The sequence below is a fragment of the Castor canadensis genome, chromosome 9 (genome assembly GCF_047511655.1).
Source record: "Castor canadensis chromosome 9, mCasCan1.hap1v2, whole genome shotgun sequence".
NCBI lineage: Eukaryota > Metazoa > Chordata > Mammalia > Rodentia > Castoridae > Castor > Castor canadensis.
Window position 1 is genome coordinate 36985724 of NC_133394.1, and position 71706 is coordinate 37057429.

The 71706-nt window shown below is 37.0% G+C and overlaps 1 protein-coding gene and 2 pseudogenes across 1 annotated transcript; 1 reads left to right on the forward strand and 2 right to left on the reverse strand.

The window, feature by feature from the left end:
* Positions 1-11783: 11783 nt before the first annotated feature.
* LOC109677107 (N-lysine methyltransferase KMT5A pseudogene) lies at positions 11784-13250 on the reverse strand (annotated as a pseudogene).
* Positions 13251-13364: 114 nt separating this feature from the next.
* LOC109677104 (actin-related protein 2/3 complex subunit 5-like protein pseudogene) lies at positions 13365-18443 on the forward strand (annotated as a pseudogene).
* Positions 18444-23855: 5412 nt separating this feature from the next.
* LOC109677106 (alcohol dehydrogenase 1C-like) lies at positions 23856-54001 on the reverse strand. The gene is made up of 9 exons (XM_020153253.2): positions 53970-54001; positions 52029-52130; positions 51397-51535; positions 49437-49524; positions 49120-49339; positions 43837-44097; positions 28212-28347; positions 27510-27648; positions 23856-23880 (listed from the first exon to the last, which is right to left on the reverse strand). The coding sequence occupies exons 1-9, from the start codon at positions 53985-53987 to the stop codon at positions 23856-23858; spliced, it is 1128 nt and encodes a 375-aa protein (XP_020008842.2). The 5' UTR covers positions 53988-54001.
* Between the last annotated feature and the right edge of the window lie 17705 nt (positions 54002-71706).

The following is a 71706-nucleotide window of genomic DNA, read 5'->3' on the forward strand; positions in this document are numbered from 1 at the left end:
CTAACAACACACTACTCTCCATTTTCAACATCCTGAGTTTTTTTTCAGAGTTATATTTTAATTCACTTTTCTCAACTCAGTCAATGCTTTAATGAAGCCCAGAGAACTGTTTAGCCCAGGTTGCTCTAACAGATCACTGATTTCCTGTTGAAACTGCTCCAGGAATCAGGGATAGAGGTGGATAAAGGAGATCAATGGAGGGGGAGAAGTCAAGTATGATATAGTTGATACATTATAAGAACCTTTGTAAATGCCACAGTGTACAACCACCCAACACAAAAATAAAGGAAAACAAAAATAAAATGATGGATTAAAACATAACATTTAAATTTTGATTTGATAGGACATTCTTTCATACCATGTATTGTTTTCATTTTGTATAAGCAAGGCAAAGAAAACAATCCATTACTACCTCCATTCACACCTACATTGACACACACATGTACACACACATGTGTTTTCTAGGAATGAGTTACCTCTGTTATTCTAATTGCAACTTTCAATGATTGATAGAGATACTTCAATATTTGCTCCTCTTTTCACTTGACCTCTCAAGATAGCCAGATAATGTGGTGAGGTAAACATGTGTTAAATTTTCTAACTCTTTTAGCTTAGTTGGTTTCATAATCTATTAACTAAAATTTTAGTAAAATAAATATTTAAAAAAGAATGAAAGGGAAAACTCCATCATAATTGGAAATGGCAGCAGAGAGAACAGAAAGATCTGTATATGCTTTTCCTTTTATACTTCATATATTCATGTAGGAGTCAGAAGGAAGAACTAAAGCAGATAAGTTTAGTGGGTTTTTGTGGCACTGGGGCTTGAACTCAGGCCCTATACCTTAATCCACTCCACCAGCTCTTTTTGGTGATGGGGTTTTTTTCAAGTAAAGGTCTCATAGACTATTTGCCAGGGCTGGCTTAGAACTGTGATTTTCCTTTTCTCTGCCTCTTGAGTAGCTATTACTACAGGTGTGAGCCACCAGCACCTGGCAAGTTGTGTCCTTGAATGTTGGGTTTGGAAGTTATTCTCTGCAGACCTAATAAACTCTAAAGACTCCTTTACTCAAAACACATATTTTGAGGTACTTTGTTTTTTTATTCATAATAATATATAACCTCATGGCATGACATTAACAAAATATTAAACCTTGCTGAGTTCTAATTTCTTTATATCTAGACAGACTTTGAACTATCACAATAATTAAGTCTGTCAAGTTATGAGAAATCCCAGATACACAAATAGGAGTTTTTTACTGCAAGAAAAATGTTCTTATTTTAGTGGACATTCTACATAATGTAAAACAGAAATGTACAACATGGTTATTCAAGTATTTTCAGTAGATGGGTATGAAAACAATTTTTGCCAGTAGGTATTTTAAATGATGACTGTATCATTACAAAAAGATGTGTGCCAGTTCAGTTGCTGCCTCAAAATGAACTATTGTTTCATCAGAGTAGTACTGTAATTTAATTTGATAGTTGCCCTGGGAATTGATTCCTTTCTTGTGGTGTTCACAGGTTGTTGAACTCACAAGGAATTATGGGTAGCTTTGTGAATTCACAAACTTCTAGTTAGCACGGGAAGCCTGTTGCTTATTGAAGTGTTGCCTACCACACTTTTAATCATCATTTTGGGAGCTACCTTTTAAATTTGGATCCTAATGGCATATGGATATAAATGTTTCTACTATCTTCCTGCCAAAGGACAAGGATGACCATGACACTTAACAGGTGCAGTCTCTTAAAATTAAACTCAGTTTTCTGTTCCACAACCTAGACCGAATTTCAATTTTCTCACTTGAATTATATTCTCCTAGGGTAGCATTGTCTTTCCTTTTTTGTTATCCTCACTAAATAACAAGTACTAAACTAAGCTAGATACTAGTTTTAAAAGACAGCTGAAATATCTTTGGGTTTAGGAATATCATAAAACAAAGGTCACAAGCAAAGAATATTTTCTAAACAAATGAAGTATTGAAATGCAATGAACATGTACTTACAAACAGGAGAAAATATGCTTGCTAACTGTACAATATCTACCTAGAAGTAGCATCAAAAAGAAGGAAAAGAAAAATGTCAGCAAGTGGGAAAGGACTGTGATTTTTCAAAATATAAAATTCATGTTACACATTCATATAAACTTGCCTAATGATTCAGCTAATGAGGAAATGGAATAATGTATTCAAAGGGGAATTAAAAGCAAAATGAATAATGACATTTTAGGAGACTCATAAAATTCACTGTTATCAACTTTTCCATCAAAATTATATTACAGAAATTACTTTTAATCCTGACCTATTTTAACTCTGTTACTTAAGTTATTGCTCTATTACATTCTGTGGTACACAAGAAAAGAAACTAGTCCCTATGACTAAACAGAGAAGTTGTGCATACCACAAATATATTTTATTTTGTACACATGAAGAATGTGTTAAAATTTGAGTTGTAAGTGTCATATACTATTTAAAAGTTTAGTAAATCAGTAATGTATCAGTATCTTACTTTTAGAATGACAAAACATGAACTGATTCTTTAAGGCAGGTGACATTGAACCTCAGTAACTTATGCTCTATTTCACATTATCACTAAAGAAAGAAGTGCTAATTATTTTCCTGCAATCTAACATTAAAGTATCCACCAAGGACAGCTGTATATTACCTATGCTACCAAAGAATATTTGAGGAAGGAAGAAAAGTGTGAAGAAAACAAAAAGGAGACTGATTATCTTTAGGATATGTAGCATCACAAACCAACCACAACGTCCAAATATAAATTTTTTGGGCCAAATTTTCTTGAAGTACATCAAGAAGGTCTCATAATTAAAAGAAAAAGTAAAAGGGAGTACTTAATTTATGCCAGATATTACCTATGCATTCATATTAATCCACTTGCTTATTCGCTCTTCAAAGCAAATCTATACAGATAGTTATTCTTACTCCCTCCATTTGGCAGCATATGTGGGGGAGAATTTTACTTAAAGAATTAGGGATGGAGGAGGCAGGACTTGGAGCCAGGCAGTGAGCCACAGAGCAGCACTTGATGCTGCACATTGTGAATGGCTTCTTAGATTGCTTTCCTGTCTGAGAGCCTATACCTTCAGGATTTTGGAGAAAAGTTATGCACATTTTCTATGGGGAAGTTGTAGACTTGTGAGTTAACAAGGAATCATGGGAAACTAACAAAGAACTACATAATGGTTTCTTTTATCTTTTTTCTCTTTTTTTAGTTTATCATTTTTACATTTACTGACATGTGTATACATTGTTTTTGCCACCTTCTTCCCACTCCTCGAACCCTCCGTTTCCATGCAGATCCTGTTCTGCCCTTTTCTCTGATTTTGTTAAAGAGAAACATAAGAGATAATAAGAAAGACATTTCAACTTTGGTAGTTTGGGATAAAGATAGTTATACAGCAAGATTGCTGGCGCTGCTTCCATGCACTAGTGTATTGCACCCCACATTGGTTCATTTCTACTGGACCTCTTTGCTACCTCTTGTCCCCTTCCCATAGTGGCCTCTACTAATTTAAGATTACTTTTGTTGTTCCTCAACAGGAAGCACATCAACCACATTCAAGTTTTAGGTTTCCTTTCCTTTCTGTTTTTCTCCCATGCATGTTCTCCCCTTAGTGTGTGACCCATGTCCAATAATATTACTACATCAGACAAAGGACTGATATTCAGAACACAGAGAGCTCAAAAAACTAAACTTCCCAAAAAATCAATGAACCAATAAAGAAGTGGGCAACTTAACTAAACAGAACTTTTTTCTAAGGAAGAAGTCCAAATGGCCAAAAAACACATGAAGAATTCCTCACCATCCCTGGCCATAAAAGAAATGCAAATCAAAACCATACTAAGATTTCACCTCACCCATGTTAGAATTACTATAATCAAGAACACCAGCAACAACAAATGCTAGCAAGGATGTGGGAAAAAGGAACACTCATAAACTGCTGGTGTGAATGTAACCTAGTACAACCACTATGGAAAACATTATGGAGGCTTCTTAAAAAATTAAACATAGATCTGGCAGGTGATCCATCAATCCCACTCAAATTATTACAAAAACACCTGCACACTCATGTTTAAGCAGCAATGTTTACAATAGCCAAGCTATGGAAATAGCCAAGATGCCCCACAACCAATGAATGGATCATGTAAAAGTGGTATTTATACACAATGGGATTTCACTCAGGCACAAAGAAGAATGAAATTTTATTATTTACAAATAAATGGATAGAAGTAGAAAACATCATCTTAAGTGAAGTTAGCCAAGCTCAGAAGACCAAAAACTACATGTTCTCCATCATATGCAGATTATAGGCCAAAAACAAATGCAGTAATAATGGTTTATTTTTTATAAAATCAAAATATGCATATAAACCTTAGCTTCTGAGTGTTCTGAAACTCCTCCATGTACATCAGATTATTTCTAAACAATAGTGTATACTCTTTACCTAAACATACCAAAGTATTGTTAATTTGTGCTAACATGAATTTATGACTACTCTTAAGTTTATAGGAAAGTAGGTGAAATTAATGACTGCAATTCTAAAATCAAGTTGCCATGTCCAGAACAAACAATCAATGCTTAGAGCACTGATATATTTCATGACAAAATGATATTTCAATATACCTTGATTTTTCTTTTTCATAAAATAAGTAGGGAAGGGCAATTTTTGTTTCCTTCAGTTCAGTTCTTAAAAACAAGACAAAATTTATATGAATAATGACATTTCACTGTAAATTCATTAGTTGCTTAAACCTAAGTGAAAAAATTCTGAAAAACCCCACATTTAACTGGTAACTTTACCTTGGTTATTGTTTGACACTACTGTAAAGAAAGTACAGTGATATTCATTCCACCATTCCTTTGTTATGCTCTCACTTTGTTATTTGCATTAAATGATACCCTATGACAAAGCACCTATTTCATGTGTTTGCTGCCCACACTGACTTTAGTTTAAGCCAAAATTTTTAGATGCACTTCTGTTGACAAGTGTACTTTGAACTACAAATAAACTGCAAAGTTGGGGAAATGTGTACAATGGTATCAGTTCCCAGACAAATCCTATGATTTGGCTGGACCCTCTACATGAGCAGAGTGTCTGATGTACAATTTTCAGGCAAGGTATTATCTAGGAACAAGAGTGCTGCTTAAGGATTCAAAAGTCAAAAAAGTCATGGAGGTATTACCGCTCTCCATTTCTATTGGAGCCATCACTGCTAAGTCACTTCCAGATGAGTAGTAGAAGACAATGCCCTCTCAAGACAGTGATACCCAGGTGGTAATCCCAAAGTTTTCATGGTAGGGAGCACTTACTGTGTAAGTAATGGAAATGAGGAAGAAGAACATGTCAGAGGCCTCCTGGGGAGAATAACCAACTGATTATTCTGTGATCTCATAAAAGGTGTCCTTTCATGATTTCCAGGCTAAGCATCAGGAAATATAATTAGACCAGGGAGAACAGCCCCAGAGCTTACATATGCAAGTGGAAAACAGTTACAGTAACATGCACATTAGGCAATTGACAGAAGGCAACTTATTTCAATTTTGCTACATGGTGAGACAAAGCAGATACAAAAGTTTCACTTATTTTCAGTCAATTGGTAGACACTGCAAGGATCATAGTTAAATTTTGAAACTGTAACTAAATAGGTCACTAAATTGTTACCATTTTGAATTAATAAAAAATCTTAAAACAATTGATATATTTTTATGACTGAGATATTTATCAGTCAAATTTTCTTCTTTCATATTGGTGTAAAGTCTAATTAGACAATGGACATAATGTACCAGTCTCTTCTACTTCTACTCTTTCTTGCTAAATATATTGAGTGTGGTAAGATAGTATGTTAGTGTACATTGAGATGTTTTGCAAAGGTATATCAGAAATATGGAAATATTTTACATTTTAAGTGAAAATAAAGAAAAACAGTACCCTGTCATTTTTGAACGTAATACATTTTTAACATCTGTGGAGATTAGATCTGTATCCAAGTTTTGCATGTTACAGGCACTTGATTGAATTTTATTTGATATGATGCCAAGCAACTTTTGGTACACAATGTCATTGTACACAAATTAATAATTTAAGACAATTTTTTAGTTAATTTGCTGACAGTTTCTAATTATTGTCCTTTAAAAATTCTATGAGTTTGAATTATTTTAACGTTGGGGTATATGCCATAGTTGTAAAATGCAATTCTGAAATTATAGCTAAATAATACAATTGTAGCAAAATTATGTAATTGTAGTCTCTTGAAGTATTTGGAACTGGAAAAATTTCCATGAAAGACATTATCTAAGCTACATTAGATGTACTGGTTTCTATCTAACTATCAATCATTTCCCAAAGAAATGAATTCTTAATACACCTTTATTTACATCATTTAATGTTTATTAATTACTACAAAATACTCTCTTCAAATATTACATACATTTCCTTATAATATCTACTTCTATATGTACCCGGCTTTGACAGAGTTTTTCAAATTCAGCAACAATATTTAATGAATATCTCTTGGATATGAATATATCTTGAGATATATTCAATATATTCATTGAATATATTGAATTCAATATATTCAATGAATATTCTTGAGACTTGGGGGACCAAATGTTAAGCAAAACAATATAGCTTATGTCTTCATAGAGCTTTCAGCTTAGAAGGGAGAGAAAAGCATTATCTAAACCATACATCTCTAAGTTGTGTTGAGGGGAAGAAGCATGGGCTACAAAATATGATACAGGATTGGATCTAATGAAAATGAGTAAAATATGTTGGAGTAAAAATTAAATAGACACAGTTAATATTAAAACTTACTATCAACAGTGACAATGGCATATATAAAAGGGGAAGATACAAAGTATCTCTGACGAACTTTGGAAACCCCTTATGGCTTCAGCATAAATAACAAGGAGTATAAATGTTAGAGAGGTCACTAAAGAGAAGCTGAGCCATAGGAGGTTTCTATGACTTCTTAGCATCTTGGGACTTTAAGAGCAACAGGACATAATTAATGATTTTTTAAAGAAATTCATATTTTTATGAAACAGTTATAAGAATTAATTTATAAGACAATTATTTCTTACTACAGTGGCATGGGGATAGAAATCAATAGAGTTAAAGGATGTTTAAATGATAAATTTAATAGTGCTGGTTGAAGAATAAGGGAAGTGTAAATGTATTAATGTTACAACTGAATAGGTGTTGATGACATTCACTGAATCAGTTCATACTGGAAGAGAATAGAGTTGAGAGGAACAAGACTGCATAGTTTAGCAACATTTAAGTTTAAAGAAGATGATTTTGAAGTTATTATTATTACTAAAATGAAAGATAAAATTATATCTACTTATTGTGCACAACATCATGTTTTGAAGGATCATCATGCATCATAGGTTGACTGATCTAGCTAATTAGCATATGTATTACCTCACATAGTTATCATTTTTTGGTGAGACCACTTAACAGTCAGCTTTTAGCATTTTTCAGAAATACAATGAAGTATTATAAATCTATTGAATCAGTGACTAAGAGAAAATAATATATATTTTCAAAAATATAGTGTGCAACTCCAAAGAAATGTCTGGGCTGAATATATAAATCTATAAATAATATTCACATAGGTAATAACAGAAGCTTTGCTCAAAGTTGAAACTAACAGTCAGAAAATATGTAATGAGAAGGGTAAATGCTGAAATTGGAAGCTTGGGAAATTCCTGAGTTTATCGATTACAAAAGAAAATAAAACTTAAAGAATAGGGATGATATGTAATAAATAAATCCAGGAAGTGTGCCTTATAATGAATGGTCAGCACTGTCAGGTGCAGTTGTGTCATCAAACAAGATCAGGATTGAAAATACGCTGTTGATTTGTGCCCTTGGCAAGAAATCTTTTTTTGAAATGATAAGGCAAAAAAATGATAGACAATTTTGGAGTAAATAAGAAGAAATGACACAGAGAAAATAATTGCATGAAGAAATTTTCTGTAAATTTTATTATAAAAGGGAAAAATGAGTATTTTAGGTGGAGCGAATACTTTATATATTTGGTTAATGAAATGAAATAGTATTGATCTATTCAGGATAAAACAAATGCAAATTAACTTTTTAATGTATAATATTGTAAGAACTTTTGTAAATGCCATAAAGTACCCCTACCCAGCACAACAAATAAATAAATAAATAACTCATGCTAACAGGAAAAAAACAGTGGATTTAACTTATTCTAATAGTAAAGGAAGAGGTGATGTGTAGTTTTATATGTCTGGCTGCAAAGGTGAAGGCATCTTTCTTAAAATGCCCTATTAATTGTAGGTCAATTATCCCAGTAGGAAGGCTGTATGGTATGCATTCCAAGAAAGCCCACCTAGATTCATATAAAATGGAGCAAACTGCACTTAGTCTTTAAACCAGCACAATGGGTACTGTCTTGTGTTTTAAACAAATGAGATTTAATTAAATAAAGACAAAAATAGCAAACTATATTGCAAATAGTGAAATATCACTCTATCCTTCAGTAATATATGTCCAATTATTTGTTCAGGAGAACACTCAATGAAAAACTTATTTTCATTTTGTATCATTGGCAAAAAAATTATGTGACTGAAAGACATTATAACCAACACTTTACTTTTAATAGTTTGCTTCCTGTGGATGTGGATTTCTGTGTCAATTATATATATTTTTCTTATTGTTTTAAATTTCCTAGGCAAATTGTCTACATAATCCTAGTATATAAGCTAATGAAGTCTAATAAAATGTTATCAGGGGCATCAGAATTTAAGCCAAAAATTTCAAAGTCTTACCTCATCTAGCATAATGTGATTTTAATATATTTATCTGTGGTTTGTCAAGATTAAAATAATGATGTTAAAATACAATCAGTCTGCATCTCCTGCTGCTGGTCTACAGAGGAAGTTACTCCTGGACACTTTAACCTATAAGCTTGTTCATCATTCTAAGGTTTTTGTCAAAAGAAGAATGTGGTTTAATGATGCAGTTATGGCCATGGATCCCTGGGCTCTGTTTTGTTTCTCTACCTAACCTGGGTTAGTGATAGGAAGTCACTGAGGCAGATTTTTGTATATTTTTTCCTCCCTATTCACAGGGTATCTCAATGCTCAGAGGTGATGTACTCTTTTTCTTTGAAAAAGCTTTGTTCAGTTCATTCTTCATTAGGTCATTGCTTCTTTGGGAGATTAGTTTTTTAAGTGTTCTGTATATTCTGGTTATTAATCTTTTGTCTGAGTTTCTTCCATTCCATGGGATGGCTCTTCAATCTGGTGACCATTTCTTTTGCTGTGAAAAAACTTTTTAGTTTTATGTAGCCTCATTTGTAAATTTTTCTCTTAGTTGTGGAATCATTGGAGTATTATTTTGGAAGTTATTGCCTACGTCTACATGTTCCAGTGCATTCCCTGCTCTTTCCTGCACTAGTTTCACAGTTTCAGGTCTTATATTAAGGTCCTTAATCCACTTTGATTTGATACCTGTACAGGGTGAATGTCATGGACTTAGTTTCAGTTTTCTGCATGCGGATATCCAGTTTTCCCAGCAACATAGATTGAAGAGGCTGTCATTCCTCCATCATATGTTTTGGGTGCCTTTAAAAAAAATCAGGTGTTTGCAGCTGCATGGATTCATATCTGTGCCTTCTGTTTTGTTTCATTGCTCTTCAGGTCCGTTTTTGTGAGAGTACCTTATGTTTTTACTCGTATAGCTCTGTAATACAGTTCAAAATCAGGTATTGTGATGTCTCCAGTATTTGATCTTTTTGCATTGTTTTGGCTATATGTGGTCTTTTGTATTTCCATATGAAATTTAGGATTGCTTTCTAAAAAATCTCTGTGATTAATAACATTAGACTTTTAATTGGGATTACATTGAATATGAGATTACTTTTGTCAATATGCTGTCTTCATAATATTGATTCTGCCAATGCAAGAGCATGGAAGATCTTTCCATCTTCTGAAGTCTTTAATTTCTTTCTTCAGGGTTTATAGTTTTGTTGTAGTGGTCTTTCAGTTTTTTGTTTGTTCCAAGTATTTAATTTTGTTAGGCTATTGTAAATAGAATTGGTTTCCTAAATTCTGTCTCAGTCTGTTCATTGTTGGTGTATGGAAAGGCTACTGAGTTTTTGTGTATTGATTCTATATCCTACTACTTTGCTAAAGACGTTTATGAATTCTCACAGGTTTTTTGGCAGAGTTTTCTGGTACTTGTAGGTATAAGATCATGTCATCTTCAGATAAGGATAGTTTGACTTCTTCCTTTCCTGTTTGAATTCCTTCTTCCTGTCTTATCGCTCTGGTTAGGAATTCCAAGACTATGTTGAATAAGAGTGGAGAGGGTGGCTATTCTTGTCTCATTCTTGACATTAGAGGAAATGGTTTCAATTTTCCCCATTTAGTTTGATATTGGCTACAGATAATTATATATAGCCTTTATTATGCTGAAATATATCCCTTCTATTACTTGTTTCATCAGAGCTTTTATCGTCAAAGGATGATGAATTTTGTTGAAGGCTTTTTCTGCATTTACTGAGATGATCATGTGGTTTTTGTCTTCTGTTAACATGCTGTATTACATTTCATGATTTTTCTATGTTGAACCATCCTTGCCTCCCTGGAATGAAACTGTCTTGATCATGGTGTATGATATTTTTGATATGTTGCTGACTTATGTTTGCTAATGTATTTTTTTTTTTTGGCCTCGCCGGGCAATAAATATTTTAATTTCTGTTTCATTTTTATGATGACAAATAATCTTCAAGTTTATTTCCTCTTTGTTTGTTTGCTTAAATACAAAGCTAAACCACAAACAGGTACAACCAAGACATTTCATTTCACATTTACACACTCCTGTGGATCCTCCTCCAACTCGCTGACCACTGACCAGGCTAGCCGGGCAGGGGGAAGACTTTCTTAGGTAGCACCGTCATGAGGCCCAGGGTGGGGTGAGGGAGGACCAAGGACGAGAGCCCTTCCTTATACCTGGCGTTTACATTTACCTGGACCAGGTGGGCAGGAGCTCAGGTTCCAGCTCCTGAGCCCTGAACTCCCTAGGGACAGAGTCGGAAGCCACCTTCTCCTGTTTATCACACTGTAGGTGAAAACTTGAGGCTCCTCCTTGTTTCCTGGCTTCCAGACCTTGCTGGCACCCAGCACACCTGGTGACTTCCTGAGGCTTGCCATGTTCACTAGGGTAGGGATCCTGGGCTCGCAGGCTCACACTGCAGCTCATGGCTGCATCTTCACCAGAAGGACACCTGATGGTCTGACACACTGCAGGCCTTGGCATCAGGGCGGGTGAGTGGGGGTATCGGTAAGTAATTTCTGGTCCCACTACAAAACTTTATTTTTGATTAGAATAGAGTACCATCTCAAATCTCCTCTACAAAAACTAAAAGCCCAAAATAAAGCAAAACAACGCTGCCACTTCACTCACTTCAAGACCTATATACATGTAAGTTGTTTTCTGTGGTTTTTTTTTTTTTTTTGATTTTTGTTTGCTTTTTATTTTTTTATTTATTTTTTTAAAATAAATTCAGTGTTCACATTTCTATAAAGAATTAACCAAGTTTCAGGAAGGCCTGCCCCCGCGGGTGGGAAGCAGTGCTCTTCCCGGCCCTCTGGCTCCTACCCACCTGAAGCGGCCTGCGGAAGAAGTGTGCGCTCAGCCGATGCGGCCAGAGTCAGTAAGCTTTCAGAAGCAGAGGGAAGACTAGCTTACTGCAAACCCTTTAAAACATTCATGCACGTCACCTGTCGAGACAGAGGAGAACAAGAGCTTGGAGACGTCCAGCCAGGCCCAACGGGCGTGGGGCATGCCCTCGCAGCCGCCTGACCTTGGACGTCAGTGTGGGCAGTCCTGGCATAGACTCGCCCGGCCTCCTAGTTCATGGTGACCATTCTTCTAAAACCTGTGCCGAGTCTTGGACTGCATGCACGGGAAGCACGAACCTTCGGCTGGTATGCAAAAAAGGTACAAAAACAACTAGAATATAAAAGTTTTGGTAATATAAGGCCATCTGTTCAAGTCCACCTTGGAAACCTGTAACAGATATTTAAATACTACAGTGAAAAGGCATCTTAATATGCTTCATAAAAACATTTGAAGTAATCCATAAAGAGGAAGTGTGTAAAAAATCATTCCCTCTGAGGGCACTTTGTCCTTTGCAGGGGTGGCGGGGCGTCGACAACCGTTAATGCTTCAGCCATGGGTAGGCTTCGATGGAGGTCTTGCTGCGGTCACCGTAGTCATACAGAAGCTCCTCCCCAGCGGCGATGTCTCGGGAGGCGATGAAGATGAGGTGAGGCACCCCGTCGATGTCATGTAGTTTGGTTTGGCAGTTCCCACATTTGCTGTGATTGATCAGCCTCCCCAGGCGGTTTGTCTCACGAGTGGCATCCACGCAGTAGGTCTTGCTCAGATACTGAAAATAGTACATGTAGCAGCCAGTGGAGGGGTCCTGTGCGTACAGAGCCTCTCGCTTCTTGGCATCGGTGATCTCGATGAGGTCCCCGTGGTATTCCACCACAAAGTCACCCCGGGAGAACTGCTTGGTGTCAATCACACCCCTGCCTTTGCCATCGATGAGGTCAATCTTCATGCCTTCTTTCTCCCCGCTTTCAATCAACTCATCTATTTTTTTCCTTTCTTCAGACTGCAGCTCAGCTTTGCTCTTCCTGGAGCTCCTTCGGACTGGGTAGAAATCTGTGAGTTTGCGATTCTGTTGCGTTTTCCCTTGAGCTTTTTTCCAAGGGGCCTGTTTGCCCCTGAGGGGTTTTTTCAGGGCTTGCTTGGCGCCCACTGTATTGGTAGAATCACATGATGAGGGTGGAGATTTTGGAGGTACTGCTGCTTCAGATTTTTGGTTTGGAAAAGGTGCCAGGGGACCTCTCCTGGCGTCTTTGACCTTCTGTTCCTCGGACTTCAGGGTGCTTCCTATTGCATTCCCGGCATTCCTCTTCTCTTCTCCTTTCCTGTAGATCCCAGCTAATGGTTTCCCCTGGCATTTGACTTCGTGGTGTGCAACTGAATTCTCTTCCTGAAGAGGGGAACGCATTCCAGAGCATTTGTTCGGGCTCATGAAGGAATAGATCTTTGACTGCCCGGCAAACACGTTCTCCCCGTCGGTGCAGGGCCTCCCCGGTCCCCTCCGCTCCACCATCTCCGGGCCCGGGGCCGTCGCTGCCACTGCCGCCACCTCCACTGCGCGGGGCTTGGACATCTTCCTGCCTGAAGAGGGGGACCCGGGGGAAGCGGGGGAGGGGGCGCTCAGGGCGCGGCGGGGCGGGGAGCGGGACCGCCCGGTCCCGGCGCTGCGAAGGCGCCTCCCGACGCAGCCATGCTTCGAGGGCCCGGCGGCGGTGGTGGGCCGCCCACGCAGCCAGGAGGCAGGGGCCGGCCGGTCGGACCGGGCCAGGACCTGTGTGGCCCTCCCTCCGCCCGGCCCAGCCGGGCCCCGCGTGCCACCCGCCCCCCGCGCGGCCGGGCCCAACACACCCACCTGCAGCCCAGCCAGGCCCATGGCGGTGCGCCCCGCGCCCTCGCCCTCGCCTCGGCCCGGCCACCAGTGTTGCCGCTGCCGCTGCTGCTGCTGTTGCTGCCGCCACCAGTGCCGCCCCGGGAAGGGCCGGCGGCGCCCCATGGCGCCCCCTTCCCCCATGGCCTGCGGTAGCCCCGCGCCCTTGCTAATGTATTATTGAGAATTTTAGGGTCTACCTCATTTAAGTGAGTTTTTGGATATAAGTTCATTAAAGAGTTCTTTTTTTGTTTTGTCCTTGCCTGGTTTCGAATTGAGTGTAATACTGGCTTCATGGAATTATTGTGGCAGTGTTCCTTCCTTTTCTATTTTGTGGGAAAGTTTGAGGAGTGTTGGTATTAGCTCTTCTTTAATGATCTGGAAGAATTCAGCTGTGACTCAATCAGGTCCTGGACTTTTTTGGAAAATCCTTTATTGTTGCTTTAAGTTCTTACTTGTTATAGATCTATTTAAGTGATTAATATCCTCTTGGTTCAAATTTGTTTGGTCATATGCATCTTAAAATTTATTCATTTCTTCTTGATTATCCAATTTTTTGAATATACTTTTTTGAAGTAGTCACAATTGATCTTTGGATTTAATAGTTATTTGTTGTAATCTCCACTTTTTTATTACTACTTTTATTAATTTGAATCTTTGATGACCCACTGCTCATGGAGCATTTCTTTAGTCTCCAGGTGTTTGAGTATTTTCCACTGTTTCTTTTGTTGTTGAGTTCTATTTTAATCCCATTGTGGTCATGTAATATGCAGGAGGTTATTTCAATTTTATTATATTTGTTAAGACATGCTTGTGATGATTTACTTTGGAGAAAGTTCCATGGGCTTCTGAGAAGAATGTATAATGTGTTTTTGCTGGATGCATGTTTGGATGTCTTTCAGGTCTGTTTGGTCTGTGGTGTCATTTAATACTAGAATTTCTTTGTTGATTTTTTTTAATCGGGATGATTTATCTATTGGTGATACTGAAGTATTGAAGTCTCTCCCAATATCACTGTGTTGGGATCTGTCTGTGTTTTTAAGTCCAGTAGTATATGTTTAATGAAATTGGATGTGCCAATATTGGGAGCATATTAAGTTAACAATTGTTATTTCCTCTCAATACATTGTTCATTTTGTTAGTATTACATGACCTTCTTTGTCTCTTCTAATTTAGGTTTGAAGTCTAGTTTACCTAAATATTGCTACTCCTTCCTCTTTTGGGGGTCAGGTATTTACTTGGTAAATCTTTTTCCACCCTTTCACCCTAAGGCAATATTTGTTTCTTTCTATAAGGTGGGTTTCTTTTTAGCAACAAATCTTTGGATCTTCCTTTTTGGTCTTGCCAAATGATGACTTTTGATGGGTGAGTTGAGACTATTAACATTCAGTATTAAAATTGAGTGGTATGTGGTGATTCCTGCCAGTTGGTTCATTTTGGTGTATAAGAGTTTGTGTGTCTGCAATTGATTCTATGCTATTCTATACTTTCTTGTGTGCTGTTTTTCTTTAGATTTGTTACTCCCATCCTTTTAGTGACTGCTTATTTTCATTTTCTCTGTTTAGGATTCATTTGTCTATATTCTGGAGTACCAGTTTAGTGATCATATATTATTTTTGTTTCTGTTTATCATGGAAAGTTTTTATTTCTCCTTCAATTATGTATAATAGCTTTATTGGTTTGAGTATTCTAGGTTTGAAATTGTTTTCTTTCAGTGCTCAAAAATACCTCACTCCATGTCCTTTTGCCTTTAAATTCTGTTGAGACAGCTGCTGTTATTTTAATAAGTTTGCCTTTGTATTTTATTTCAGTTTTCTGTCTTACAGCCTTCAGTATTCTTTCTTGTTCTCTGTGCTAATTGTTTTAACTATAGTATGCTGTAGAGAGGTTCAAGGTTCTATTTTGCTCATGTCTGTTTGGTATTCTAGAGGCCTACTTTACCTGATTGGTATCTCTCAAGATTTGAGAGATTTTCTGCTATTATTTTGTTGATTATATTTCTTATGCCTTTGGCTGATACCTCTTCTCCTTTAATGCCCATGATTTGTAGATTTCATCTCTTGATGGTAGTCACAGAATGCTTGTGTATTCCTTTCATAATTCTTCAATCTTTTCTTTATGAATTCATCTGCTTTTCCTTAATATCAGTATTGTTATTAAATAATGAAATTCTGTCTTTGACTTATTCCAGTGCACTAGAGTGGCTTCCAACTCTATTTTTTATTGACTCAAGGAACTTTCTATTTCCAGGGTATCCATTTGATATTTTTCTGAGATTTTCCTTATCTTTCTTAATCTCTTCTTTCACATCTTGTATTGCCTTCTTTATTTCATTTATCTCTTTTGTAACAATTTCCTTGGTTTTGTTCTGAGGTTCATATATGTGTTCTTTGAGTTCATTTAGTTGTATCTGTGTTTTCTAGAGTTTTTAAAATCTGTATTCCCCTCAAATTTATTGAGTTACTTTTGTATGTCCTCTTTAATTTCCTTAAACATTTTTATCATCATTCTTTTGACTTTGTTAACTGAGATTTCCTCCTGTCCCTATCCACAAATCCTCTGTTGTGTGATTGTTAGCTTTTTTAGACACCATAATCCCTGCCTTCCTCTATTACCCATGTTTCTATTTTGAGATTTGCTCATGTGTTTTTGATTAGTTGGTTGGGGGTTTTACTCACAACTCTGTTATCTTTCCATGGTCTTAATTTCTATGTTGTGGCTATCTTGGTTGTTAGCTAGGTTATTGTATCATTTCTGTTCACAGATCTGGAGATATAAATTAGCCATAGCAATTCACGGATTCAATATCAGACTAGTTACTGACATGATATATAAGGACCTTGGCATTTTTATCTGTAAACAGAAGGGTGTTGTAGAAGTAAAAGTTATTGGGATAGAGATTAAAACTTGAGCAGATGAGGAAGAAGTGGGTGGAGAGATGGGTAGAACAGGTGTGAGATATTGGGGTCACAGGGACTTAAGAGACTAATGTGTATCAAGTTGTACTTCAGTCACTGTTGAAGAGGTTACTATTGTCAGGTATAGCACAGGGATAGAAAGGAAGGGAGTGATGAATAAAGTTGGTATAATAAACTATTCAGTGAATGGTTTGTAGGGAAGAGATAGGAACAGTGGTGATGTGGAAGGGAAGAAAGAGGAGAGGGAAAGATAAAAGGAGAGAAAAATGGAGCGAAAGAGGTCTATTCAAATTAAAACTTCAATAAAATGGAGAAAACAGATAAGTGTGAAAAATTAAAACCCAAATTTCATCCTGGATGTGGAGAGGAGAGCATTTCCTCTATGTTCAATGAGTACAATGGGTGTTCCCCTCTAATTTCTTTTATTTTTTAAATTCATTTATTCACATGTGCATACATTGTTTGGGTCATTTCTCCCCACTATCTTATTGTTGTGCTGGGGGTATATTGTGACATTTACAAAAGTTCTTACAATATATCATTGTTGAATTGACCTGCTCCATTATTCTCCTTATCCCATCTCCCTCCATTCTTGAAATAGTTTCAATATGTCTCATTTTTCCATTTGCATACATGATTACATAATATTCCCACAACATTCATCTTTCTACACCCTCTTTTCTTATATCCTTCCCCCATCCACTGGTACCAACCTCCAGACAGGACCTCTTTTACCTTCCTGTTCTCCATTTTTGAAAAATGGTATTTTTGTTTAAGATAGTTATACAGGAACTTTCATTGTAACATTTCCTGTGTGTATGTATTAAAACCTGAATTGGTTCAACCCCTCTATTTTTCTTCTTTCTACCTTAGTCCCCTTTGTATACTGATTTCAACAAATTTGTGAGAGATCAGTGTTCTGGTGTCTTTCAGTAGTCCACTATAATGTGCTTTTTCTGCTTATAACTCTTGAAACCCATTATTTTGCAGTTTATCTCCTCATCTCTATGAAGTGGGCATATGTGTTTTCTTTTGGCATTTCTGTAGCTTCCCATACTTGAGGAGGAGGCTTGGAGGCAGGAATTGCTATAAAAAGCCCTACTTCACCTCCATTTCCCATCAAAGCAATAGAGTAGTTTACATTATTACAATTATGACAGTGCTATTATGAATTAGCTATGTCATTTGGAATGCTTATTTCTCTTTACTTGAACAGTGCCGTTTTTTCCCCAGAGTTAAATATTGGCTTAAAATTTAGCTTAGCTTAGTTTTCCATTAAAATTAAATTCCCCTAGCATTGCCTGTTTTCTAAATCTCCTTTTAAGACATGCAGATGACAAATATCTTGTGAATTTCTCTTTAGAAAAATTCCCTGGAAGATTAGGCTTGCACAGTAGGACCTAGTTTTCTCTACATCTAAGGAACACTTGCTGTACAGATTTCCTGTGAGGGCTCTAACAAACTTTTCACACTGCCTGGCCACATTAAAACTACGCAAGTTTTTGGAGCACTGCAGAGTAGAGGTTGGGCCAGAGCAGAGTGGACATTGACGAGTTTGACGAGAACAAATTTATGGATGAGCAAGAGGAGGGGGCTGTGTTGGCAAGAGAGCCAGGCCCACATCCTAGTGAGGTGGATGGACTCCTGGGGCAAGGGGATGCTTTGTCAATTCCATAAGGCCTTGTGGAACTCTCCAGTTAACACCGATAATCAAGGTATGATGGAACCAGCCCAGGGCGTGGTGCTGAAAGTGCTCACATACTTTAAGAGCAGTGAAATTGAGCAGGCTGTACAGTCACTGGATACAAATGGCATTGACTTGTTAATGAAGTACATTTATAAAGGGTTTGAGAAGTCCACAGAAAATAACAGTACAGTGTTACTCCACTGGAATGAAAAGGCCTTAACTGTAGGATGTCTAGACACCATTATAAGAGTTTTTAAAACAAGAAAGACTGTTTTAAAAAGACTGATGTTACCTTAAAAGAATTTTGGATACCCAGGCTGGTTAAGAAGGGAATGACAATGAACCATCTTCCTAGGAACTCCCAACTAAATATTTCAGGACACATATCTTCTGAAATTTACTTGATTTTCAAGTAGAAGGAGAATTTGTCTTACTATTTTCTTAGTCCTTTGCAGTATCTGAGAATCTCTGCCTTTGTCTACAAAATAATGCAGAACTGATATTTGACTGTCTCCAGTGACTGGCCATTTTCAGTAAGGTATACCTGTGTGCATTGCCTATTTAAAATGGGGAAAGTGATTTGGGAAGGTGTGGATCCAAGGTTGTGGTGAAAGGGAGAACTTGTGTTTTTGAAATGCAAAAACATGAGGTTTGTACAGACATCCTGTCTTCTCAGAGAAGGCTGCTCTCAGGTTTAAGTGCCTGCTGCATCAATAAAGCTCTTGGCTTATTAGTATGTACATTGTGATGTGTTTCCTATAAGTAAAAAGTGGTAGTGAATGAGATGGCAATGGATGAGAGCTGGACTGTTCTGGAAAGTCAGTGTAGGAGGGTAGACATGTGTCTCCGCCTAGCTATCCCCGAGGAGTAAGCATGGCAATCCACAGGTCCTCTTGCCACACCAGTGCAGGAACCTAAGCCACAGTGCTTCTAGCTGCTGCAGAGACATTTTCCTGAATAACTACTTTTGTTTCTTACTCTTTTGATTTGTATGTAATTTTGGAGCTTATTTAATTTAATAAACTGTCAAACATTTAATAATTGAAAAAAACTACACCAGTTTATTCTATTTCTGTTTGGGAGTTCAGAAGTCTGAAGTCTGTATGACTGGTATTAAACCCAGATCATGATAGAGTATTACTCTCTCCAGAGGCTCTGGAAAAGTCTCCTTTCCTTACCTTTTCACCTTCCATGGCTGCTTGCATTCTTTAACTTTTGCCCACATTACTCACTTCCCCTTTTGTCCCTCTGCCCCTTCCTCCCTCATCCTCATTCTTGTACTTGTCTTCAGAAGCTTTTAAGAGTTTCTATTTATCTTTATTAGTCTGAAGTTGTACTAACACTCACCATGCACATCCTAATCATGCTCATTAAAGATGAGGAAAATATTGAAGGAAGACAGAGAAAATAAAAATGTTTGTAGAGAAACAAGGGTAGCAATTATTGCAGACTACCCATCAGAAAATATAGAAGCCAGAAGACAAAAAAATATTGAAAAGAATGTGCCCACCCATAATTCTTCACTCAGTGAAAATACATTTCAAAAATGGAGACAAAGTAATTGTTAGAAAAATAAAACCTGAATTTATTTCAAACACACCTCTAAGGCAAAAGATGTTGCAAGAGTTTCTTTAGGGAAAATGGACCCTACACAGATAAATGAGGAAAACGAAATGCTAAAACAGTTTAAAAGTACTTTAAAAGATACTGTTTAGAGCAAGCCTTATAACACCACTTTTGGAAATAAACTGTATGACAATAACACAAAGAATGAGGAAGAAAATGGAAGATTTTTATACATTTTGTTGAGTGATGTAATGCTATTTGAAGATAGACTGTAAAAAGTGTGTATGTTGTAAATTGTAGAGCAAGCACTAAACTTTTTAAAAACTCAAAAGTTTTAATTAATAAGCCAAAATGGAAATAAATGAAATTATAAAAAAGTCAAGCCATCCAAAATGGTGTAGGAAAAGCCCAAATCAGAAAGTACACAAGTGCCGAGTAGAAAGAAATCTAGCATGGCAAAAACGGTAAAATAAGACTCTCAAACAATTGTCACAGAAATACAGAAAAATATTTGAACAATTATCGACACATAAAAACACCTTCACAAGTGCTAAAGAAAACAGAACAGGGATTACAATACCGTAAATTAGGAAAAGGGCATTGAAGGGAGTAGGTAGGAGAGTTTTGAATTTTCCAAATCATCCCTCCCCCAACGCCCAGGCAGGACAACGTGAAGAGACAGCACCTATGTGGGGCAGAGAGAGGGGAGAGACCACAGTACTTTGCCTTGGACCACAATATCGTGCCTACCATAGTAAAACTCAGCACCTGTAAGGTCCCCACCTGCCTCAAAGTGTACCTGTGGACTGAGTCTCCCATCCCAGATCCCACATTTCCAGTCTACAGGCCTCCAGGGTGAACTCAATCTCCAATCTAGTCCACTTCAGGACCACCCCACCACGCAAAAGTCCTGTCCCAACGCTGCAATGGCCCAGTAGCCCCAAGCTTCAGACCTGCCCTAGTACCACACTGGCCTAGTGAACATGGGCTTCAGACTGGTTCCTGGGGAGACCGGATTCTAAAGATATAATCGAAGGATCACTCAAGTGAATCCAGACTAGAAGCCCGCTTACATGGTGAACCAGGCAACAGGCTGTCCAGTTCATGATTCCAGAACGAAGCCCTTCCATGGTCTATACCAGACAGAATCTCTGGAAGGACTTATTGTTAAAGGGCTTTCCCAGAAAAAGCCAATCTGTGAAAACTGGAATAAGTACTTCTTCAAATGTGCAGATGCCAATGCATGACCACAGGGAACGAGAATAATCAGGGATATCAAACACACAGATCGTGAGAGACTCTCCTCCCACTCAGGAAACCTGCTTTTTTAGTTCTGGTTAGCAGTCTGGTAGAATGCAGCAGTGAATCCATCAGGACCTGGACTTTTTTCATTGGGAGGTTCTTTATAACTGCCTCAATCTATTTACTTATTATAGCTCTGTTTAAGTTGTTAATGTTCTCTTGGTTCAATTTTGGTGGATCCTATGTGTCAATAAATTTATCTATTTCTTCATTTTCCAGTTCAGAGGAGTGTAAGTTTTTAAAATAGTCCCATGTGAGCTTCTGAATTTCATTAGTGCCTATAATGTAATATCCCCTTTTTCACCTCTGATTTTTATTAATTCTGGTCTTCTTTCTCCATTTAGTTAAGTTACTTAATTGTCAATCTTACTTATTTTTTCAAAGAACCAACTTTTTGTTTCATTGATTCCTTGTATGCTCATTCTTAGTGTCCTCCTCTTCACCTGTAATTCCCTCTCCTAGGCTTGCAAAAATTAATTTCTAATGTGCCAATCTGACCACATCATCAGTCTCTTCAGAAACATTTTAATGGAGCACCCATTTCCCAGAACATATAATCTAAACTTCTTTCGAGGAGCTCAGAAATCTCTTATATGACTCCAGATATTTCCCATTGTGAAATTTATAGGATATCAATACTTAAATGTTTGCATTTCCTAAAATGTTTTGGTTTCTCATTCTGAATGCTTGGTCTAGAGTGCCTTCCCTCAATTTTCCTTTTATCCAATCCCTCCTCACACTTTAAATTTAGGATTAAACATTTACATTAGGTAGTAACCTAACAGCAGAATGAAATCTTGCCACTCTCCATTAAGCAACACCACTCTCCCTGAAGTACTAGTTTTGGAGATAATTGTTATTTCTTCCCCCTTTTCACTGGCTTCCTTTCCTATAAACTATTGGGGAGATGCAGAAGAGATCAGAGAGCCTCATATCTCTCTTGTGCTCACAGATCAAGGAGCATATTCTGTGAAATTCCATTAAGAAAGAAGAGGCAGCAAATATGAAAAAATGGCCACCAGCCCCTCCAAACTCTTCCTGCTAGTCTCTGGAGTTTGAATATTTTGTAAAGAAAAAAATAAAATCAAAAGTCTCTGAATTCCCTTCTGTTGACAAAGGGATTCCCTCTAGGTTTTATTTCCTTGAGGCTTGGATTCATATTCAGAAGAAATCCTTATTCTTTAAATTATTTCACACCATCTTCCTCCTACTCTCCCTGCAACATGGTGACACTGAGGTGGTAGTCATTATTTACATTTACAACCAACTAAAAATATCTTTGCTTCAAAATTGTAGTTATATTTCAGTGAGACATCTAGAGATCTGTGAATTGCTGCTTTCTGAGTGAGAAATATCTTTACATGTATGTAGGTAGGAATTATCTGGAGATCTCTCTTACCTGCTCTCTTTGATAATAATGCTCCTATGTTATTTATTAACATGTCAAATACTTCAAGGAGCAAGCCTGGATGCAGAAACCAGTTCTTCCCTCTCAAAAAACTTTGATCTAAGTTAGCCTTATGAGTTATTAGCAACTTCTGGGTTGTCTTAATGGTGAGAGTGCTCTGCAAATGGTCTTCTTATCCCAAGTCTTAGGTGAATGAAAAAAGAAATGTAAGACCACATACCTGAGCATTCATCTAGTCAGAATAGTACATGTCCCCAGCAATTCTTCTCCCATTCTAATTTTATTTCTGTCTCAGCATTTTTTTCTCTTATTATACCAAGGGCTCTTCCTTACTATTTCTAGGTATTTGGTAGACAGAGTTTAATGTAACTTGATGAAACTGTAAAGCTTAAAATTTTCAAGGAATGTTTAATAGAGGTTTAATAGAGTGTCAGAAGTGCAACAATCATTTCCTAACCACCCTGAATAATCAGGCATGGAAGTATGTATCTGTTAAATACAGACTGGCTCTCACTTTAACTTTTGGGTAATATTCTAGTAATTCTGTCAAGATAACATTCTAGTCCCAGAGAATCTTGTGTGAAATTAGTACATATGTAATTGATTCAGAGTTCATCTTTGTTACTCTGTGTTGTCTGTGAATGATTGCTGGAGGTGTGAAGTATTTCAGAGTTATCACCACATAAAGCAGGATGCTTGCTTTCTTTAGAAGAACGCTTATATACTCACTGCCAATAAGGTTATATAAAACAGCTCACTGCATGGGAATGTGCGACATTCCCTTTGAGTTACTAAGAAACACCTTGGATTTAGAAATTCTGGAAATTCTGGCTCATCTTTTTTTTTTTTTAATGCTGGGCATTGATCCCAGGGCCCTGCGTATCATGGCAACCACTCCAGCACTGGGTCCATTCCTGGCCCAATTCTCTCTGCTTTTAAATTCGGATCTACCAGAGCTCTCCTTTACTGTGCGGTGGCTTTTATCCTAGGGCTTTGATACATTTCATGAAGAGGAAAAAAACATCAAATGGAGACATAGTTAGAGGCAGAAAGCTTCAAGCACAGTAGCCTGTCACGTGTATGTTGGACAAAGAAGTTTCCCTCCTTGAGTAACTGGTAACTAAAAAGATAGAAAAAAAGAAAAAAGTTACACAGATATCTTTCCTCAATTGGAAAAGTGACGAAAATGATGAAGAAGGAAAGCTTAGTTCAATTGAACACCTCAGTTTCCCAGCTGGTGTTCAATTACTCTCACTTGGATTTTACACGCTTGATTGAATAACCACTTCATGGAGATTTGTTTCTTTTGGAAGCTTGCACCAGTAATTTATTGATCACATCTCTAAAGAACAGAATTCTTGGTGGCAGGTTCTCCAGATGCTGTGGCATGGAGGAGTCAAAAAACTGCTGGTAGGGAAGGCATCAGTATGGTTTCAAAATGTCAGGACAGTACGGATACTGAAATAGGACAGAGAACATGTTGTTTTAACATTTACACAATTCACTTTCTCCATGTAAGTAAATGAAACATTTGATAATTCTCTGTTAAAGTCTACCTTATTCTCAGACACAATATTCCCATCCCTATGCATGAAGGTCATGTCAATGTAAGAGCAACCCATCCTTTTCTGGTTCTCTCTTGGGTTTATTCCAATCTTAAACTCACTCAGAATATGTGAGATTTCCATTTAAATTTCCATGCATCATAAGCATCTTTTAAAAGACATTTTTTGAAAACCTGAAGGCCTGGTATAAGAAATATAGGCTGCCAGCAACTCAGCCTAGCTACTCTGAAGGGAAAATTGCAGTTCCAGGCCAGTCCAGACAAAAATAGTTTGCAAGACCCCATCTCCAAAACCCCTAAGTAAAATGAACTGGAGTTGTGTATCAAGCATTTAGAACACATGGTTTGCAAGTGCAAAGCTTTGAGTTAAAATTCAAGACCCAACAAATAAGCTAAGCTAAACTAAAATACAATGAATAAAAATCACGTAATACATTCTTGCTGTTTATCCTGTACTTAGTAAATGCTTTCCAACATCATGTATAAACCTCAACTTAGAAAACAGAACTATGAAGTAGACTTTAATATTATTTCCATTTTAGAGAATTTACAAATTGAAACATTTGTTACTTGCCCTCGGCCACACATCTACCTATGGGGTAGGTGTTGGAATTCAAACTCTGATTCAAGGTGATAGATAACTTGCCTGATAGAAAGGATTGTTTAGTAAAGTTAAGATCATGTTAAAGGTTTAGTAGAGCTTTGACACAGAGATTATTAATGAATTCTTAGAGGATGATAATGAACTTTATTAGTATTAATTCTAGGATATTTCATTTTGAGGACGATTAGAAATGTAACATTTATACTGGAACTAATTCTGTTTCTAAAAGTCTTTTTATAATGGATAAACACCTTTAGAAAACAATGATCTGCATACCTTTTTACACATTTTACATGTATTTATACACATAGAAGAAAATATGTAGATAATCTAGAAAATGCAGGACAATATAAAGATGAAAGTAAAAATAACCTGTAATTCTACAATTTAGAGTTAACCATTAAAATTTTCTTGAATTGTTATCAATGTTTTAGATATATGTACATTTTTTTCTCTTCTTTTTGGACATCTAGGGTCATATTGTATACTAAAGCTTGTATTCTATATTTTATGTGCCTAAAGTGACATCAGGAGAATTTCCCAATTAATGAAACCACTTTAAAATGCCCTCACTGATTTCTAAAATGTGATTGGTATTTTCATCTCCTTAATGTTAGACTTCCAGGATTTTTTCTAATTTTAATATAACACATAACAGGGAAATATGTGTACACATATATGTATGTTTTCATATGTAAATCTGTATAATAGACATTTGGAAATAGAATTACTAGTACAAAGATTCTAGGTTTTTTAAGTTTCTGATACAAATGGTCAAATTACTTTCCCAAGAGGTATAACAATGAATCTTCCTCATAGCAGTATGTGAAACTGCCCATGTCATCATGTGCTTAACAATGCTAACTAATACAATTTCCAATCTGGTTATTAATAAGGATAATTTTATGTAAGTATTTATATTCACTGTAAGGTGTTCTCATAAAGACAATTCTAACATGCTTAATAAATTCATTTGCTGCTCAAAAGTACCTCTGGTTTTGAGCATCTCTATATTTGCCCTCATACTTTTCGACCTGATGATGATGATGATGACAACAATGATGCTGCTACTCTGATAACCTCGGTGTCCCATAGCTCTTGAGTTCTTGAAAGGAAGTGTAGTTTCATAGAAAGAAAATCAACTTTGCTAAAAACCACATCTAACCTGGACTTCTGCCTCCCCTGCCTACTACCTGAGTGATGACCAAGTCATGCTCTCTCAGAAACTTAGTTTTCCTCCTAAGATAGAGAAACTGGGACCAGCAAACAGCATTGTTTGGGGATTACATGAGGTGATGCAGGTGAGACCGTTAGTGGAGCAGCTGGTGCTGTGTGGATGCTATTTTCTTTCCTTTCTCAAGAATGTTTGTCAATGAAGTATCTAATATAATATTCTTTGTGTGTTCATAAGAAGTAGCATTTAAAGTTTAAAACCTCAGGAGAAGAAGTGTAAGAGTAGCAGAAAAATGCATAGACAATGAAGACAGAAGGTGGGATTAGTTTTAACTAGTACTTTACTAAATGTAAGTGGCAAAATTCATCCAATTAGGTGCTTGTGTTATATATTAGAGATAGGTGCCTTTTCCCCTAATATTTGAAATATCAAATAGTTTAAATATTTAAAATACCACTTGTACCCTTCTTTATTATAACTCTTGTTTGTAAAAAAATTCATTATAAACTGTGAAAAATAACAATAATGGTATTTTTATGGAAAAACTAGTAGTATCTGCATAGAAAATGACCCCAGTTGTTTCTAACTTTTCCTATATTAGTGCTTTGGTGATGCCTTGAATATAATTTTAATTTACAGTCATTAACCATCAGCCTTAGTGGCCACACATAAGCCTCCTTGACTCAATATTATAATGATGACTGTGTGACTGTGACACACTCTCTTTTTTTTTTATTTTAGTATTCATATGTGCATACAAGACTTGGGTCATTTCTCCCCCCCTGCCCCCACCCCGTCCCTTGCCACCCACTCCACCCCTTCCCTCTCCCCCTCACCCCCTCAATACCCGGCAGAATCTATTTTGCCCTTATTTCTAATTTTGTTGTAGAGAGAGTATAAGCCATAATAGGAAGGAAGAAGGGTTTTTGCTGGTTGAGATAAGGATAGCTATACAGGGAGTTGACTCACATTAATTTCCTGTGTGTGTGTGTGTTACCTTCTAGGTTAATTCTTTTTGATCTAACCCTTTCTCTAGTTCCTGGTCCCCTTTTCCTATTGGTCTCAGTTGCTTTTAAGGTATCGGCTTTGGTTTCTCTGCGTTAAGGGCAACAAATGCTAACTAATTTTTTAGGTGTCTTACCTATCCTCACCCCTCCCTTGTGTGCTCTCACTTTTATCATGTGCTCAAAGTCCAATCCCATTGTTGTGTTTGCCCTTGATCTAATGTCTGCATAGGAGGGAGAATATACGATTTTTGGTCTTTTGGGCCAGGCTAACCTCACTCAGAATGATGTTTTCCATTTCCATCCATTTACCAGCTAATGATAACATTTTGTTCTTCTTCATGGCTGCATAAAATTCCATTGTGTATAGATACCACATTTTCTTAATCCATTCATCGGTGGTGGGGCATCTTGGCTGTTTCCATAACATGGCTATTGTGAATAGTGCTGCAATAAACATGGGTGTGCAGGTGCCTCTGGAGTAACCTGTGTGTGACACTCTCTCTGACAGAGGCGAGTGCTCTCTTAGAAAGAAGACTGCATCATTCTGATCACTCAGGTTTGATATGATCTACACAGTCCAAGAGGATAGGAAATCTTAAGACAACCATGCTTAACTTCTCAGAATGTGATTTAGACCTTCTACATGCAAACACTAAATTTGCAATGGGAAATTAAGGAACTCCAATTTTTTCTCATCCTTCCTCCATCCCCTGTCATAAAAAGAAACTTAAAATTTACCTTTTTCCAGAGTGAAGCAAGTCAAATCCTTCATTAACTTTTTCAAAAGGTAAAACATTGGTTATTAATGGATCCAATGAAAACTTCTTAGCCATAAAATCAGCCACAAGTTGGGGAACAGCATCTTTGCTCTTAAACCCTGAAAATAAGTGAACATAATTGATAGATTTAGTCAATGGTAAGTAAAAGAATTATAGAGAAGGTTTTCCAATAAAATTAAAATGAAAGTTATAAAAAGACAGTATTCCACAGACTGCTGTTGTTGAGGTCAGTAAGTGACATAGTGCTTCCAAACCCCTTTTGCAATGCTTTGGCTTTTTAATCCTGCCATAAATTAGGGTCCTCAGCTAGACCTATGCTTCTCATTCTTTCATAGAGGAATTATAGCATAGATGATTGTGCCCAAAATCAAAGACCAAATTCAGCAGTATCCAAATTTGCACACTAGGTGCCTTACAAAGTCACAAGCTTAAAAACAGCTGAGTTGAAAGGTCCTAGATAGCATATGGGAACTACAGAAAAGTTTGTCTTGGGACTTTCTCTCTGCATTAGTTCCATATCTAGCTGACTTGTAGCCTAAGACTACAACAGGAATTCTAATTTATTTTTCCTACATAGATTTTCAAAACCCAGCCTGTTTTTTGTAAAAAGGAAGAAATTCTGAACTTAATAAGAATTTGGTGTTCAAGAATGACTACATACCACCAAAAAGTGCTCCTGTCCAGATGCGTCCAGTCAATAATGCCATAGGGTCCATTGAGAGGCTTTGGGAATCAGGAGGCACCCCTATAATGACACTCACACCACATGCATCATGACAGCATAACAGGGCAGAAAGCTGGAATAAAAAATAGTTTTTAGCATACTTAATTAAAGTGAATTCTCTTATATCCCAAATCACAATGCACAGTATCATTTAACATTGATTTAACTAGATTCTAATTGTGTTGTGGTAAGAAATTGTGTCTTTTGCTTCTTCTTTCCACATTACACAATGCACAGAAACTATTTTTTGACTGAAAGAATGGGTCAATGAATTAATGCATACTTAATTCTTACTTATTAACTAATAAAGAAGCAAATATCATTATAGATATATATAAATCTAGATCCTCAAAAAAGAATATTGTTTCATTATCACATGATCATCAGGAAATCTATGAGTTGGTTAATTCATTTTCATTTATCTACTAAGTAAGTATTTGAAAACTAGTGCTTTGAACCAGGTATGTTGAAGGTGAGTAAGACATAGATAGTTATAAAAATTTTTCTCTTGTCCCCATGGTAATTACTCTTTAATAGATTCATATTCTACCATACATTTCTAAGATGCATGTGTTTTTAACAATGCTTTCACCTCCAAAAATGTATATTTGTTCTGATAAACTATGCTTACTATTTAGTACTCCCCAACATATAGAATGATTAGTCATTTGGTTTTGAAGTTTGCCACTTAGACGATCAGATATCCTCATACAGTATGGTCATCAGACAGTTGGTGCCTTCAAATAAAGGAACACTCCAGTTCCATGTGAGGATTGTGAGAAAATATCAACCAAGTTCAATGAGAAAAGCTTCATAAGATGCTAAATTCTCTTGCAACCTCCATTAACCTATCACATATTGTCCCAGGTCAAGACTACAAAGAACTTTACTCTCAGACACAGTTCCCTGTTACCAGCATTGCTAAGTCGTACTGGAGAAACTAAATGAGGATTTGTTAGTCTCTGGGGATATTTTTCAGGAAATTATAAGAATGCTTGTCTTGTGAAATATAGGTAAATAGGTATTCTCCATGGCAACTGATAATATTTGTAATCATTTGAAAGAAATATTATGAATATTTCAAAGATACAAGTACTTTAAGCTTGTAAACAGTATTTCATATTATTAACAGCAGCTGACATTTATTGAGAGCTTACCACACCACATGTATTATTTCATGGAATCCATAAGAAATGGTATGAGCTATTTTTCCCTGAAGTTTTCAGGTTAACAAAACCTGTTTCTTTTAAATATTCACTCCAACACATGGGTATTGGGTATTCCTATGTGCCATCACTGTACTGTCTCTGTGGTAAAGAACCATGATGCATTAAAGCAGTCACTCTTTTACTGCTTTTTTTTTTTGGAGACATGGGATTTGAACTCAGGTCTTTGCACTTAGGAAGTTCATAATTCATTAAAACATAAAAACTGTTAAGAATATAGAAGAGATTCCAGTGCTGGTGGCTCACGCCTGCAATCCTAGCTATTCAGGAGGCAGAAATCATCAGGATCATAGTTTGAAGTTTGCCCGGGCAAATAGTTCATGAGACACTAGTTCGAAAATACCCATGACAAAAAAAGGGCTGGTGGAGTGGCTCAATGTGAAGGCCCTGAGTTCAGGCCCCAGTCCACATACACAAAAAAAGAAAGTGGAAGAGAAGAAAATCAAGATGGTGAAGAGCTTATGAACCCTGGGGCCTTGACCTGAACAATTTCAAACAAATACTCCAGATGTTTCTGGCAGCAATGATCAGTAATCCTGCTTTTTCTGTCAGCCAAGATACCACCAACACTTAGGGGCACAGAGTATTCATTGACAGACCCTTAAACTATCTTTTTAAAGTGCAAAACAGCCCAGTGCAGGGCCAGCCAGCTGCTGCCTGCCCACCTACCAGTTTGGTGGCTGGAAACAGCTGAGAGCAGGGTCAGATAGCCCTGGGATATCTGCTGCTTTTTTTCTATTGTCTTTTTTTTCCTATATCTCTCGCTCTTAATTCCTTCCTGCCTCGGTCAGTAAGCTAAAACACAACACAGACAACCACAGACACCTGCAAGCATCTGGGAGTACCTAGACCTGCCATAATATGAGCAGACACAGAACCTCCCACTGCTGCATGCCTGCACAGATCTCTGTCTGCCTCAGTGTATCTGCAACCTCCTCAACAATAAAGCAATGCAGAGAACCTCTCAAAGAGAGCTGAAAGCATGGGGGAAGGCCTGGACTGCCAAACACAAGTAGACACAAAACATCTATCTGCTGCTTGCCTGCACTGCCCTGTAGCTGGCTCATTTTCAACCAAGAAAATTTGCTGAGTGCGACACACTGTATGGGAGGGAGCTACATATTGTAGTACAGCTAGGGAGCCAATTGCACCCTCTCTGGACAAAACTGGTGGCCAAATACATGGAGGGAATATTTTCCCTCTGCCTTGGGAGGAGGGGAGCTAAATGCAGAGCTGAATAAGCCTGTGTGGGGTTGGGGTGACTCAGCAGCAGCTGTGGGGAAAGCCAGGCACTGCACTGCCATGGAGAAATTTTGAGTAAGCTGAAACTGAGAGTCTCACCAAGAGAAAAGTCCATCTCTAACTCATAGGCTTGCCCTGTGTGTGGAGGGGCTGGTGACTGCTCATTTACCAACCCCTCACTATGAACTGCTCACTGGACCACTTCTGAGAACCCACCTGCTCCAGAGGTTCCACTCCAGTAAGAAAACCCAGGCTCAGACAACCATAGATGAGCCCCCCCAAAGCTGTCTGATAGGGAAGAGCAACATTGATTGCCACACAACCCAACATACCAGCCTTACGAAGGGACAATATCTTGGCCAAAGCCCCTATAAAAAATAAAAGAATCACCACCTCAACCTGAAATCAGAGGAGAGTCGAGCATTGATTGAAGTTATATATCTATATCTATATCTATAATTTTTAATTTTTTTATTTTAACTTTAATTTTCATTTTTTCTTCCATCTTACTATTACCTACATCCCTACATCCCTTCTGCATTCTGTTCTAATACTAATCAGTCAGTGCTCTGTTGCCCAACTCTGCTTTTTCTACTCCATTGTTTTCTTTCTCTTCTCTTTCCATCTTTTCTCCTTTCCTTTCCCCCTCACCTTCCTCTCTTCCCTCCCCACCCCCACCACCTCAACCTCCTCAATATGCACCACTCACTGAATAATCTATTATACCAACTTTCCACAGTATCCCATCCTTCCTAACCCTTGGCAATCACTGACAATAGCACCTCTTCCACAATGACTGAACTATACCTCAACCACCCTAGAGACTTAGTATCCTAGAACCTCCATGCCTCCCCTTTCACCCCATCCCTACTTTCTGTCCCTTCCTCCAGCACTAGCTCTTTCAATACCTAAGAATCCACATCTATCCAAATAACTGTTATCCACCCAATCTCCATGACACATAGATTATATCATCAAGGGACTCCCTACATATTTTGTAAATAACTGGTCTAGCATTGAGTCAGTGAATTTGTTACTGCTAATTTATATCACCTAGTCAGGGAACAGAAATAGCACAGCAACCTAGCTAATGAGTAAGCCTATCATAGCACAGTAATTGAGTCAAAGGGGAGAGAGCAAGTCATTAAAATTCCCAATTAGCCACTCAACAACATAGGAGCACAGTACATGATAGAAGCATGGGTAGAAGTAGGATGCCAGGAAATTCTATCCCCCAGAAATTAACAATTTAATAGAGGATTTAGGGGGAAAAGAAGAAAATGAATAGCTGGTTCCTGACCCCAATAAAATGATGATAATTATGATCAATGAGCCAAATTATGTCCATAAAAAAATTTCTCAAAGAGGAAATTATAAATGAGATCATTGAGATAGTCATGGAGAAGCTGTTCAACACAACCTAACAGAAAGTACAAGATGAACTCAAAGAATAGCAACACAACACAAATAAAAATGTAGAATGATGATAAGTACATCCAATAAGCTCATTGAGACCCATAAAGAGATGCTCAAAAAGGAGCTCACAGTGGTACTCATGGTGGTGCTCCAAGAGAAGCTTAAAGACAGCATACAAAAATCAACTCAAAGAATATAAAGACAACACAAATAAAAAACATAAGACACAGAAACAACTGAATGAAATAAGAGAGGAATTCAACAAACACCAAAATGAAACTAAGGAGACTATTAAAAAAAGAGATATATGAAATAAAGAAAACAGCACAAGATATGAATGATGAGTTTAACAAAGTTATGGAAAATCTCAAAAAAGAATCAAACAGAAATTCTGGAAATAAAAATTCCCTAATCAAATAAAAAATGAAGTTGAAAGCCAGTCCAGCAGGCTAGAACAAGTGGAAGACAGAATCTCAGAGCTTGAAGACAAAATAGATATTAAAGAAAAAACAGAACAATTATTAGACAAAGGATGCAAAACCTGCAAAAGGAATACACAAGAAATAAGCAACTACATCAAAAGACCAAATCTGTGAATAATGGGCATCAAAGGAGAGAAGAGGAGCAAGCCAAAGGGATACATAATACATTACAACAAAATAATGGAAAATTTCCCAAATCTTGAGAACAAGTCGTCAACTCAAGTACAGGAAGCCTGCAGGACACCAAACAGACTTGACTAAAATAGAACCTTTCCACAGCATATTATCACTGAAACAACTAGCATAGAATACAGAGAACGAGTATTGAAGGCTGTAAGAGGGAAAAAACAAATAACATATAAAGGTAAACCCATCAAAATAGCAGACTTCTCAACAGAAACCTTAAAAGAAAGCAGGGAATGGAGTAATGTATTTTGAGCACTGAAATAAAACAATTTCAGTCCTGGGATGCTCTACCCAGCAAAATTATCATTCAAAATTGATGGAGAAATAAAAGTCTTCCATGATAAACAGAAACTAAGACAATAGATGACTATCAAGCCACCACTACAGAAGATTCTGAAAGGAATTCTACACACAGAAGATGAAAACAAACAACCACAAAAGGATGGAAGTATTAAACCTCATGAGAAGAACATACAAGTACCCAGAGAGTAGCATTGAATCAGCTGCATACACTCAAATCTTTAAACAACAAAAACAACTAAATGGCAGGAATCACCACATATACTAACCCTGAGTGTTAATGGATTCAACTCCCCCATCAAAAGACACCATTTGTTAAATTGCATTAAAAAGGAAGACCTGACAATCTGTTGTGTACAAGAGACCCACCTTATTGACAGAAACAAACACTGGTTTAGGGTAAAAGGGTGTAATGAGATTTACTAAGCTAATGGCCTCCAAAAACAGGCAAGAGTAGTAATACTTACATCTGATAAAGTGGAATTTGAACTTAAATTAATCAAAAGAGATTTTTAAAAAGTCACTACATACTAATAATTATCAAGAGGAAATAATTATCAACTTATATGCTCCCAATGTCAGTGCACCCAAGTTAATTATACATACACTAAAGGGCTTAAAACCACATAAAGACCCCAACACATTGGTAGTAGGAGAATTTAATACCCTTCTATCAACAATAGATAGGCCATCCAGACAAAAAGAATCCACAAAGAAATCCTAGAACTAAATGACACCATATATCTAATGGAACTGACATATGTCTACCGAGCATTCCATCCTGCAACAACAAAATATACATTCTTCTCAGCAGCCCATGGAAATTTCTCCAAAATAGACCACATCTTAGGTCACAAAGCAAGTCTCAGCAAATATAAGAAAAGTGAAACAACCCCCTGCATACCATATGATCACAATGCAATAAAACTGGAACTCAATAACAAAATCAGCAGCACAAAATACTCAAAAATTTGAGGCTAAACAACACATTGCTCAATGATCAGTAGGTCATAGAAGAAATAAGGGAGGAATCAAAAAGCTCCTGGAATTTAATGAAAATGAAAACACAAGCTATCTAAACATATGGGATACAACAAAGGCAGTCCTAAGGGGAAAGTTTATAGCTATGAGTGAATATGTTAAAAACAGAAAGATTTCAAATAAATTACCTAATGTTGTACTTCAAACTCCTAGAAAAATAAGAACAAGCTAAATCCAAATAAGCAGAAGAAGAAAATAATAAAAATAAGGGCTGAAATCAACAAAACAGAGACCAAAATCCATTCAAAGGATCAATGAGACAAAAAGATGGTTATTTAAAAAAATAAACATGATTGACATACCCCTGGCAAATCTGACTAAAATGAGGGAAAAGATCCAAATTAATAAAATCAGAAACAAAAAGGGGGAGATAACAACAAACACCACAAAAATCTAGGGCATCATTAATCACTACTTTGGGAACCAAGATTCAAAAAAATTGGAAAATCTAGAAGAAATGTACAAATTTCTAGATACATACAACCCTTCAAAACTGACCCAAGAGGATATCAACCACCTAAACAGATTGATAACACACCATGTACTTGAAGAAACAATGGAGTCTCTCCAAAAAGAAATATGTAGGACCTGATGGATTCTTTACTGAGTTCTCTCAGACCTTTAAAGAAGAACTACTACCAATACTCCTTAAACTTTTACATGAACTACAAAGTAAAGGATCACTGTGTAACTCATTCTATGAAGCCAATATTACACTTATCCCCAAACTGGAAAGGGACACATACAAAAAAGAGAACTACAGGCTAATCTCCTTAGTGAATATTGATACAAGAATCCTCAAAAATAATGGCAAACCAAGTCCAGAAAGATCATTCACCATAACCAAGTTGGCTTCATCCCACGGATGCAGGGATGGTTCAACATAGGCAAATCATTAATTGTAATACAGCACATTAACAGAAGCAAGACAAAAACCATCTGATCATCACAATAGATGCAGAAAAAGCCTTCAACAAAATTCAACATCCCTTCATTATCATTTCATGATAAAAGCTCTGATGAAATTAGGAATAGAAGGAATGTACCTCAATATAATAAAGGCTATATATGACAAACCTATAGCTAACATCATACTTAATGGAAAAACTGAAACCATTTCCCCTAAAGTCAGCAACAAGACATGGGTGCCCATTCTCTCCACTTCTATTCAAAATACTCTTGGAATTTATTTCTAGCCAAAGCAAGAAGGCAAGAAGAAATAAAAGGAATACAGATAGATGAAGAAGAAGTCAAACTATCCCTATTTGAGATGACATGATTTTATACCTAAAATATCTGAAAATCTCCACCAAAAAACTAGACCACAAAACAATTTCAGCAAGGTAACAGGATACAAAATCAACTTACAAAAATCAGTTGTCTTTCTATACACCAACAATGAGCAGATTGAGAAAGAATATAGGAAAACAATTCCATTTACAATAGCCTCAAAAAAAATCAGATACCTAGGAATACTCTTAACAAAGGACATAAATGACCTCTACAAGGAAAACTAAAGACCACTGAAGAAAGAAATCAAAGAAGACTACAGAATATGGAAAAATGGCCCATGCTCATAAATTGGCAGAATCAACATAGTAAAAATGGCTACACTACCAAAAGCAATCCACATATTCAACACAATGTCCATCAAAATTCCAATGACATTCATCACAGAGATTGAAAAATCCACCCTAAAGTTCATTTGGAAACACAAAAGACTGAGAATAACCAAGGCAATACTCAGCAAAAAGAGCAATGCTGGAGGTATCACAATACCCAACTTCAAACTATACTACAGAGCCATAGCAATAAAAACAGCACTGTACTGGCACAAAAACAGGTATGAAGACTAGTGGAACAGAATAGAGGACCCAGGTATGAATCCACAGAGCTATGCCCACCTAATTTTTGACAATGTTGCCAAAAACAAACTTTGGAGAAAAGACATCCTCATCAACAAACATTGCTTGGAAAACTGTATATCTGCATGCAGAAAACTGAAACTAGATCCATGTTTGTCACCCTGTACAAGCATCAACTCAAAGTGGATTAAGGACCTTAATATCACCTGGAAATCTTAAAGCTAGTACAGGAAAGAGGAGGGAGTATGCTGAAAGCGATAGGCATAGGCAAGGACTTCCTCAGGAGAACTCAACTCTCTCAGCAACTAAGAGATAGGATCATCAAATGAGACTACATGAAATTAAAAAGCTTCTGCACAGCAAAAGAAATAGTGTCTAAATTGAAGAAGCCACCCACAGAATGGGAGAAAATCTTTGACAGCTATACATCAGACAAGAGACTGATAATCAGAATATACAGGGAGCTAAAAAACTGAATTCCCCCAAAGTCAATGATCCAATGAAAAACATGAGAAAATAAACTGAACAGAACTTTTTCAAAGGAGATGTCCAAATGACTAAAAAACACATTAAAAAATGCTCACGATCCCTGGCCATAAAGGAAATGAAAATCAAAATGCACTGATTCCACCTCACTCCTGTTAGAATAGTTACCATCAAGAATACCAACAATAATAAATGTTGGCAAAGATGTGGGGAAAAAGGAACCCTTGTACACTGTTGGTGGAATGTAAGCTAGTACAATCACTATGGAAAACAATATGGAGGCTCCTTAAAAAACTAAACATAAATCTGCCCTATATCCAGCAATCCCACTCCTAGGGATATACCCAAAGGAATGTGAGTCAGTTACAACAAAAGCACCTGCACATCATGTTTATTGCAGCTGTAGTCCCAATACCTAAGCTATGGAAATAGCCATGATACCCCACTACTGATGAAGGGGTTAAGAAAATGTGATATTTATATACAATAGAATTTTTACTCAGCGACAAAGAAGAATAAATTTTGTCATTTGCATGTAAGTGGATGGAGTTGTAGACTATCATGTTAAGTGAAGTTAGTCAGGCTCAGGAGGCCAAAAGCCACACATTCTCCTTCATATGCAGATCATAGACCTAAAACAAATGCAGCCATATTATGAAATACAGGTCATACTAAGGGAAGGTTGTGCAAGGAGAGATAGGCAAGGGGAGGAAACTAAAAACTTGAATGTAGTTGATGTTCTCACTGTACAGGAATGAATATAGAAATTTTAAACTGGCCGGGGCCACCAAGGGAAGTGGACTAGGGAGGAGTGAAGAGGACTGGAAGAGGTGAATCATTTGGGGCTGTAATACATATATGCATGGCAACAACATAAGGAAACTCCCTGAATACCTACCTTTACCTCAAACTAGCAAAAAATGTCATGTTTTTTGCTTCAACTTTTATGTTTTTTCTTCTACAAAATCAGAGAACAAGAGGGCGGAACAAGTTCTGCCAGGGGCAGGGTGTGGTGATGTGGGAGGGCTTTGCTTCCAGAGGGAGGTGGTAGGAAAAGGGCTGTAGAGGATGAATATGGTGCAAAGAATGTATACATGCTTGCTTGCATGTATGTAAATGCAAAATTATACCTGTTGAAACTGTTTCCAGAGTCAGGGGAGGAGGAATGGAGGAGAGCAGTGAAGGGGAGGATTCAAATATGATATGTTTGATACATTGTAAGAGCCTTTGTAAATGTTACAATGTACCCACACCCAGCATAATTAAAAAAAGAATGGAAGAAAATGAAACTTGCCAAATTAGGAATGAATTTGTATTATTTCACGGCTACTTACTGAATTTTTTTAATTAAAACTATTTAAAGATAACGTGTAATGTCTCAAGTCAAATGCAGACTTTCCCTTGTTAAAGACAAGTATTGGATGCCCTCCAGGCCATCTGCCTTGAAGTTAAGGAAATGGAGTAAGTGGGGCATAATTGGAGGAAATGGCATAGTTAGGTTGCGCTGGACTCAGGGTGTAGGCAAAAGGTTGTAGAGCCATTTACACCTGGCACTCGATAAAAAGCCAAACACCGCCAGACGCCAGCACCCAGACTGCTTGGGAAGTTGCAGACCACAAGGTGAGCTAAGCGGCATGCGGTACTCCCACAGACGACCCTGGGCCAGATCAGCATAGCCCCCTGGATAGACCGACCCCCACCCAGGGAAAAAAGAGAAACTGAATAATAAGCAATAACAAAAAAGACACGTGGGAAAGAGGGTGGGGCGCCGAGTGCCGAAGAGCGGGGGATGGGAATCCCTCACAGAACTCTAAATAAATAAGCTGGCTGGAGAAGGCAGGAGTGGCATCACCTGCCCAGGAACCAGGAGTGGGAAAGCTTGTAAAAGCAGTGGTAGGAGGAAAACACCGCAGGAGAGGGGGCAGACCCACTTCCCACGTGAACTGTAAATAAACAGGCCAGCCTGAGAAAGTGGGTGCAGTGTCACCTCCCCCAGTGTGCTTGGAAAGGGGAAAGCTTGTAGCAGCGGCGGCGCCACCCAGGAGAACTCTAAGTAAACAAAGCCTGAAGGGCTAGGTGAGTGTTAAGCTCACTCCTGAGATCTGCATAAATAAAGCCTCCAGCAAAAGCAGGCTGACAGCAGTGGGCAGGTGAGCTGCAGCCTCAGATAGCCATTCACAGAACTGTCTCCAGACTCTTTTTTTTTTCTCTCTTCTTTCGATGAGACAACAACCAAACTACACCTGCAAGCTGAAAAACTTACTGAAATTGTATTGCATTTGAACTTGGGACACTTTGTGGTGTTTGTTTGTTTGGTTGGTTAGTTGGTTTGGTTTGGTTTGTTTTTTTTCCCCTTTGATGAGACAACAACAGAACTACTTCTGAGTCACCATCTCCAGGATTGGAGGCTGAGAGACTAACACCAAAATTATTAAGACTGAAACTTTATTGCATTTGAACTTGGAGACTTTTTTTTTCAATCCTCTGTCTCTCTAATGCCTGCTCAGCTTACTGTTGATTAGTACACTATCTCTCCCTGTTTATATCTTTGAAACTTTTTGTTTGTTTGGTTGGTTTTTTTACTTATTTGTTTACCTATTTTTCCCATTTTTTTTTCACTTCTTTGCTTTCCCTCTCCTCTCAACCTTTCATCCTAAATCTCACCACTGTTAATAATACAAGCTAGAAAATACTTAATTGCACACAGTACAGGGACAATAACAATACCAAGGGCAATGATGGGGACAGAAAAAATAGGGAAACCAGTTTCCCCATAGCAAAAAATTAGTACAGGAATCAGGGGGAAACGAAGAAAACAGATACTCAGATCCAGACTCCAACAAAATAAAGATAAACTATGCCAAAGAACCCAATGAAGCCCACAAGAATAATCTAAAAGAAAATCCTACAGGTAATCATTGAGCATTTTATTGAGATGATGCTGGATATGGTCAACCAAAACTTACAGGAGACACTCAAGAAATTCCAAGACAATAAAAATGGAGAATTAGAGAAAGCACAAAAAGAAATAAAAGAAACTACACCAGCACTGTATAAACACCAAAGTGAAACAAAGAACAGGAGTGATAAAGAGATAAATGAACTAAGGCTGAAAATAGACAACATTAAAGAGCACCATCTCACAGACAGAAATAGGATAGGCTTAGGATGAAAGGCTGGAAAAAGATTTACTAAGCCAATGGCCCCCGAAAACAGGCAGGAGTAGCAATAATTATTTCTGACAAAGTAGACTTCAAACTTACATTGATCAAATGAGATAAAGAAGGACATTCCATACTAATAAAAGGGGAAATAGACCTAAAGGAAAAAACAGTTATCGACCTATATGCACCCAATGTTAATGCACCCAATTTCATCAAACATACCCTGAAGGACCTAAAAGCATATATTAACTACAACACAGTGGTCGTGGGAGACGATAACACCCCATTATCATCAATAAATAGGTCATTTAAACAAAAAGTCAATAAAGAAATCCTAGATCTAAAATATATCATAGATAAAATAGACTTAGTTGATGTCTACAGAACATTTCACCCAACCTCTACACAATATACATTCTTCTCTGCAGCCCATGGAACCTTCTCCAAAATAGATCATATCCTAGGACACAAAGCAAGCCTCAGCAAATATAAGAAAATAGAAATTATACCATGCATTCTATCTGATTACAATGCAATAAAACTAGAACTCAACAACAAAAGAACAGACAAAAAACATGCAAACAGCTGGAAACTAAATAACTCACTGCTTAATGAACAATGGGTCATTGATGAAATAAAAGAGGAAATTAAAAAGTTCCTGGAAGTCAATGAAAATGAAAACACAACCTACAGGAACCTATGGGACACAGAAAAGGCAGTCCTGAGAGGAAAGTTTATAGCCATCAGTGCATATATTAAAAAGACTGAAAGATCCCAAATCAATGACCTAATGATACATCTCAAACTCTTAGAAAAACAAGAACAAGCAAATCCCAAAATAAATAGGAGAGACATAATAAAAATAAGAGGCAAAATCAATGAACTACAAACCAAAAAAACCATGCAAAGAATTAATGAAACAAAAAGTTGGTTCTTTGAAAAAATAAACAAGATTGACAGACCCCTGGCAAACCTGACCAAAATGAGGAGACAAAAAAACCAAATGAGTAGAATCAGGAATGCAAAAGGGGAGATAACAACAAACACCATGGAAGTCCAGGAAATCATCAGAGACTTCTTTGAGAATCTATATTCAAATAAATTTGGAAATCTTAAAGAAATGGACAGATTTCTAGATACATATGATTATTCAAAACTGAATCAAGAGGATATTACATACGTGAATAGATCTATAACACAAAATGAAATTGAAGCAGCAATCAAGAGTCTCCCCAAAAAGAAAAGTCCAGGACCTGATGGATTCTCTGCTGAATTCTATCAGACCTTTAAAGAAAAACTGATACCAACCCTACTTAAACTGCCTAACACATTTTATGAAGCCAGTATTACATTTATCTCAAAACCAGGCAAAGACACCTCCAAAAAGGAGAACTATAGGCCAATCTCCTTAATGAACATTGATGAAAAAATCCTCAATAAAATAATGGCAAACCGAATTCAACAATATATCAAAAAGATCATTCACCACGACCAAGTAGGCTTCATCCTACTCAAAAGCTCCTAGACACCATTAATAGCTATAGCAAGGTAGCAGGATATAAAATCAACATAGAAAAATCATTAGCATTTCTATACACTAACAATGAAGAAACTGAGAAAGAATATATGAAAACAATTCCATTTACAATAGCCTCCAAAAAATTCAAATACCTAGGTGTAAATCTAACAAAGGATGTGAATGACCTCTACAAGGAAAACTATAAACTTCTGCAGAGATTGAGGAAGACTATAGAAAGTGGAAAGATCTCCCATGCTCATGGATTGGTAGAATCAACATCATAAAAATATCTATACTCCCCAAAGTAACCTACATGTTTAATGCAATTCCCATCAAAATTCCAATGACATTCATTAAAGAGATTGAAAAATCTACTGTTAAATTTATATGGAAACACAAGAGGCCACAAATAGCCAAGGCAATACTCAGTCAAAAGAACAATGCAGGAGTTATCACAATACCTGACTTCAAACTATATTACAAAGCAATAACAATAAAAACAGCATGGTACTGGCACAAAAACAGACATGAAGACCAGTGGAACAGAATAGAGGACCCAGATATGAAGCCACACAACTATAACCAACCTGTCTTTGACAAAGGTGCTAAAAATATACAATGGAGTAAAGACAGCCTCTTCAACGAAAACTGCCGGGAAAACTGGTTAGCAGTCTGCAAAAAACTGAAACTAGATCCATGTATATCCCCCTATACCAATATTAACTTAAAATGGATCAAGGATTAATATTAGATCCCAAACTATAAAGTTGGTACAGGAAAGAGTGGGAAATACTCTGGAATTAATAGGTATAGGCAAGAACTTTCTCAATGGAACCCCAGTAGCACAGAACTAAAAGAGCATAGATAAATGGGACTTCATAAAACTAAAAAGCTTCTGCTCAACAAAAGAAATGGTCTCTAAACTGAAGAGACCACCCACAGAGTGGGAAAAAATATTTGCCAGCTATACATCAGACACAGGACTGATAACCAGAATATATAGGGAACTTAAAAAACTAAATTCTCCTAAAATTAATGAACCAATAAAGAAATGGGAAAGTGAACTAAACAGAACTTTCTCAAAAGAAGAAATTCAAATGGCCAAAAAACACATGAAAAAATGCTCACTATCTCTAGCAATAAAGGAAATGCAAATTAAAACCACACTGAGATTCCACCTCACCCCTGTTAGAATAGCCATCATTAGCAACACCAGGAACAACAGGTGTTGGTGAGGATGTGGGGAAAAAGGAACCCTCTTACACTGCTGGTGGGAATGTAAACTAGTACAACCACTCTGGAAAAAAATTGGGAGGCTACTTAAAAATCTAAACATTGATCTACCGTATGGTTCAGCAATACCCTTTTGGGGATATACCCAAAAGAATGTGATTCAGGTTACTCCAGAGGCACCTGCACACCTATGTTTACTGCAGCACTATTCACAATAGCCAAGTTATGGAAACAGCCAAGATGCCCCACTACTGACGAATGGATTAAGAAAATGTGGTATTTATACACAATGGAATTTTATGCAGCCATGAAGAAGAACGAAATGTTGTCATTCGGAGGTAAATGGATGGAATTGGAGATCATTCTGAGTGAGGTTAGCCTGGCCCAAAAGACCGAAAATCATATGTTCTCTCTCATATGCGGACATTAGATCAAGGGCAAACACAACAAGGGGATTGGACTTTGATCACATGATAAAGGGAGAGCACACAAGGGAGGTATGAGGATAGGTAAAACACCTAAAAAACCATATAGCATTTGTTGCACTCAATGCAGAGAAACTAAAGCAGATACTTTAAAGCAGCTGATGCTAATAGGAGAAGGTGACCAGGAACTAGAGAGAAGGTTAGTTCGAGAAGAATTAACTTAGAAGGTAACACACATGCACAGGAAATCAATGTGAGTCAACTCCCTGTATAGCTATCCTTATCTCAACCAGCAAAAACCCTTGTTCCTTCCTATTATTGCTTATACTCTCTCTTCAACAAAATTAGAGATAAGGGCAAAATAGTTTCTGCAGGGTAGCGACGGGGTGCGGGGGAGGTAGGGTAGGGGGTAAGGGAGGGGCTGTGGGGAAGGGGGGAGAAATGACCCAAACATTGTATGCACATATGGATAAAATAAAATTAAAAATTAATTAATAAATAAAAAGGCAAAATTCATGTAACTGAGGCAAGAGAGTGGCTCCTATGTATACATGTATGTACCCATTGATCTTGTAGTCTATATGGAGCCCATGTTAATTTACTTTCTTTTGCTATAAAGTGACTTAGCTTAAGTCACTTGACTTCTTTGTGTCCAAGGTAAGAGAAAAACATATTTCCCTGTCCTTTCTAAGATAAAATTGATGTAAATATAGAAACTGCTTCTAACAGTTCATAAACTCAGATTAAACGGTCATGGGCTTTTTGGGCTGTTATTGATAAAAAAAAAAGACATATTACTGGAGACAGATTTTTTAAACAGATACAATTAAGGATTTCTCTTCACAAATTAAACAGTGTAGCAAATGGGAAAGAAAATTGCCATTCTAAAAATATCTTGTACATAATATTTATATCCTGCTGCATAAGCATAACGTACATTGTAGACGTAGAAATCTCTGGGTTGTCATGTTACCTACCATGGTGTCAAGCAAACCAACGACTTCAAATGAAAAATCTACACCCCCATCGGTCATTTCCTGTAGCACCTCATGGATAGGTTTTTTATAGTCTTGAGGATTGATACATTCAGTGGCACCCAATTCTTTGGCCTTTCCAAATTTATGTTTGTTAGTATCCACTCCAATGATCCTGGCTGCTCTTGCCACTTTACAGCCAATGATAACAGACAGACCAACTCCTCCCAGGCCAAACACAGCACAGCTGGAACCCTTAGTGACCTGTGTTTTCACAAAATGTAGAAATGAACAAAGTAGTGTTTGTTAGAAAGTTCCAAAGCAGTATAAAGTGTTAAGCTACTCAGACATGACTAGTCTTCTGTGAACATATTTTGACTACAGTTGTTTCATGTTTAAGTGCAGAGGGTTGAACTAGATCAGTGGTTCTCATCCTTTGCTACACATTAGACTCAGTTGGAACTTTACAAAACAGTAATATTCAGGTTATAGCTCAGGCTAATGAAATCACAATCTCTAGATAGCGCTCTTTCCCTGGGTTACTCTAATAGGAAACTCAGCTTAGAACAAGTGGACTGGTTGATATAAGATCCCTAAATGTCACCGATTCTAAACTTGAAGAGACTCAGGATAGATTAAATCCATTGATTGAAGCTTCAGTATCTTGTACATGAAGGTGGCACAAAGCAATTCACCGAAAGCTGTTGAAAAATAGGTAGAAGGGATGTGGGGAAAAGAGAGAACTATAGAGGGGATTAAGATGATCAATGTATAGAATATTGATGTGTGAATCACCATGGTGTAATCCCTTTGTACAATTAATATACAATAATAAAAATTATGGGAAAAAAATTGGGGGGAATGAAATGAGTGGATTTTACTCCAGGAGACTGAAAAGTAACTTAATCAACCTAGGAATAATTCATTCCTTCCTTGGCTCATTAACTTTTAGTAGTCACAGCTAGTATAATGAAAGCAAAATTAGCTGTGAAGCATACAAGAGTTATTCTTGGCTTAAAGCAAAGCCTAAACAGGATAATGTTGGTCGAGACTAATGGTATCTTTGTTGATCTTCATCCCTGATTTTTATTTTTATCACAAGCTGGACTAGAAGTTGTGATCCCCCTACCTCAAGTCCCTAAATGCTGTAATTACACGCATGTGTTACCACACAAAGTCTCTCCCTGATTTTTAAAAGAAAGAACAATATTGCAATTGAAATTAGTCCATACACTTATTTTGATATTACTGGGGTTTGAACCAAGGGTTTCACACTTAGGTAGGTGCTCTACAACTTGAGCCCCTCTGCCAGTTTTTGTTTGTTTTGTGTGTGTGTGTGTGTGTGTGTGTGTGTGTGTGTATGTGTGTGTGTGTGTGTGTGTGTGAGAGAGAGAGAGAGAGAGAGAGAGAGAGAGAGAGAGTTGGATATTTTTGAGATAGGATCTTACGAGCTATTTACTTGGGTAGGCTTCAAACAAAGATTCTCCTGATCTCTGCCTCCTGAGTAGTTTAGCATTACAGGCATGAGCCCCTGTGTCTGGCTGGTTTATATTCTAATAATGAATTAAATACATTATCATGAGTCTCTTTGGCTACTGTTTGTAAGTAAACTTACTTAGACCACCTGCTACAACAGATGCAATTGTATAAGGATTGATGGCATTTTGGGCTCAAGTTACCAAAATTTGGAAAAGATGTGCTGTAAATTAGCTAGGGGCTGTTTAATTAAACCTAATCTTTCATTGCCAACCTTCCCTGTAGGTCAAAACCTGCTGTTCCAAGTATTCTCATTACTATATTCCCTAAAGGGTTTCTATTCCCTTTTTCATTCACTACTTGTGGCCTTGCTTAGAAAAATACATGACATGTGACTTTGATTTGAAAATGACAGTCAATTTTTCTGATTCAACAGGAGTTTTGAGAAGAATGTTGGAGTCTCAGCTTGCATGATGATAAGTATGAGTATTTGGGAAACTAGCTTTATGTCTCTGAGTCTTCATTTCATAAAAATGGAAGGTACTCCCAGATTTTCAACCTTTTGGAAAAAAGAAATTTTAAAGGAGTTCTACTTGAAATGTACTCTTCTGAAGCATGTGCTCTGGGTGTGTGCACACACCTGTGTTATGCAGAGGAGAAGATGTAGCAACAATGACTAGAATGAATGCATTTGCTAAACTCCATTACTTACTGGAATCCACAGACTGGGTGACCCTTGGTTTAAAGGTGTCTCTACGGCTTTAGAATTACTGTGGACCCTAGTCCTGGGAATAGGATTCCATTGTCGTGTGCTCCTCCAAAGCAAATCCTGTATTATATTTACTTTGGCTACTCAGAAGCTAGCAGAACCCATTGTGCCACTGTAGAATGAGTGGTTAAGTGTGAGCCCGGTCCAAACGTTAGTGATCGCATAAAGAAAAATTATTAAAATGAAATCCCTGCAGTTTCTTATGAATCACCAGCATTTCTGTACGGTATTCATTGGCTTCATCTTGACATTTTTGCACACATATATAATTTACTTTGATTATAATCACACTCATGGCCCTCTTGCTGTTTTATTTTTGAAACAGTCTCATGATGTATCCCGGGCTTCCCTCCAACTTGTGGTGTTCCAGGCTAAACTTCACAAGAGTGGGATTATGGGGGTGTACCACCACACCCCGCTTTCAATAACATTTTCATATAAACAGGTGATTTTCTAGAACATGGATTCCAATTTTGGGGGGGCTATTTTCTATCAATAACTGAATCAAATTCACTGCTGAAATCTACCAGGCCTTAAGGAAGAAATAATGCCAACACTTCTCAAACATCTCCATAAAAAAGAAAGGGAAGGAACAGTACCACACATTCTATGCAGCCGGTATTGCACTAATCCTAAAACTGCACAAGGACACAACAAGAAAAGAGAATTATAGGCCAATCTCTTAAATGAAAATAGAAGTAAAACTCTAAATAAAACTTGTTAAAAAATCACACACCATGATCAGGTTTCATTCCAGGGATGCAGGGATGGTTCACATTTGCAAATCAATAAATGTAATAGAGAATATAAAAGGAATATAAAAATTGCATCATCATCTCATTTGATTCAGAAAAAAGTGTTTGACAAAATACAACATCCATTTCTCATAAAAGTTCTGATGAAACTAGGAATAAAAGGAATGTACATCACTAAAATAAAGGCTATTAATGACTAACCCATAGCCTTCATCATAATAACTGGAGAAAAACTGAAACCATTTCCTCTAAAGTCAGGAACAGGACAAATGTGCCCTCTCTCCACTCTTATTCAGCATAGTCTTGGAATTCCTATCCAGAGCAGTAAGACAGGAAAGAGAAATAAAAGGAATTCAAATAGGAAAGGAAGAGGTGAAATTATCACTATTTGCTGATGACATGATCTTACAACTAAAAGACCTGGAAAACTCCACCAAAAACCTCCTGGACATCATAAACACCTTCAACAAAGAAGCAAGATGCAAAACCAATATGCAAAACTCAGTACCTTTTCTATATACCAACAATGAGCAGACTGAGAATGAATTTAGGAAAACAATTCCATTTACAATAGCCTAAAAAATACGTAGGAATAAACATAACAAAGGAAGTGATAGATCTCTAAATTGAAAACTGTAATTCACTGAAGAGAGAAGTTAAAGAATATGTCAGAAGATGAAAGATGTCCCATGTTCATGGATTAGGAGATTTAATGTCATACCAAAATCACTCTTTATAGTCAATGCATTCCTCACCAAAATTCCAATGACATTCCCCACAGAGACAGAAAAATCAAAGCTAAATTTCATACAGAAATACAAAAGACTGTGACTAGCCAAGGCAATAAAGAGTAATGCTGGAGATTCCACAATACCCAATATCAAACTACACTCCAGAGGCATAACAATAAATGCAGCACAAAAACAGACATGAAGACCAATGAAACAGAATAGAGGACCCAGACATAAATTCAAGCAGCTATAGCCAGCTGGTTTTTGACAAAGGTATCCAAAACATACAATGTAAAAAAGACAGCCTCTTCAATAAATTTTTCTGCAAAAACTGAATATCTGCATATAGAAGACAAAATAGATCCATATCTTTCACCCTGCACAAATATCAATTCAAAGTGGATAAAAGACTGTAATAGAAGGCCCAAAGCTTTGAAACTAATGCTGGAAAGAATATGGAATACAATGAACACTCAGGCATAGGGGATAGCTTCTTAAACAGAACTCAGTTGCTCAGCAATTAAAGGAAGAAAGGATTGACAAATGAGACTACATGAAACTAAAATCTTCTGCACTGCAAAACAAATAGTCAACAAACTGAACAGGCAGCCCACAGAAGAGGAGAAATCTTGGCCAGCTATACATCTGAAAAGGGCTTAATAACCAGAAAATACAGAGAGCTCAAAATACTAAATTCCCAAAAAATGAATGACCTAGTGAAGAGATGGGCAAATGAACTGAACGGAACTTTTTCGAAGGAAAAAGTCCAAATAGCCAAAAAACACATGAAGAAATGCTCAACATCCCTGGTCATAAAGAAAATGCAAATCAAAACCACATTAAGATTCCACCTCACTCCTGTTATACACATATAAATATAATACAAAATATGCTTCCAAAAGTGGGTTGTTACTGGAAACTAATGGAAGAGAAAAGACAAAAAGCATAATGAATAATAATGAAATACATCGTATCAGTATAAGAACAAGACACAGGAAGCATCCTGAAAACCACTGAACAATATACTCTTTTCCCTCAGGAAAAGAGTGAGGAAGAGTAGTAGAGAGTGTTAGACTAATTTAAGCATGATATATTTACAGGTAAAATACCAAGGCAAAATTCCCTCTAAAAATAAACAGATACCTAAACATGAAAGACAGTAACATAAAACAGGTCATGTTAAGGGGAGGGGGTCATGTTAGGGGAAGGGTAAATTAAGAGGGTACAGGAGGGTGAATACGGTTGATGTAGGTTCTATACGTGAATGAATATGGAACATTGAGCCAAATAAAGTTAATTTAAGAGGGAGGGATATAGTATGAGGGACAATAATGGAGGGAACGAAACAAACCAGACATGATACATGTATATTTGGAAATGTCACAATGAGACCCCTGTATAACTATTATATACTAGAAAAAATGTTTTAAAAAACCCCAACATTGAATCAACTTGACAAATCTATGAAAAAATCTGATTCAAGGGAGAAATTGCTTCCCTTTGTGTTCCTGACAGGTTGAGTGCAGCTGGCTTTATTGGCTATTGTTAATCCTACCTTGGCTACTTTGACTGCAGAGCCATAACCAGTTGAAAACCCACAGCCCATGAGGCAGACTTTCTCCAGTGGTGCAGCTGCATTGATTTTGGCCACCGAGATCTCATCCACCACTGTGTACTGGGAGAAGGTGCTGGTGCCCAGGAAGTGGTGGATGGGCTTCCCCTTGCAGGTGAACCTGGTGGTGCCATCTGGCAAGGTCCCTTGAGGCTTTCTCAAACTGGTCAGTGAGACACACAGAAACACAAAGAACACGAGACAGGGCACAACTGATGTGGACCCTCTTCTGCTGTGCAAGGAGACAATAAGAGACTTACTCGCTTTTCAGACAGAAGTTGCGTTCTGGGTGTTTACAAACTCTGCATTTACCACACTGGGGGTTAAAGAGTGGAATGACTTTATCACCTGGAGGGGGACAAAACAAATTTTCTGTACATTCCTATCCAGGAATTAAAAAGCAAAAACATAAGTTCACATGTAGAAGTGTGTGTCTTTGAGAAGGCTCCAAAAAATAGCATCCAATCACAGCTATGTTGGTCCCTGCCTGACAGCCCTGTTTATGCGTTGGGTTTATATGTGTTTGAAGATTCCTAAAGAGGATATGTGAAAGTGGAAAACAACATCGATTTTGAAAGCTATTTCCTCTGGTTTAAAGATTAACTTTTATTGCACACCCTGGCTTCCCCTGAAGACTTTGCTATATCATCTCACTTAATCTTTATTTAAACTTTAAATTTTCCCAGTGTTAAGTATAAATATAAATTTTAGTTGCAAACAGCCTGACATAGTTCCACTAGGTATTGGAGAGATCTGATATGTTGTACACTAGTTGCAATAAAACTGAAATGAATAAAATAATAAACTCAATAAAATAAATATTTTACCATAAAAATAGAAGAAAATAAATGTGATCATGGGTGAAATTTAAATGATAATGCTGATAATCAATTTTTGGCTTTTCAAAGTGACTGTGTTTACCTTATGAAGTGACTTCTTTTAAAATTATCTTCGCTTGAGAAAAGCTAGTGAAAATGGGAGAAAATATTCAAGCAATTCCGTTGAAAATCTCAACTCTCAGAAAAGAATTAAGTAATTTCTTTTAGAATTAGAACTGACTTTGAATGTTTTACATAATAAGTTATAAATTATCTATTTTTCCTATTATAAACAGAGCAGGGTAAAAAATATGGGTGTCATTTTATTATTAATTTATTCTGAGCTAAAACTCAAATTAGACTATTTCATCATTTTCTGTTCACAGTTTCATTATTTGGAAATGGGGAAGCTAAATCTACTGCCTAAAATGACCTTGTTTGAATTAAATGTATTTAGTTGGTTAGTTAGTTTGTTTGGTTTGGCAGTATTATGGTTTCAACCCAGGGACTGACCACTTGGTAGGTAGGTGCTCTCTACTACTTTACCACTTGAGCCACTTCCCAAGACCCATAATTTTTGTTTTTAATACTTCATGTTACCTATTCAGCAGACCGAAAGAAAAAAATGGTTGGCCCCTAACATTTAATAAATAAAGATTATGTGGGGATGGTGGCAGGAAATTTTCTATTTATGCATCTCTTACCTCTGAAACCATGTTAATATACAATGAAACCAATACAAAGTAAATATTAAAAATAAGATAACTAGTGCCCTTTAACTATGACTAAAGGTAACATAAATGACAATGCTTATGACTGGATATTTCTTGCTGTTTCTTTTCATTTCCTTCCGTATACTCTGTTTTATCTTCACTATGTTTAAGAAAGAAAGTCAGATTGGAAGAAGAAATGGTGGACAGGCTCCACTTCTCACCTAAGAAATGATCACCTTGACTTAGTCATAGCCTCACAGCCCCATTACATTCACTCAGCACAAAACAGTTTCCATTCACTGATCTGTAGACTCAGGATCTAGACATTAACCCTCCACCCATTTGTACCTGTATTTGGGTCCTGACAGAAGACAGTACTGAGCAATTCTAACATGAAAGTTAATACATTTTGTACTCCACACTGGAAGGCACCATGTTTCTTTTGACCCTCATGTACCCCAGGTTCTTACCTGGTGCCTGGTGTCTGGTAGAGAAAAAATAATTTTGAGGAAAAAATACATGGTTGTCTGAATACAACATGCCTGAGTCAGGCAGGGAGAAAGGATAAAGGCAAGGAGGAAGCCCTGTGTGTAAGCTTTTGCGTTTCTCATTGCTTCAGTTTCCTCATCTGAGATGAATGGTCTTGGGATGCCAAACCTTACTACAAATCCCAAGTGTGAATTATGTACCTGGTTTTACTGTAGTCACCTCTTCTCCAATGCTCTCCACGATGCCAGCTGCCTCATGGCCTAGAATCACAGGGAGAGGAGAGACAAAGGCACCAGCAATCATGTGGTCATCTGTGCGACAGATTCCAGAGGCTACCATCTATAGATTAATGAGAGGATGATTAGCTCCTGGAAAGAGTTTGACCCTGGAAGATTTATCTTACCCAATTTCATAAAATTTGTTTCAGAAGACTTCTAACTTCTTGTTAATAATTCCTATTCTTTCCAAAAATTACAGTACAACACCGAGAAAATATATACCCCTATCCACTTTTTTACAAAATATATATTCTTTAAATTTTTTTTCTGTAACTATATAATACATACTCTTTGGTCACTTTAAAAATAATGAACAATTTTAGCCTGTCTCAGCAACAAAGGTAATTCATTATCTGGAAAACCATATAAAACGTACCTCTTAGCAGATCATTGGTTGAATGTTCTCTCAACTTTTTTTTTTTTGAGTTATGCGGTTTGAACTCAAGACCTCATGCTCGCTAGGCAGCATGTGCTCTATCACTTGACACATGCTCCCAGCCTCATCTCTGAATTTTTTTAATCTAAAATTAACTAGAAGTTGAAAAAAGTTTCACCTTAATACGAACTTCATGGGCTTTAGGGGGTGCGACCTCCACCTCCTCAATGGAAAGGGGTTTCTTTATCTCCCACAGCACAGCTGCTTTGCATTTTATTACCTGGAAAAGAGACAGAAGGATGTTGCTCTTGAAGTCAGGGCTTGTCTTTTCTCCTTTATTCATACAACATCTACCCTCATGTCTAATGAATGCTCCTAGAAATGGACACTTCCAGCTGAGAATAAAAATACCTTTTAAACTGTGTAAAGAAAGAACATAAGATCAGGGAAACATAATCAAATCTAAGACTCCTCATAAACCAGAGCATATTCTTTTAGGCCAACTTAGGTGTTTTTTTCTCCCCTGAAGGTGTTTTTTTACTGTTTCTGAACACTATATTGAAACTGTTTTTTTGCCCACAACAGTCAGCCTGTACATGAAGGTCTAAGTTATTATTTGCTGTTATTATGATGATGATTATTACTTGTGGAGCTGGGAATTTAACCCAGTGCTTGCTAGGTATGAAATCTATAACTGAGTTACACCTACTTTTAGATTTTTGAGACAGGAGTTACGTATGTAGCACAAGTTGTCCTTGAACTGGCTAAGCAACCCAGGCTAGTCTATACTCAGGATTCTTCTGCTTGAGTCTCCCAAGTGCTGGGATTATAAGCATGTGCCACCCTGCCTGGCTAAGTTTTCATTATTTTGTTGGCAGAGGAAGTGTGAACATAAATGAAGGGTTATCACAGAGCTAAGCTATAGACATTGTGCTTACGTGTATTGATTGCCTGTTACATTTTTCTTATTTTAATTAATATGAATGGTTTATACTTTTTTTTCTAAGAATTCACTAGTTTATGCTGAGTAGTGGCAAGTTTATTTTTTCTTTTATCTACTGACTTTTCCTTTGAAATATAATGTGCAATTATAAGTACTAACCAGCAGTGAAAGAAAATAAAATGAGGTAGAATAAATACTAGCAATGGGCCATTGATTTGATTTCCATCCAGTTTTATGGATGTGGGATTGATGTGTCACACAGTGTATACAGAAACCTCAGACACTTTCAATGGAGTTGTCATAGTGCAATATTTTTCTGCGTGACCCATGCCTAAACCATCAAGTATTTCCAGCATACATTTACTGGAAACAGAGACACAGGCTTTGGTAATGAAGCAGTTAATCAGCATGAATTAATTATATTGAACAAGTGTATGCATTTCCCTGAACTTTAAACACATTGAACAAGTATCAATTTATGGAAAACATAGAAACAAATACATGTGCTCCAGTGCTAACAATGATTCCACTAAAATTAGTATTAGTTTTCTGTAAAATATAATTGATTTTTGTAGGGAGAAAGTACTGTTCTGTGAATTTTCTGTGCAAATGTTGTGAATTGTGCCATCATGTGCCCTTTTAATCAGAATTTGTATGTTGACAGTCTTTCTTAACCTTGAAGAATATAATGCTTTGTAACTAATATGCTTTTTGTCAGAGATCTTATGAAATGCTAAGACGATATGTCAAAGTACTCTGAGTCAAATTTCTCTCACAAAACTCTTGTCAGTCTTAACGTTCTTGTGTTCATAAGAATGTGACTGCAAAGAATAACACATTTAGTTATGCTTTCTTAACATAAAAGTAGTTTTTTGGTTAAAGACCTTTCTAACTTTAGATATACAAATTGGTCACAATTGCCTATCACTTTCTACTAATTTATTATATAGGAAATTAAGACCTTAATAGATCCAGGTTCCATATTCTTGTTAAAGATATGGGTATAGTTTATTTCCATTGCAATTCATATTACATATTAGAGCATATTTTGCGTATTGCATTTGAGTATGTATTATTTCTACTTTAGATACAAATTTTAAATTATTCATACAAACTATATCCTTCAATATAAAAAAATTATAGTATATTTCCAACAGTAGAATCTGTTTCACTTACCTTTCCTGCTGTGCTCATGTTGAAACTGTCTTCTTTGCTGACCAGGAGACTGATGATTCTCTGTGGAGTTCTTCCCTGCTTGAGTACAAAAAGCCTATGTCACACAGATTTTATTCTCATGACTATCTTATTCTACAGGTGATCAGGGTCTTTAGCCACACCCATAAGCTAATTCTCACACCAAGTTAAGTAGAAAGCAAAGGGCTCTAAACTGTCATGTAAAACCTATATTACACCTAACATTTTTCCATTAAGTTAAATATTTCCTCCTCCTCCTCTCCTCCTCTTCTTTTTCATCCTCGTCCTCTTCCTCCTCATCATCCTCCTCCTTCTTCTTTTCTCTCTTTCTCTCCCTTTCTCTCTCTCTCTCTCTCTCTCTCTCTCTCTCTCAGGTCAGAGTTCTATTTTCCTTTGCCTGCAACTTTGAATCCCTGTGCTACAGTCAGGAAGGAGGAGGAAGGAAGGAAGCAGGGGAGATTTAGTAAGACACAAAGAGATTCATGGGCCAGAGGAATGTGTTTGTTCTACCATGGCTACAGTAGATTTCTAAGACACATCTGTCTGATCCCCATATTCTTTTCACCACTTTACTAAAAGTCAGTGGGGAAGATAGACTTTAAATCATGAAGCTGCATACCTACAGATGTAGCCCCCACATTTTATAAAGTTTAAGAAAAACAGCACAGATCAAAAGAGTTTTAGAGATCATCCCATTCAAATCCCTCATTTTATAGCCTAAGGGTTTGGCGTGCAATGTGCTGAAGTTTACTTAAAACATATTTAGAAAGGAAAATTGTGGTTCTTATTTTGATGGTACATAAAGTCAAATAGCTTTCAAGTATTGTGAGTTGAAGTGGGGTATTTGTAGGGCAATGTTTTTAGTCTACCCAAATTCAATTCTATAAGTCAAGAACGTACTTAATATTTTACTTTGACTACGAAGCCAAATATGGTGAGTTAAAGTGATCTCCTTTTCCCCCAATTTAGAAAATGTATCTGCATCTTTGACCCTGTGTTTGAACAGTTTCAATGTTTGTTCATAGTTATCCCTGTGAAAGATCTTAGAAATAACCCTGCAGAAAAGCCACAAAACAAAACCATACAGCTATTCCTAGCAGTGTCTTCTGAGTGTCAGGCTAAAAGAATCTAAATGTTTGCCAGATATTTTGATGAAAGGCTATAGATAAATGTAATGAAGGACTAGCCACAAAAATACCTTTAAGATGGCACAAAACCAAAAGTGTTACACTTAAATTTAATATAATACAAAACTATATGAATTCCATAATTTTAACAATATGAAAGATAAGAAATGTAAAATATGTACCAGGGAAAAGTATGCTCTACAAATTCAAATTAATTATTTAAAGATGGAAAATTTTTCAAACCGTAATATTATTTACATTAACTATCACTAATAAGAGCCACAATTTATTAAATGATTATTCGATTAAGTACTTTAATTATATTGTCAAGCTTAATTCATTTTCTTTGCAGTACTGGGGTTTGAACTCAGGGCCTATGACTTGAACCACTCTACCAGTCTTTTTTGGTAGTAGGGTTTTTTCAAGATAGGGTCTTGCAAACTATTTGCCTGGGCCAGCTTTGAACAGTGATCCTCCTTATCTCTGCCTCTTGAGTAGCTAGGATTACTGGTGTGGGCTATCAGTGCTTGACAACAAGCTTAATTCTTATAAGGAAATTGTTATCATGCATCTCAGTTTCTGAAGAAAATGAGGAGAAGAGAGATTAGAGAATGTGAGAGAAGAGTCAAGGCACATAGGGAAAACATTTCAAACTATTGCATAGATATTGTAAGTCATTCTATAATGGGTAGTGGCTTTCTGAATACAGCTCAAATTGTTCTGGAAATAAAAGTAAGAATTGACAAATGGGATTGCATCAGTTGAAAAATTAAGGTGAGGGAATATGTTTGATGGATATCATGTACCTATACAAAATAGAAAAACTTCTTGCAATTGCTTGAAGTTGGGTGGGAAGCAGTTTGAGGGGGAGAGTTGGTGGTGGTAATTTAACCAATGTAAAATATAAGCCTATTTGGAATTGTCACAAAGACTCCTCCCTGTAAAATTAATATATCCTAATTTAAATTTTCTTAAATTCTCCTGAGCAAAAGAAGCAATTACCATAGTGAATAGACAGCCTATGGAAGGGGAGAAATCTTTGCTAGCTTTTCTTTCTACAGAGGATCAATATCAAGAATAAAATGAACTAAAAAACTAAAATTAAACAACTGAATAAGTCAATCAATAAATGGAAAAGTAACCTAAACAGATACTTCTCAAAAGATGTATAAATGAAAAATGGTTCAACTCCTTACTCATCAGGGAAATGCAGACCAAAAGTACACTGAGATTCCATCTTACCCTAGTCAAAATGGGTATAGTCATAAATAGAATAATAAATGCTGGTTAGGATGTGGAGAAAAACAAACTTTTATCCATTTTTGGTAGGAATATAAAATAGTAGAGTCACTATGGAAATCAGTTTTGAGGTTCTTCAAAATCTAAAACTAGAATTACCATATGATCCTGATACCCACACTTGGGAATACACCCAAAAGAATTAAAGTCATTGTATAGTAGAGACACCTACATAACTGTATTACTGTGGCACTTTCACAATAGCCAAGTTACGGAATCAGTGTAAGGGATTGTCGACATATATACTTCTTCCTTTCTTATTTGGATCCTTTTCTTCCTCTTACTAATTTCTCTGGTGAAAATTGTAGTAATATATTGAGTAAGAGTGGTGAGAGTGGGAACTCTTGTCTCATCCCTGATTTTAGAGGAAATGTTTTAAGTTTTTCACCAATGAGTAGGATGTTGTCTGTGGGTTTGTGTTATGTAGCCTTTATTATGTTGAGGAATGATTCTTATTACCTTGTTTACTCTGGCCTTTTATCATAAAAACAATATGTTCCCAAAGGTCTTGAAATTTTTGGTTAGAACTTTTTATTTTTCCCTTTATTATTAATGTCTGAATCTGATAATTATTGAACCTTATTTTCAATCCCTAAAAGTCTTTTTTCTGCTTAATTTGTCATGCTGAGGAGGATTTCAACTGAGTTTTTTGCTTGATTTACTGAGCATTGAAGTTCCAATATTTGTATTTGTTTCTTTTTAATACATGCTATTTTTTTATTGAATTATTTTTTTGGAGCCTGTATTGTCTTCCTTAATTCATTCACCTGTTCATTGCTGTTCTTTTTGAAGTCCTTTATCAGTTTTGAAATTTGCTTTTATAATTATCATTTCATCCACTCTAAAATCCTTAGATTCAGTTATTAAGGAATTGTGTCATTTTCATATTTCATATGTTTTTATGTTGACATTTATTCATCTGTTAAAATGGATATTTCTTCCACTTATAAGTGATGGTGTTGGTGAGCAGGCTTCTTTGAGGACTCCACATACACTTATTGCTATGCAATCTCCTCCCCTCCCCAGGGAGCTGGGGTTGGAGTTACAGATAGCTTTCTATTTTTCTATAAGTTGCCTTTGTGTTTCTCTGTAGTTTTAGACTCCCTATCACCACTTTCTTGATTTCCAGTTCTCTTTCTCTCCTTGGAATATACTTTCTCTTTTGTTGTCCTACCTTTTCTCATTCTCAGAGACATGCAGAGGAAATTTATAATCTGTCATCCTACCCCAGAACTCAATTTGAATTGATTTCTTAAAAGAGAAGTTCTACAGAGAAAGCAGTGTTCAAGAAAACTGGCAGTAAGAAATGAAGAGATGAACAGCAGTGTGCAGTCTGAGAATTGCATCAAAGATTAATTTACACGGAATCATAAAGATCGCTTTCAGTCAGAGCCAAGAGAAAAGAAGCTGAAGAAAAACATGGAATTTTTCAGACAGTTTTGTAAGCAATCATTGTGGGAGGGGTGGATCTTCAGCAAAACTTTTGGATAGCTAGTTACGACAAGAAAGGGTTGGAAATGCTGCCAAGGAGAGGTTTCAGTGAAGGGAAAGAAGGAACAAAAAAAGAGAGCTGGTGGAAAGACTGTCATAAGTGAGAGTTTCTTTCATGGACACTAGTGACCTGTGTGAACTCTGGGGCATCACGAAAGCTCAGTGAGAATGGAGCTTCTGATGATATTGAAGAAGGGACAGCCTGTGCAGACAGGGTCCCTCCAGTACTGAAGAGACAGGGAAAACATTCGGCTTTCTTAAGTAGAGAAGCCTTGTGTGTGATGACTGGACAGAAGGAGAGATAGATACAGATTGGCATAAATGAATACAAATGCACTGTAACCTATTTATCTATTATGTACCCCAGCTTACCCTTTTGTAGTATCTCCTATGCTCCTGGGATTGTGACTCTCAAGACTCAATTTCCCAGACACCCTTGAAATCTGGATTCCCTAACATGTCTGCCAATAAGAAGTAATAGAGATCCTTGAAAACAAGAGGAGATGAGAAAGAACTTTCTTACCTTTTCCTTTAGTGTTACTTCAAGTCACATAGTTGGCTCCATATGACAGTTGCTTTGTGCTAAGTACCACACTTGCCTCACTCCCTCAGATAGTACAGCTATTGATACAATCTTGCCAAAGATTCTAATGTTCTAAATGACCTCATAATGCCTTTTGTGACCTTTTAGCTTTGCAGCAAATCTGTTACCGACTTTCTATATTCAATCTACATTGTCTAAAATACAGTTTTTGCTTTTCCTTACTAGACACATGAATATAGTTCTTGACACCAGCAGTGGTATCAAAAGTAGACTCTCAATCAAAAATACATGTTTACTCAGATTGAGTAGATTTATTTTTAATAGTTGTAATTTGCTGAAATAGCACTGGAGAGTGTGTGCATATGACATTTGAGAAGAAAAATCCAGAAGAATCAATAAAGAGGAAGTCAAGAGAGATGAGTAGCAGGGTCCAATTTCTCTTTTCCATTGTTTATATGATAAAACCCTGCTCTGAACTGCTTTACTTACCCTCCATTTACCTTCACACAGGCATTTCGAGAGCACCTCCAGGGTGTTTGAAATGCACTACCTTTGAATTCATATATGATACAGTCACTAAAATTGTTACTCCAGCACAATGCTATGAAATTCTTTTTAAAAGTTTCATTAATATAGCATTTTGTGAATACTAGTATGTAATCAAATTTTTTATTGTCTTCATCATTTTCCTATTTCTGTCTGATTCAGAAGCCCATAGGCTTTTCACTACTCTCCTCAAAGGAGGTGAGAAAGAACAGACCTTAAAATATTAAGCTATATACCCACAGAGGTAGGCCCACATTTTGCAAAGCTTCAGGAAAAAAATCACAACTGGCAAGAGATTTAGAGTTCATCCCGTTAAAATTCCTCATTTTATAGGCCAAAGAGTTTGGTATGGTAATGTGGCTAATGTTTCCTTAAAAAATATTTAGAAAGTAAAATGATTTTTTCCCTTGAGGGTGCATACACTCTAATAGCTTTCAAACATTAGTGGTTGAAGCACAGTGTGAACCAAAAAGTTCAAGTTTATAAGGCAATGTGTTTAATCTACTCAAATTCAACACCATAAATCAAGAATATACTTAATATTTTACTTTGACTTTGAAGCCAAAGTTGGAGAATTGAAGTTATTTCCTTTTTCTCCAATTTAGAAAATGTATTTCTATCTTTGACCCTGAGTTTGATACAAAGTCCATGAATAGTTTCAATGTTTATTCATAGACATGCCTACAAATGATCTTAGTAATTATCTCAGAGGAGCCAAAACACAAAGCCACACAGTTGTTCTCGGCAGTTTCTTTTGAATGTCAGACTAAAAATATCTAAATGTTCACCAGATAATTTGATGAATTGCAGTAGATCAATGCAATGAAGTGCTCTGCACATGAACATTTTTAAGATGGTACAAAACGAAAAATGTTATATATAATGAGTTTAATATAATACAAAATGATATATATTCCATAGTTTTGACAATATAAAATATAAAAGACAAAAGAGATGGCAACTAGGACACAGAAGCAGACAGTGTGAGGTCTATGAATCAAAAATTTTGCTGAGTTGCTGGAGCCACACTTGGCAGAAATAAAGCACCAAGGAGAATCAAAATGTCAACACCCTGAACCCCCAGCCCATAGAAAGCTTCTCCACACCACGTTACACTGAGAGAACAGGAGGGCTCCCACACCACCAGACACCAGCTCCAAACCTGCAAGCAGGGAGACATCCAGCAGACCAAACAGGTGAACATCAAGCGACACACAGTATTCCCCCAGCCACTCCTGGGATAAACCAGCATAGCCCCCTGGGCAGACTGACTCCTCTCCCCAAAAAAAGACTGAGCAATAAACAAAGAACTGAAAACTAACACACAACAGAGGGGCAGGAATTCTGAAAGCACACTGGAGAAGCGGGTAGGGACAAGAGTTGATCTCCCTGTGAACTTTCAGTAAACAAAGGCTGGAACGGGAGAAGGGCTGACTGCGGGCAGATGATAAGCTGCTGCCTGAAATAGGGCAGTTAGTGGTCCACAAAACTCACCTCCTGAGCCAATGAGCAACATCCAAAGTCAAATGATGCTGCAAAATTGAAAAACAATCAGCAAACCATCACAACACACTGTCAGCAGGAGGCCGGCAGATGGATCACTGACCTTGCCCGAGAAAAAGGGAGCGAGGCAAAGAAACAAGCTCCCAGTAAACCAGCACAGTGAAAACTGACTCCAAAGAAGGATAGCTGATGAGCTACAGAGCTGATCTCCGGAACCAGCGGACAACATACAAACATAAACTGCCACACCTCACTGAGGGAGGAGCTGACTAAGCAGCTGCTGCTGAAAGACAGAAGAAAAAAAAAACACTACCAAACCACCTGGCAAGACTACAAGAGAGCTCTGCTTAAATACCAGCTCAGGACTGGATGCTGGAGGAATAATACCAGAACTTAAACTACGACTGAAATTCTATTGTTCCTGAACTTGGAGGGGTTTTTGTTTGTTTGTTTGTTTGTTTGTTTGTTTAATTTCTTGTTTGTTCTTCTCTCCCCCCCCGTGGATTTCTCTGGGTTTTGTTGTTGTTGTTAGTTTTAGTATTGTGAGTTAGTTAATACTAAATTACACCCAGACCAGGGACAGAAATAGCACACACACACTAAACTAAAAACCCAATACAGCCACAAACAAAATTAAACCAACTAGGTGACTGAAATCACCAACTAGCCTATTAAGAACACAGTTATACACTACCAAGTGGAGTGATAAGAAGGTGAAAAAGGGATGGAAACCATTCTCCACCCCTAAAATAATTTAATACAGGATTCAGAGGGATATCCTGTTTTGGACTCCAACAAAACACCTGCACACCCATGTTTATTGCAGCGCTATTCACAATAGCCAAGTTATGGAAACAGCCAAGATGCCCCACTACTGACGAATGGAACAAGAAAATGTGGTATTTATACACAATGGAATTTTACTTAGCCACGAAGAAGAGTGAAATTTCATCATTCACAAGTAAATGGATGGGCCTGGAGAACATCATTCTGAGCAAGGTTAGCCATTCACAGAAGAGCAAAAATTGTATGTTCTCCCTCATATGTGGACTTTAGATCTAGGGCAAATGCAATAGTGTTGTTGGACTTGTGTCACATGCTAAGAGGAGAGCACATACAGGAGGAATGGGGATAGGTAGGAATCCCAAAACATGAAACTGTTAGATGTCCCCACTACAGAGGACCTAATACATAACCTTAAAATGACAGAGGTCAGTATGGGAAGGTGAAGGGGAAGTAGTGAAGAGGTCAGGTAGAGATGAATAAATTTGGGTTGTAATACAGTTGTGCATGGAAGCAATGCTAGGAATCTCTGTATAGTTATCCTTATCTTAACCAACAAATACGCTATGTCTTTCTTAATGCTTATCTCTTCTTTTAAACAAAATTGGAGAAAAGGGCAGAACAGGTTCTTCCTGGAAGCAAGGGGGGTGGAGGGGAGAAGGAGAGTGTGGGAGGCAAGGTGAACAAATGTCCTAAACAATGTTTGCACATAAGAATAAATGAATTAAAAAAACAAAATATAAAAGACATAAAATATATACCAGAAATAGGTACAATCTATAAGTTCTGAATAATTATTTAATGGTGAAGATGTATGGAAATTTTCATGGTATAGTATTATTTTCATTGACCATCATAGAACATTATTAATAAGAGCCAAAATTTATTAGATGATTATTTGATTAAGTGATATATTGGCAAACTTAATGCCTATTAGGAAGTTGTTATCAAATGTCTCAGTTTATGGAGAAACTGAGGACAAGAGAGATTAGACAAATGACTCAAAATGAGAATCATGGTACATAGGGAAAGCACTTTAAGATATAGCAAGTCATTGCTTAGTGGGAAATGACTTTCTAAATGTTACTTGAATTATTCATGAAACAAGAGCAAGAATTGACAAATGGGATTGCATCAATTAAACAATTCTCCTGAGCAAAAGAAACTATTTCCACAGTGAAGGAACAGCTTACAGAATGGGAAAAATCTTTGCCAGTTATTCTTTCTCTACAGGATTAAATCAAGAGTTAAAACAAACTCAAAATAAATGAATAAGCCAATCAATAAATGGAAAAGTAAAATGAACAAAAGAAGATGTACAAATGTCCAGTAATTATATGAAAAAAGAGTCAATTCCTTTCTCATCAGGGAAATGCAGATCAAAACTACATTGAGATTTCATCTTATACCAGTCAAAATGACTATCATCATGGATACAATAATACATGCTGGAAAGGATGTAGAGAAAAACAAACCTTTATACATTTTGGGGGAATGTTAACTAGTACAGCCACTATGGAAATCAGTTTGGAGGTTCATCAAAAAACAAAATATAGAACTATCATGTGATCCAGCTGTCTAATGCTTGGGAGCACACCCAAAGGACTCAAAGTCAGCATACAATAGAGATACCTAAAGAAATGTATTACTGTGGCACTTTTCATAATAGCTAAGTTAACAGATGTACTTCCTCCTTTCTTATTTGTATCCCTGTAATTTTTTCTCTTGCCTAATTTCTCTAGCTAAAATTTTACATACTATATGGAATAAGAGTGGTGAGAGTGGGCATTCTTGCCACATTCCTGATTTTAGAGGAAATGCTTTAAGGTTTTCCCCATTGAGTATGATGTTGACTATGGGTTTCTGCTATATAACCTTTGTTATGTTGAGGAATGATTCTTATTACCTAGTTTTCTCTGGCTTTTATCATGAAAACATTTTGTCCCAAAGGTCTTGAAAATTTTGGTTAGAATTTCTTATTTTTCCCTTTATTGTTAATATCTTCATGTGATAACTCATCAACCTTATCGTCAAGGCCTAAAAGTCTCTCTTCTGCTTAATCTGTTACTAATGAGAATTTCAACTGAGGTTTTGTTTGTTTTATTGAGCTTTTTAATTTTCAAGAACAGCAGTCTGAGAATTGCATTGCAGATTAAGAGTTACCCAGAATCATAGAGAGCTCTATGTCAGAAGTCATGAGAAAAGAAGCTGGAGGAAAACATGAAACTTGGTTCTCGGAGGTCTGTAAGCAATCCTTGTGGGAGGGGTGGATCTTCAGCAAAAATGCTGGATAACTAGATAGGAGAAAGGGTTGCAAATCCTGTTACGAGGTTTTCAGTGGAGGGAAGGAAGGAATAAAACAAAGAGCAGCTGGTGGAAAGACTGCCATTAAGTGGGAATTTCTTTCACGGCCACTAGTGACCTGTGCAAAAGCTGAGGCACCAGGAAAACTTAGTGAGAATGGAGCTTCTGATGATGTTGAGAAAGGGACAGGCTGTGGAAACAGGGTCCCCCAGTACTGAAGGGACAGGGAAAGGCTTTCTAAAGTAGAGAAGCCTTGTGTGTAGTGACTGGAAGGAAGGAAAGATGAAGGCAGATTGACACTAAAATAAAGGAATTCAAATTCTCTGCAACCTGTTTATCTATTGTGTCCCCCAGTTTGCCCTTTTGTAGTCTCCCCTATGCTGCTGGGCTGTGACTCTCCTGCTCAATTTCCCAGACTCCCTTGACGTCTGCATTCACTAACATGTCTGCCAATGACAGGTACTAGAGGGATTTGAAGGTGGGAGTAAAGGAAACAGAACCTTTTAATTTCCTCTTTTTTTTCATCAATGACACATTGATCATTGGGCAATGTGTTGTTCAGCTTCCAATTGTTTGCATGTTTTTTACTGTTGTTTTTATTGTTGATTTCTAGTTTTAATACATTGTGATCAGATAGAATGCATGGGATTATTTCTATTATCTAATATTTTCTGAGGCTTGCTTTGTGCCCTAAGATGTGATCAGTTTTGGAGAAGGTTCCATGGACTGGTGAGAAGAATGTATATTGTGTACTATTGGATGAAATATTCTGTAGACATCAGCTAGGTCTATTTGATCTATGATGTGATTTAGTTCTAGAATTTCTTTATTGATATTTTGTTTAGATGACCTTCTATTGGTGATGGGGGATACTTAAGTCTCACACTACCACTGTGTTGGAGTCTATATATGCTTTTAGGTACTTCAGAGTATGTTTGATGAAATTGGGTGCATTGACGTTGGGTGTATATAAGTTGATAATTGTTATTTCCTTTTAGTGTTTTTCCACTTTTATTAGTATGGAGTGTCCTTCTTTATATCTTTTGATCAATGTAAGTTTGAAGTATACTTTGTCCAAGATATGTATTGCTACCCCTGACAGTATTGGGGGAACATTAGCTTGGTAGACATTCTTCCAGACTTTCATCCTCAGCCAGTGCTTGTTTCTGTTGATGAGATGGGTCTCCTGTAGGCAGCAGATTGATGGATCTTCCTTTTTCATCCGGTTTGCCAAATGATGTCTTTTGATGAGGGAATTAAGTCCATTAACATTTAGTGTTAGTATTGATAGGTATGTGGTGAATCCTGTCATTTAGTTATTTTTGTTGTTTAAGGGTTTGATTGTGTGCAGCTGAATTAATGTTATTCTCTACTTTCTCCTGTGGCTTGGTACTGTCTGCCCTTTCATGGTTTTATTTGTTTTCACTTTTGTGTGCAGAATTCCCTGAAGAATCGTTTGCAGTGGTGGCTTGGTAGTCATCTATGCTTTAGTTTCTGGTTATTGTGGAAGACTTTTCTTGCTCCATCTATTTTGAATGATAGTTTTCCTGGGTAGAGTATCCTAGGGTTGAAGTTATTTTCATTCAGTCTTTGGAATACCTCACTCCATGCTTTTCATGCTTTTAAGGTTTCTGTTGAGAAATCTGCAATGACTTTGATGGATTTACCTTTGTATGTTATTTTTTCTCTCTCTCTTACAGCCTTCAATATTCTTTCTCTATTCTCTGGGCTTGTTGTTTTAATGATATATATGCCATGGGAGGTTCTATTTTGGTCAGGTCTGTTTTGTGTCCTGGAGGCTTCCTGTACCTGAATGGACAAAACTTTCTCTAGATTTGGGAATTTTTCTGTTATTATTTCATTGAATATACTACAAAATCATTTTGCTTGCACCTCTTCTTCTTCTTCAATGCCCATGATTTTCAGATTTGGTCTTTTGATGCAGTGGGTGAGTTCTTTTTTTTTTTTTATTATTCATATGTGCATACAAGGCTTGGTTCATTTCTCCCCCCTGCCCCCACCCCCTCCCTTACCACCCACTCCACCCTCTCCCGCTCCCCCCCCAATACCCAGCAGAAACTATTTTGCCCTTATCTCTAATTTTGTTGTAGAGAGAGTATAAGCAATAATAGGAAGGAACAAGGGGTTTTGCTGGTTGAGATAAGGATAGCTATACAGGGCATTGACTCACATTGATATCCTGTGCGTGGGTGTTACCTTCTAGGTTAATTCTTTTTGATCTAACCTTTTCTCTAGTACCTGTTCCCCTTTTCCTATTGGCCTCAGTTGCTTTAAGGTATCTGCTTTAGTTTCTCTGCATTAAGGGCAACAAATGCTAGCTAGTTTTTTAGGTGTCTTACCTATCCTCACCCCTCCCTTGTGTGCTCTCGCTTTTATCATGTGCTCATAGTCCAATCCCCTTGTTGTGTTTGCCCTTGAACTAATGTCCACATATGAGGGAGAACATACAATTTTTGGTTTTTTGAGCCAGGCTAACCTCACTCAGAATGTTCTCCAATTCCATCCATTTACCAGCGAATGATAACATTTCGTTCTTCTTCATGGCTGCATAAAATTCCATTGTGTATAGATACCACATTTTCTTAATCCATTTGTCAGTGCTGGGGCATCTTGGCTGTTTCCATAACTTGGCTATTGTGAATAGTGCTGCAATAAACATGGGTGTGCAGGTGCCTCTGGAGTAACAGTCTTTTGGGTATATCCCCAAGAGCGGTATTGCTGGATCAAATGGTAGATCGATGTCCAGCTTTTTAAGTAGCCTCCAAATTTTTTTCCAGAGTGGTTGTACTAGTCTACATTCCCACCAACAGTGTAAGAGGGTTCCTTTTTCCCCGCATCTTCACCAACACCTGTTGTTGGTGGTGTTGCTGATGATGGCTATTCTAACAGGGGTGAGGTGGAATCTTAGTGTGGTTTTAATTTGCATTTCCTTTATTGCTAGAGATGGTGAGCATTTTTTCATGTGTTTTCTGGCCATTTGAATTTCTTCTTTTGAGAAAGTTCTGTTTAGTTCACATGCCCATTTCTTTATTGGTTCATTAGTTTTGGGAGAATTTAGTTTTTTAAGTTCCCTGTATATTCTGGTTATCAGTCCTTTGTCTGATGTATAATTGGCAAATATTTTCTCCCACTCTATGGGTGTTCTCTTCAGTTTAGAGACCATTTCTTTTGTTGAGCAGAAGCTTTTTAGTTTTATGAGGTCCCATTTATCTATGCTATCTCTTAGTTGCTGTGCTACTGGGGTTTCATTGAGAAAGTTCTTATCTATACCTACTAACTCCAGAGTATTTCCTACTCTTGTATCAACTTAAGAGTTTGGGGTCTGATATTAAGATCCTTGATCCATTTTGAGTTAATCTTGGTATAGGGTGATATACATGGATCTAGTTTCAGTTTTTTGCAGACTGCTAACCAGTTTTCCCAGCAGTTTTTGTTGAAGAGGCTGCTATTTCTCCATCATATATTTTTAGCTCCTTTGTCAAAGATAAGTTGCTCATAGTTGTGTGGCTTCGTATCTGGATCCTCTATTCTGTTCCACTGGTCTTCATGTCTGTTTTTGTGCCAGTACCATGCTGTTTTTATTGTTATTGCTTTGTAATATAGTTTAAAGTCAGGTATTGTGATACCTCCTGCATTGTTCTTTTGACTGAGTATTGCCTTGGCTATTCGTGGCCACTTGTGTTTCCATATAAATTTAACAGTAGATTTTTCAATCTCTTTAATGAATGTCTTTGGAATTTTGATGGGAATTGCATTAAACATGTAGATTACTTTTGGGAGTATCGACATTTTTACTATGTTGATTCTACCAATCCATGAGCATGGGAGATCTCTCCACTTTCTATAGTCTTCCTCAATCTCTTTCTTCAGAAGTGTATAGTTTTCCTTGTAGAGGTCTTTCACATCTTTTGTTAGGTTTACAGCTAGGTATTTGATTTTTTTTTGAGGCTATTGTAAATGGAATTGTTTTCATACATTCTTTTTCCGTTTGCTCATTGTTAGTGTATAGAAATGCTAATGATTTTTCTATGTTGATTTTCTATCCTGCTACCTTGCTATAGCTATTGATAATGTCTAGAAGCTTCTGAGTAGAGTTTTTTGGGTCTTTAAGGTATAGGATCATGTCATCTGCAAATAGGGATATTTTGACAGTTTCTTTACCTATTTGTATTCCTTTTTTTTCCTTCTTCTTGCCTTATTCCTCTGGCTAGGAATTCCAGTACTATGATGAATAGGAGTGGAGATAGTGGGCATCCTTGTCTGGTTCCTGATTTTAGAGGGTATGGTTTTAATTTTTCTCCATTAAGTATAATGCTGGCTGTAGGTTTGTCATATATAGCTTTTATAATGTTGAGGAACTTTCCTTCTATTCCTAGTTTTCTTAGAGCTTTTATCATGAAATGATGTTGGATCTTATCAAAGGCTTTTTCTGCATCTATTGAGATGATCAAGTGGTTTTTGTCTTTGCTTCTGTTAATGTGGTTTATTACGTTTATTGATTTTCATATGTTGAACCACCCCTGCATTCCTGGGATGAAGCCTACCTGGTCGTGGTGAATAATCTTTTTGATGTGTTGCTGAATTTGATTTGCCATTATTTTGTTGAGGATTTTTGCATCAATGTTCATTAAGGAGATTGCCCTATAGTTCTCCTTTTTGGAGGTGTCTTTGCCTGGTTTTGGGATAAGTGTAATACTGGCTTCATAAAATGTGTTTGGCAGTTTTCCTTCCCTTTCTATTTCATGGAACAGTTTAAGGAGGGTTGGTATCAGTTCTTCTTTAAAGGTCTGATAGAATTCAGCAGAGAATCCATCAGGTCCTGGACTTTTCTTTTTGGGGAGACTCTTGATTGCTGCTTCAATTTCATTTTGTGTTATAGGTCTATTCAGGTGATTAATTTCCTCTTGGTTCAGTTTTGGATGATCATATGTATCTAGAAATCTGTCCATTTCTTTTAGATTTTCAAATTTATTTGAATATAGGTTCTCAAAGTAGTCTCTGATGATTTCCTGGACTTCCATGGTGTTTGTTGTTATCTCCCCTTTTGCATTCCTAATTCTACTAATTTGGGTTTTTTCTCTCCTCATTTTAGTCAGGTTTGCCAAGGGTCTATCGATCTTGTTTATTTTTTCAAAGAACCAACTTTTTGTTTCATTAATTCTTTGTATGGTTTTTTTGGTTTCTATTTCGTTGATTTCAGCTCTTATTTTTATTATTTCTCTCCTTCTATTTGTTTTGGGATTTGCTTGTTCTTGTTTTTCTAGGAGTTTGAGATGTATCATTAGGTCATTGATTTGGGATCTTTCAATCTTTTTAATATATGCACTCATGGCTATAAACTTTCCTCTCAAGACTGCCTTAGCTGTGTCCCATAGGTTCCGGTAGGTTGTGTTTTCATTTTCATTGACTTCCAGGAACTTTTTAATTTCCTCTTTTATTGCATTGATGATCCATTCTTCATTAAGTAATGAGTTATTTAGTTTCCAGCTGTTTGCATGTTTTTTGTCTTTACTTTTGTTGTTGAGTTCTACTTTTACTGCATTGTGGTCAGATAGTATGCACGGTATTATTTCTATTTTCTTATATTTGTTGAGGCTTGCTTTGTGCCCTAGGATATGATCTATTTTGGAGAAGGTTCCATGGGCTGCTGAGAAGAATGTATATTGTGTAGAGGTTGGATGAAATGTTCTGTAGACATCTACTAGGTCCATTTGATCTATTGCATATTTTAGATCTTGGATTTCTTTATTGAGTTTTTGTTTGGATGACCTATCTATTGATGATAATGGGGTGTTAAAGTCTCCCACAACCACTGTGTTGGCATTTATATATGCTTTTAGGTCTTTCAGGGTATGTTTGATGAAATTGGGTGTGTTGACATTGGATGCATACAGATTGATGATTATTATTTCCTTTTGGTCTATTTCCCCTTTTATTAGTATGGAATGTTCTTCTTTATCTCGTTTGATCAATGTAGGTTTGAAGTCTACTTTGTCAGAGATAAGTATTGCTTCTCCTGCTTGTTTTTGGGGGCCATTGGCTTGGTAAATCTTCTTCCAGCCTTTCATCCTAAGCATATGCTTATTTCTGTCGGTGAGATGAGTCTCCTGTAAGCAACAAATTGTTGGATCTTCTTTATTAATCCATTTTGTCAAATGGTGTCTTTTGATGGGTGAATTAAGTCCATTAACATTAAGCATTAGTACTGATAAGTATGTGGTGATTCCTGCCATTTAGTTGTCTTAGTTGTTTGAAGGTTTCATTGTGTGTACCTAACTTGATGTTACTCTCTACTGTCTTGCTTTTTCTTATCCTGTGGTTTGGTCCTGCCTGCGTTTTCATGGTTAAGTTGGGTGTCACTTTCTGTGTGCAGGATCCCTTGCAGAATCTTTTGTAATGGTGGCTTTGTGGTCACATACTGTTTTAGTTTCTGCTTATCATGGAAGACTTTTATTGCTCCATCTATTTTGAATGATAGCTTTGCTGGGTAGAGTATCCTGGGGTTGAAGTTATTTTCATTCAGTGCCCGGAAGATCTCACCCCACACTCTTCTTGCTTTTAATGTTTCTGTTAAGAAGTCTGCTGTGATTTTGATGGGTTTACCTTTGTATGTTACTTGTTTTTTCTCTCTTACAGCCTTCAATATTCTTTCCTTAGTTTCTGAACTTGTTGTTTTAATGATGATATGTCGTGGAGTAGTTCTCTTTTGATCTGGTCTTTTTGGTGTCCTGGAGGCCTCTTGCATTTGTATTGGAATATCTTTCTCTAGATTTGGGAAATTTTCCGTTATTATTTTGTTGAATATATTACGCATTCCCTTTGCTTGCACCTCTTCTCCTTCTTCGATGCCCATGATTCTCAAGTTTGGTCTTTTGATGGAGTCAGTGAGTTCTTGCATTTTCTTTTCACAGGTCTTGAGTTGTTTAATTAATAGTTCTTCGGTTTTTCCTTTAATTACCATTTCATCTTCAAGTTCTGAGATTCTGTCTTCTGTTTGTTCTATTCTGCTGGATTGGCCTTCCGTTTTGTTTTGCAGTTCTGTTTCGTTCTTTTTTCTGAGGTTTTCCATATCCTGGCAGTTTTCTTCTTTAATGTTGTCTATTTTTGTCCTGAGTTCATTTATCCATTTATTCATTGTGTTCTCTGTTTCACTTTTGTGTTTATACAGTGCTTCTATGGTTTCCTTTATTTCTTCTTTTGCTTTTTCAAATTCTCTATTTTTATTGTCTTGGAATTTCTTGAGTGTCTCCTGTACATTTTGGTTGACCCTATCCAGTATCATCTCTATAAAATTCTCATTGAGTACTTGTAGTATATCTTCTTTTAAATTATTCTTGTGGGCTTCATTGGGTCCTTTGGCATAGTTTATCTTCATTTTGTTGGAGTCTGGATCTGAGTTTCTGTTCTCTTCATTCCCCTCTGGTTCCTGTACTAATTTTTTGCTGTGGGGTAACTGGTTTCCCTGTTTTTTCTGTCTTCCCGTCATTGTCCTTGGTGTTGTTACTGTCCCTGTACTGTGTGTAATTAAGTATTTTCTAGCTTGTAATAATAACAATGGTAATATTGAGAATGGAAGAGTGAGCTGAGATGGAAAGCAAGAAGTTAAAGAAAAGGGGAAAACAAATATACAGACAAGAGGGAGAAAGCAGAACAAGGTATCAGACAAGAGAGTTTCAAAGGTATAAACAGGGAGTGTTAGTGTACTAATCGACAGTAAGCTGAACAGACAATAGAGAGACAGAGAGAGGATTAAAAATCAAAGATAAAATAATAAAAAATAAGTATATGAAAGTAATATCTATATATAAAAATGAATTAAAATAAAATGGAAAATAGAAAATTAAAAAAAAAAAAAGTCCAAGTTTATATGCAATGCAATTTCAGTCTTAATAATTTGGGCGTCCTTCTCAATCTCCAGTCCTGGAGTTGGTGCCTCAGATGTTGTTCTGTAGTTGTCTCATCAAAGGGGATGCATAAAGTAGAACAAAACTGCACTCACACACACACACAAGGAAAAAAAAAAAAGCCCCACCAAGTGTCCCCAGTTCAAATGCAATACAGTTTCAGTAAGTTTTTTGGCTTGCAGGTGTAATTCGGTTGT

What these genes read in the sequence shown, in the direction of transcription:
- LOC109677106 (XM_020153253.2), bottom strand. An exon ending in AACTTCTGTCTGAAAAGCGA is followed by an intron (nt 49,340 to 49,436) that starts GTAAGTCTCTTA and finishes CTCACTGACCAG; the next exon opens with TTTGAGAAAGCCTCAAGGGA. An exon ending in CTGCAGTCAAAGTAGCCAAG is followed by an intron (nt 44,098 to 49,119) that starts GTAGGATTAACA and finishes GTGAAAACACAG; the next exon opens with GTCACTAAGGGTTCCAGCTG.